This window comes from Hirundo rustica, chromosome 4 (genome assembly GCF_015227805.2).
Source record: "Hirundo rustica isolate bHirRus1 chromosome 4, bHirRus1.pri.v3, whole genome shotgun sequence".
In the NCBI taxonomy this organism is placed as follows: domain Eukaryota; kingdom Metazoa; phylum Chordata; class Aves; order Passeriformes; family Hirundinidae; genus Hirundo; species Hirundo rustica.
In genome coordinates this window covers 42,523,168-42,595,256 of record NC_053453.1, presented here as the reverse complement: position 1 = coordinate 42,595,256, position 72,089 = coordinate 42,523,168, and the positions used below count along the sequence as shown (strand labels likewise).

Sequence of the window (72,089 nt, the reverse complement as noted above, 5' to 3'; positions counted from 1 at the left end):
AAGCATGATGAAAGAGATTTATCTGTAAATATCAGAGCATTTATGGACGTAAAAAGTTCAGCTTCTTGCCATCTTGATGTCAAGCAATGGAATAAAATTTATACCATAATGTTGAGGTAGTTTTAAAATAGTATCTTTTTCTGTGTTATATGTACAAGTATAGCTGAAACTTTCCAAGAACTGTAACCATATTAAGATGTTGAAAATTATGTTCAATTAGAAATGCATAAAAGAAAAAAACATTCAATTATTTTGGCAGGCAAATTTACCTGGACATGCATCTTCATGCACCAAGAATGTATTGTAATTAATCGCAATTATCTTTTGTACCTTCAATCCACACGTTCGGCCACAGATCTGTGTAAATATTTTTGAGAAATCAGTTAGCAGACATTTGCTATGGAAAGTGAGTGGGCAACGCATGCATATTATTTTTATTTAGGACATTTCCTGAAAAAAAGTAACAAAGTCAGAGAAAATGTAGGTACAGTTACAAATGCTGGCAGCGAACAAGTTCTCAATGCAGTCAATAATTATATAATTCAACCAGTCCAGGATTATGAGGAAGAGTTCAGACAGGTTAAGTTAAACCAAATTCCAAAATCACTGAACTGCCTGTTGCAACCTGCCTCCATACTGTGTGTTGCTGTACCCCACTATTCTGGAAGGTGGACTTAGTGGAGTACTAGCCCATGCCAGGACGGCATTGCTCTTCTTAGTTTTCATGCATGAATGGGCTAGAAAAACCTAATTCTTGTTATCTAGGTTCATATTCTTGCACCAAACCACAAACGAAGAAGTGGAAACCTTGAAAAATTTTGGGGGGAGAAAGGGCAAACTGAAACACAATAAATATCTATCTGGAAGCAAAACAGATACCTCTGCTGTAGCACTCATCCAAAAGTGCCCACATATGCAATCTTCTTGTAGATACAAAAGGATTTGCCTCAGAACCGTTTCATGATATAAATACTGGTCCCCAGAAATATTGAAAAGGACTACAAATCAGCAATGGAAAATCAAAAAACAAACTAAACAAAAACCCACTCAACACCATCTTCCCCCCCTCCCTAACACTACCCCATTTAACCAACAGTCTTTAGCATGCCTTTTCCAAAGATTAACTAAAAGGGAATAAAATGACTGTAGGAATGCAGTGGCATTGTCTCTGAAACAGGTTAACCAAGTAGCCTCGTGTGTGTCAAGCTTTCATTAAAAATTTTAGTCGATCTACACAAAAAGTTTCCTGGTGGTTCTAAAAACTTCTCCAAGAAATATCTGGATGACAACTCATGAATCTCTGTTCAAACAATCTCTTGAAAAAGTAATTAGATTTTCTGGATTCTTCAACACAAACCAAACTGAAGTGCATGTGAACCAATTCCAGCTTGCTGAGTAAAGAAAAACCTCGGTGATCCTTAAACATGCAGAGGGCAAACAGAACAGCCTGGCAGTTTTCACAGTTATGTCTATCTACTTGCATACATACATGCAAGAACAGAACCCTGGAAACACCAAAAGAACTATGAACACAGGTAACTAAGAGTGAATTCTGGCCTGTTCCTTGCCAGGTCACTGTACTTCATAGCTTGTAAATGACATCCATTTTGGTCAAACATTAATAAATTAAGAACTGAACACATTTCAAACTATTTCATGCATCTTTAAATGTCTTCTTTCTGTAAGGTGACAAAGGGTTGCCATGGAACTCATTCAGGGTTAATATACAATTTAGCTTGAGACATAATAAACGAATAAACATTTTGTTGGTGAATGATGACAATTTATATTCTCTTCTCAATCAAAATACTCATATGCACTTTTATGTAATATGAAATTAAAATGACATCTCCATGTGAATATTGAGCAAAGTTGGTATAAATATGAATGTAATGTAATTGAAATCTTACAGGTAAAACTGTTGCAGATAAGTATTTCATGTGTCTTAAGCAGGCTAAGACATTACTAAATCAAAAACAAATGTTGTCATGGTGAATAAACACTTCTGTCTTAGAACTGCAGTAAATGTGTGATGCAGAGATGACACCATTTTTATGAATTATATCTCTAAAGTCTGAGAGAACTGGATTAGATTGAGGAATAGAGAAGTAATTTTTGCATCAGGTGAAAACGACCTTAAAAGTCTAAAAAATAGGGTTGAGACAGATCCTAGTCATGTTCCTGTTCAGCTTCTGTAGAGTGATCATTAAGTTTATTTCAGTCCTTGAAAATTAACATTCTCAAACAAGTTTAAAGATGAAATTATAGATTTCTCCCCCCCTGAAAAGATCAATTTCATATCTTCATCTGGGACATTTTTTTGCATTATTTCTTTTCCCCTCAATATTTTCAATGTAATTGTTTTATGTATTTTTTAATTTATTGTAATATGGGATTCAATGACTGTCATTCCTGACCTTTTTTGTCAGTCATACAAAACACCTTATGCAAATCCTAACATTTCTAAATTCTTTTTAGTTCTACAGTGGGGGAATATGCTCCTGAAGACTCTATTGGGGTCAGGGTTTTTATGACAGGAAGGTGATGGAAACATGTTACATCTTGGAATTCACTTGTCTGAAAACTAAAAGAAAATGTGAAATTAAACACAGCACAATATTTATTATAAGATAGACATATTAAAAACATATTAAAGCATAGTAAAAGCATATATTGCATATATATATATATTTATTTCTGCATACCAGTCCAAACAGTTAAGGATCAGGACTGTTTATATTCTCATAAAGAGAAATATTTTCATGGCAAAAATGATTTTAAAAGCCACACATTTTTACAAACACATAACCAGTCCAAAAAATTACAATTAATTTTAAAGTGTGTCTTCTATTTTGTACTTCAGTATCTGCTTTTCAGCGTTGCTTTTTGGTCCTTTCAGTACATAGGGTTCATCCTTTTAAACATTTCTGTAGCAGAAAAGCTGGAAATATTGTGTGGGATTTTAGACAACACTTAATTTTCTACAAAATCTAGTGGGTTTTTTTTATTAAAATATGGGATTAAAATTGTAATTTGTCATATATTTACCTTCATCTAATACTACAAGAAGAGAACAGAAGGGATATCAAACTCCATTTGCACTATTACATACAATCTCCTTCCAATCATTTCCTACAGTAATAAGTAACTGCAGCAATGTGATGAATCTGAGCGTCAAATAATTTTCTCTGTATAATTTAAAATTATGTCTCATGTGTAATATAGAAAATGTAATATTAATTTCAATTTTTTAATATAATGAGTTATAATAATTAGAAAAAATTGTGAAACCATATTTCTATGAATGCAATTATTTGGAATTTTACAGAGAAGGGACTTCCTTTTGTCCTAGGGTGACTGTGTATCCCCCAATCGTCTATTGGGTGCAAAGGGGAGGGGAAGCGCGGTTTGTTTTTCCCCAGGAAAACTCTGCTCCTCGGAGTGACCTTGAAGCGGGGGAGTTGGAACACTGCAAGACGAAAGAAGCTCTGTTGTTTTTTCCCCGGCAGTTAGTTAGTTTAGTGCTAGCGTAGTTAGACGCTGTAGAATACCTGAAGATTTTTGCTTTTTTTTTTGGCTTATTTTTCCTTTTTTTTTTACTTCCTTTTTTCTTTTTTTCCCACTACTCGGAACTGTTCCAACCTCTCCGGACTAAGGACCTGGGGGAAGCACCAGGGGCCTCCACAGGGGACTCACCCCACCAAGACCAGCCCTGCACAGCTCCTTTTCTCCCAGCGCCAGCAGAGACGGAGCGGTGGAGCACAGTGACTATCTTCAAGAGGAGACTTTCTTTCTTTAAGTTTATTATCCCTCCATAAGTGGCACAAAGCTCTTGTCATTGGGTATTGTGCTGGGAGTGCTTTGCCTCTTTAATAAACAGGTTTTTTCTACTTCTCTGTGAGGAAGTCTTTTCCCAAGCTGGTTGGGGGAGGGGAGGGGGGGGCCGTGGGAGGGTTTCTCCCAAAATTTGCCTGAAACCACAGAAAACTTCCTATCCTGCTCACAGTGCCGGAAGAGACTTCCCCGTGGAAAATCCCAGACTACAGAGTCAGAGAATTCCTTGAGGAGCTGGCCCATATCCTCCCATTCTCCACACCACTCAGGATTTCCTCTGCCTGGGTCAGGAGTTTCATCAGCCCCTCTAGAAATCTCAGCCCATATTCTAGAGAAGCTGCAGACTGTATAGAGGAGGCTTACCAGATGACATATGAGAAAGATGGTCTCTTTAACACTCAGGGGAAAAACATTCTCCAACAATGATTTAACTGATTCAGAGGAGAAGAAGGAAACGAAAGACTGCAACGCTTCATCCTCTGCTCCTCCTCCCACAAACAGGGTGAATAACCATAACCATGACCCATACATAGTAGGAAAAGATCTCAGCACCTTTATAAACTTCCTACAAATTATTATCATTAAACCAAGGCCAATAGCTACTCTAATCCGTGTCCCTCTACTGTAAAAACTGCATATTAATGACAATATTGGGGCTATCTCTGGATATGCAAATAAACCTAAGGACCACAAAGGTATTAGGACCTCAAAGAAGCCTAAGGATCCAAAACACATCAAGGCCCCCATCCAAGAGACATGAATTTAAGCAGCATAGTTACTGACTGCTAAATACTAATCAGTACAGGGTTTTTCCACTCTCTTGAGCCCCATGTTGGGCACCAGGAAGTTTGTGGTGGTTTCAGGCAAATTTTGGGAGAAACCCTCCCACGGGCCCCCCTCCCCTCCCCCAACTGCTTTGGGAAAAGACTTCTTCACAGAGAAGTAGAAAAAACCTGTTTATTAAAGAGGCAAAGCACTCCCAGCACAATACCCGATGACAAGAGCCTTGTGCCACTTATGGAGGGATAACAAACTTAAAAGAAAAAAAGTTTCCTCTTGAAGATAGTCACTGTCTCTGCTGGCGCTGGGAGAAAAGGAGATGTGCAGGGCTGGTCTTGGTGGGGTGAGTCCCCTGTGGAGGCCCCTGGTGCTTCCCCCAGGTCCTTAGTCCAGAGAGGTTGGAACAGTTCCGAGGAGAGGGCAAAAAAGAAAAAAAGGAAGGAAAAAAAAAAAGGAAAAAAAAAAAAAAAAAAAAAGAAGAAAAAATCTTCAGGTATTCTACAGCGTCTAACTACGCTAGCACTAAACGAACTAACTGCCGGGGAAAAAACAACAGAGCTTCTTTCGTCTTGCAGTGTTCCAACTCCTCCGCTTCAAGGTCACTCCGAGGAGCAGAGTTTTCCTGGGGAAAAACAAACTGCGCTTCCCCTCCCCTTTGCACCCAATAGACGATTGGGGGATACACAGTCACCCTAGGACACCTTTTTAAAGGGCTGATGGTTCATGAACTGATAGAAAAGATAAGTGTTTCTTCAGGAAATGGCAATGTGCAAATATACACAGAGTAAATGAAGGTTTGAATTTGTGCATTTCTAATTTTTCTACATGTGAGAAACATTTTTGATTCAACAAAAGGGGTTTTCTTTTGTTTGTTTTGCTCTATCTGTCTATCTATCTATCTATCTATCTATCTATCTATCTATCTATCTATCTATCTATCCATGATCTGTATATATGTATGTATATAGGTTGGCATTAAAATACCTCAGCTTCAGTTTTCATTGTAGAGAATGACAAATTCAAAGACAAAATCATGTGTGTTCAAACCATTCATTATGACTGACAATGCTGACTTTCTGTGGAGGAGAGATATAGCAGTAAAAACAGATAAAAATCTATAGGCATGGACAATTTTCTTTTTAGTTTGTTCAGTTTAGGAGCAAAGTCACATGCAGGTGACATCATGTGTAGGCTGTCAAGGGATATATACTCTTCTGAATACTAGAATTGCAGAAGGCCAGTCACTTTTAGAAATGAGGCTATCACAAGTATAATTCAAAAAGCCCAGCAACATAATACCCTAATCTGAAAGGTATTTCCTGATTGAGAAAGAGCTTAAATATTCTTCAAGGACTCAGTTCTATTTGAATTTCATATCAGAGACCACCATGTGCACCATCTGTGTGGTTCATGGAACACAGCAGCCTTTCCTTTTCTTGTGAAGATTGCAGGCTTGAGTAAAGAGGAAAATAACAGGAAAAACAGATGTCTCCATTCAATAAGCAATTCAGTTAATCAGTGTATGAAATCACTGGCATGACATGAGTTAGCACACAGAAATGACAGCGTGCAGAGAAGCAGAATAGAGTTAGCAGAGACTGAATGAACAGAGAGGCATGTGACTCGTTATGGTCAGAATGAAAGCAGTAATTAGAAAGATTGTAATTAAAACATCAAGGTCTTCAGGCCACAGAAACAGTAATTTCCTACAGTTTTCAGTTCCCAAGAATCAAGTTTAATGTTAAGCCTATGCCTGCAGTACTTAGTGGGAGTATTGTAGTTCCCTAATTATACTTGAAAGAGTAGGCAACCGAAGAGTAACATCCCTCCAATGGTAGCCAAAAGTGTCTATCCAGTGAAGGCTGAAAGGACACAGGAAAAATATGTATCCACAGAAGAGTGTGGCAGTCCCAGACATCCTCCCAGCCTCTGGTCTTTGTGCCCCGTGTTGGAAGCTTTGAGCTTGACCTCTCTCTCTTTGCTCTTGTCAGGTACTAGACAGGTTCTGGGGCTGCTCAGCCGCTTCTGAAATCATAGAACCACAGAATGGTTTGTGTTTGAAGGGACCTTAAAAATAACCTACTCTCAAGCCCTTTACCATGGGTAGGGACACCTTCCACTAGATCAGGCTGCTCAAAGACCCATCCAACCTGGCCTTGAATGCTTCCTATGATGGGGCATTCACAGTAGTACAGTATCAATCACAGTATCCCTGGGCAACCTATTCCAGTGCCTTACCACCCTCAGTAAAGAATCGAAACCTAATTTCTTTCAGTTTAAAGCTGTAATGACCACAGCAGATTACAGCCTGACATTTTAAGGTATACCACCACCAATTTCAGTTTTCTGTAATGTGTCAGATTGTCTTTTGTGGCATTTCAAAAGCAGCTGCCTGAGCAATGCACCCATACCCATGGTTTAGTGCTAAGTGGCAGGATGCTGTGGGTTGCACATGTCCTAGCATGGAACTTCTTGGCTTCTTTAGGAGTATTGATAGGTTGATAAGTGATGCCTAAAAACCCCACAACCCAGAACAAAACCTAAGAGCACTGATTTGTTATGTCATTTTTATGCAATATTTAGTAGTTGAAAATGCCTGAGAAGTGTGGCAGCTCAGTAATCTCAATTCTCTGTGACAAACATAACAATTAATGTTTTATCAGCCATAAGCTGACAAGAGGCTAAAATATTGCTACTGGTTACTGCTATTAATTTTGCCCCACACAAAGGTATTTTTGTAGGCTCTAGTATATATTTCCGTGAAAAGGACATTATTTTCTGTATATGATAGTGCCATGCAATTTAAAAGAATTATGATTATTAGAATAAGGATTCCAGTAAGGTTTTACAAAATAAGTTAATACCAAATAAAAATTCACATTTCTCTGCTTGAAAATGTGATATATTTGAAATAACTCATCAGACTTCCTTTTACTTACACTTTGGATAAACTGTATAGCTAAATATTCTCCTTTTGTTGTCTTTAAAGTATGATGTGTTTTATAGAACTCAATTACTTCTGAAGTATAACAATAACCAAGTTCCATATAAGCATATAGCACAAAAAATCAGAATCATAAATGAAAATGCTGACCAATTCATATTGAAATTACAGGCAAGTCTATTCTTGTACTATTATTTTATTCTCTTAGAGTTTTAACTCACTTCTTTAGTTTCTGATTTTTCTTTCCTTCTATCCCTTTCACATATTTTATTATTTCTCTTCTTATAACATTCTAACAGACATTTTTTGGTCAGATGTTCTAATATTTATTTACCTTATTATTTCTATTTTGTTTTTCTGATAGAGGGATCAAAATCTTGAAAAAAATTAGTCCTGAAGATTGTAATTATTTATGAACTACACAAATCTTTGTGTCTTCACCCTGCCTATATTCAAAAGCAAAATTAAATTAAATCAAGCAAAGAGCATAATTTCTTCATAGATCTCCTATGGGTCTAGTTTATGCTATTCAGTATGTTATTGGGTAATTTGTGTCTTATATTTCTTTAGAATCCTTAATTACCAAGGTTAGTTAAAGGATATGAAAGAAATATAAGACATGAAATTAGTCTTTCAAAATTACTTTGTCTAAACAGACTGAGTTTTAATCAGTTTTGGGGCATCTGGGAAAAAAAGAAAAGGAAAAAACCCTTAAACCAACCAAAGGAGAGAAACCCAGTCAGAGAAAAATTGCAGACAGCTTCCATCCTTTCAGAATAATTTTGAAAATAGCGAGAAATTTTCTTTTTTTGTGTGATGAGAAAGAAATTATATTTCATGTTACCTGAGAAATTATGCTTGGAATGTGTTAAATAGAAAACCAAAGGTGAAAATTTGTGTTTCCAGAAGTTTCTAAATTAGCATCCAAGAACAAGATGGCCTCACTGGCAAATCGACGAGTATTGACCAGATCAGAGAAGAGAAAGAAAAGAAAAAGTGAAGACACTTCAAATTGCAGCCAGAAAATTTGTTTGCTTTAAAATTCATTACTAGATGAGATTACATTTTTCCTCTTACCTAAGAAAGGACCACAAAAGCAGCCTAGTCCTCTGATATACAGATATGATTGTACCAAAATGACTGTAAATTATTGTGCAATATATTATAACTATCATGTTATAGATCACAATGTAAGACAGAGGAGCTTGAATTATCTTTACATGACTGGTTGAGGGAAGGGAAGAATTTCAGTGGCAGCACAGGGACACAGTGCACCCAGGTTTGGACACAGGCTCACTTAGCAAACAGCAGCTGTCCCAGATGTATTTCTGCCTCTGCCAGAAGTTCTCACATCCATAACCCAGAATGAAGTGTTTACTTCCTAATTAAGTTTTTGAAAAGTCAGGTGGCCAAATCAAACAGCTGACAGACAATTTTCAGTAGAATAAATAAATCAATAAGCTGCATGGCAAAAACAAACAAACAAACAAACAAAAAAACAAAATGAAGAATCAGTTTGATAAATACAACTGAAACTTTAAATATTTCTTATGAAGCTAAACAAGACTCAAATAAATTCTCCACATCCCAGCCTTTACATTAGAATATAAACCTTAAATTTAAGACTTAAAAGGAAAATTATCTAGAAGTTACCATATCAAAAATTATTTTGTTTCTGAGGTGAATAAATATAGAAATATTGCCTTTAATTTTTCTATTTGCTTTCTCTCCTTTGCAATTTTTGCAAAAATTCTTTAAGAAAACAAATTACTGTGAATCATAATTCTAATGGACATAAATTTCTCGTTTCTACAGATAAAAGAATTATGAGATTATATTAAAAGAGTGGTAAAATGGTTTAAAATATAATATGCATTTAGCTATTTTAAGCAAAAGTTGCTTAGATTTACTTTTTCTGAATGGTACCTTTACAAAGATTTTTTCCTTCCTCTGCAAAGTTAAAAGAAAAAGAAATCTCTCCCTTCTTTACACTTTGATTTGATTTATTTACATCTGTTTCCTGAACTGAAACTAATTTTCAACCTCTTATGGCTAAATCCTATCCTGTACAGCTCTTGACATTGGTGGGATTGCACACAGAAGGGCTGGAAGGCTGAGAAGTACTTGCTTCTTTGACTTGCCTGTTATTAGAACTACTAGTTCTGTTGACAGTATAGGGTAGCAAAGAATCACGTTGATGCATACTACATTTATTTTCCTTTGGAATAATTGGGAGGCCAAAACCTCTTAAGCTTTTTATTCACTTGTATTCATTTCACTAATGTCCATCAGAGAAGCAACATCTTTTTAACCTAATGTTTTACTAAATTAAACAGTAGCAGGGGAAATGGTATCTCTCAGTCTGTTATCACTCAGAAACAGATGGGAAAATTGTGGCTGTGATGCAGAATGCATTAAACTGTGGACTGCTGTTTTGCTTTGTTTTTTAGCATGTTTCCTCTCAGTTTTGTCCAGTTGATTAGATTGTTTCATCTGCTATTTATGTCCTGTCCTTCAGACTGAAAGCTTTTAGGGACACAGACTTTCTCATCAGTTATGTTCATACAGTATTTAGGACAATGAGACCAACACTTGTTTTTAGTAACGAAGTAAAAATTACTTGCAAATACAGTTACTACTACTACTACTACTGCTGCTAAGCATTTGCTTCTCGGTCTTGGTTTGAAGAGGCCTTATTTGTAGTAGACAAGATGAGATCAGATGGGATGTCTCGAGGGATGTTGCATATTTCCTATGGAATCCACAGAGGGGAAACGGCAACAGTAAGAACTGCTCAGTCTTACTTAGACACTACAGGGAGTGCAGTAGGCATCAAGGACCAGACAGACTTCAGCCTTGCTAGATTGTGCTGCTAGGGACCAGCCAGAGGTGGTGTCTCTGAGAAAGTCACTGACATTCAATGAAAAACACTGAGGGACCGAGAGCAAGGTTTGACCTTCAAGAACACAGATGACAGAAAGAGGATGAAAGCCCATAATTTCAATTTTCTCCAACTGAAAGTTGCACTAATTTCAAAATGGAATTTCTATTGTCCCTTTAACCAAATAAAACTGATCTCTGAAATTCTTAGTGGAGAAAGTTAAATACCTCTAAATCTAAATTTATGAGCCTATTGGAAAAAATATAAAAATTGTAAAAATATGAATCTGTTATTAAGAGTATGTGAAATGTACAAATAATAAATTTAAAATGTTATAGAACACATTTTTTGCAGAGAAAACCACAGAGAACTAGTCAAATCTTCACCGTGTCTTGCACCTTAAATATCATCAAGACTATAGCTTGCACTTACTTGGTTTAAGAAATACAAGCTGGCCGATATGCACTCTGGCTCTAAAATAGTCTAAGAATGAACAGAAAAAACACAGTTTTCCTCTTAGAACATAAGTAATTAGTAGTAATAAAAATATTTAAACAGGACAACAACCTGCATGATATTATTATTAAAATAACCCATATTCTCTTTGTTTAGAACTCTGAAAGATAGTATTTTTTCTTCAACCTGTAGAAGATCATATTAATTTGTACAGTTTGATGTCACATTCTGCTGATTAATATTAATTTTATATGGCTAGGGGAAAAACCCACTTAAGTCTGTGTAGTCAAGATAAACATCTGCTACCTTTCTATAAAATGTCCTGTGATTTGTGCTCATGTTGCTTTATGCTGTGGAAGAGCACACTGCTTTACCATGGTCCTTTCCTCACCATGTGTCTCCAAATTTCCACTCCCATTCTATGCACATGCCACTCTTGCAGCAAATTGGAGAGGAAGCCATGAACTGAAAAGCACTTTGAAAAATTGATAGCAGGGCTGCTGAGCAAATGCATGGATTGTGTTGACTGCCCTTTGTAGTAATGGTTATGAACAAATAAGGAGAAATACAGCTTAGCCTTCTTCAGATGCCAATGTAGATATTGCCCTGGACTTTGCAAGATTCAGTGCTTTTGCACTCCTGTGGTCCAGATGGACCTGATCAGCAGCATCATCAAAGAGGTCAAGGAGGAGTTTGGAGCTATGATGCTGTCCTCCCAGCTGCCCAGGGACCCCATACCAAGCAAACAACACGTAGCAGAGTGTATAGTGTCTCATGACTTAATAAAGGAGAAAGTCAAGGGTTATGGACTACACTGAAGAAATCTACATTAAAAGGTGCTTATTTATCACATCCTGATGTTTGATCAAAACAATACTAAACCCTGACTCAAAATGTGTCTTAGTCTAATGTTATTGTAATGGTCAGCTCAGAGTAAGTTTTGAAAGTCACACAAGGAAGCCAAATGAGATTGGAGGAACAAACAAAGAGGAGGATGACTTAATTTTTAAGCCAAGTCCGCACCCGCATAATCGCTGATCTTCACAGAAGAAAAAATATGTAAGTTACAGATGAATATTTATCTGCATTCAACTGTGGAATAGTTTTAACAGTTCAAAAAGTAGCCTGTAGTCATTTATGTATATTGAAATAGCCCTCTTTAACCTGTCAGCAAGATTCTGAAATCTCTGTAGCTGACCAGATAAAACACTGAAATATTGAAGGTTTCTTCTATCTGTGAGCTTGCCATTTTTTCCAAACACTTACCTTGTTCCATAATCTCTACCTTCTCCTCGCAAAAGAAGCTGTAGCAAGCTGCTGCACTGAAAGAGAAGTTTGGATGGTAGATCTGAAGCTAAGTTCATGAGAAACAGAGCACAAGGGCACAAAGTTAAGTTAGTGTCATTGTTTCTGACAAAAATTCTGCCAGACCTAGGGTTTTAAGCATGAAATCAAATTTACATTGAAGAAGTAATACTGGAAATAATACTATGTTTGGATTGTGCTCATTCCTTTCTATTACCAATTTTTTCCTTGAAGTGCAGAGTTCCAAAAAAAAGTTGTCTCAAATCAGAATTTCTCTCTGCCTTTCTTGCTGCAGTTATTAGGGCATGTGATATAAGCTTTAGCTGCCCAAAAGAAAAATAGATTATTTGGAATGTGTCAACCTATTCTCTGAAACTAATGTTGATTTTGACATTTCTGCACTCCTTCAAGTGACTATTTTTTAGTTTGGCTTGTTATTTTTTGGCATGATCAATATCTGTTCATGTTTTTCATTTTAGTAATAGGATGCTAATGGAATATTAAATGTTCCAGGAATTACATGACAAAGCCATCTATAATACTAGTAGAAAAATTATAAAATTAGTTTGAGTTTCTGACCATGTATAGTGAAATACTTCCTTATTTGCATTTTCAGCACAGGAATTTAAAATAGATTATGCTTTGGACAGTGAAACCTTTAGCTTTGATTCTCATACCTAGACTGAGATAAGTCTCTCTGGTTGAAACTCATATTTGCTTGTTGGAACAATGAAAGAAGCTGATATTGTTTTGACTCAAAAAAACCACCAACCCAAAAACTGTAGAAATACTTAGCATATTTCATGATCGAAATTAGATTACAATTTTGATACTGTCTTTAAAATGCTTGACATGTATATATAGTATAAATGAGAATTATTTGCCTGTTTAAAATACAAGAAAATTTGTGCTTTGTTACTAATTTTTCATGCTCTGCTATCTTTCAGAGCTGCAACTGAATCTATCTTTGACTGATTAGTTCACTTGTTTCTATTGCATCTCTCACACAGGATTGGATAATGAGCAATAGTATAGGCTTTGTAATCCTACATTGAAAGGGAAGATTAGAAATGATAGTGCTCACATCAGAGATATAAAAGTAACTTTGAAGATGAGATATTTAAGTTTGAAAGGGTATTTTGTCTGATGTAGAATTTTATTTATCTTATTCAGTTTCAACCCCCCCAAACCTATGGCTTATATTAATTTAAACTATTTAAGCTGGTGAAGCTTTCAGGGCCTGGCCTTTAATCACTCTTCAACATCTTCCTAGTTTGAAGAGCTCTTAAACTGAACACGAGTTACATTTCCTCACTTAATATTCTTCTAACACCTAATAAGAACATGGCCCTATTAATTTAATATTTCACATGTACCTGAAACTCATAAAATGCTTATTAATTCAAAGGTTTTATTTTTCAGCTTGTATAAACTTATAATACTTTCATTCTATAATCTGATGATTATAGCTGCATGATTTCAAATTTTTTTTTTTTTTTTTTTTTTTTTTTTTGCCTGCAAGGTAAAATATTATAAGGAAAATTTTATTATAAGGAAAATAAAAATGCACTGTTCCAGGTTCAGAGCCTCAAAGCAAAACTTTAATTAAAGTTCAATGGAGTCTCACAAAGAAAATATGTCAAGGAAAGCAAAAGAAAAAAACTGTTATTTCTTAATTATCCTCTGAGGTTATACTTCAATTGTTTCTCTCACTGCTAAGCACTGTTACTCAGAGTACTGGCATGTTGTAAATGAGCTAGAAGTAGCATGCTTTAAGTTGTATACTGAGGTTTGTTTTTCATATTTACCATCATCACCTTGCTAGGGAAATCTCTCTGAGTAAGAAAAGGGGTGCATGTGTGAGTTTATGTATGAGCATGTGTGCAGAGAAGCAGACCACAGCAGCAAGCTGTCTGCTGGAGGCAGATGAGTCCCAGCTGCTCCGCCCGCCCTTGGTCCGTTTGCAGGTACTGTGTCATGGGTGGCCGTGGGCACACCAGGGGTCACGCTGGTGGCCGTGGTGCTGGAGTGTCATGGCGCAACAGGCAGAGCAGATCCACAAGGAACGGCACTGTGCTGCCTCTCCACACTCTCCATGTGCTCAGTCCATGCAAAAGGCAAGCATTTAGGCTATGAGTTTAGCCATACTTTGACATTATATATCTGTCTCCCTCGATGAAGACCTTTACAATTCATGAAACTCTGTTAAATAGCAGCAATAATTGATTGTCCTTCAGGGCTTGAAATAGGTTGAAGTAGATGTCTAAACAACATTTTTCTTGATCCCAAAATTCTTTTACTAATGGAAAACTCTAGTTTTCTAGGAGTACTAGTAGTAACTATTTAGCCAGTTAGTATCTTTGGTATTTTAATATGCTTCTAAAAGTGAAATTTAAAAAGTAGAATTTCTATACTGTTAAACCAGTGCTCAAAATTCATAGTGACAAGGTTTGGCTTTATTTCTAGACCTCAGATCTCTCTCTGTAAACCCCATAAACTTGCAAAATTTTATTCTATATTTTGGGCATCATTTCTCAATACACACTTAGTATCACACAGTTAGCAGAAAGTGCTGTAAGTACTCATTTTGATTTGAACATCAGAGGTTCAACATCAAGATAGGTCTTTGAAAAACAAATTGTGTAATAAGCAGAGAAGAAAGAATGAAAGAGAGGAGGATGAGACAGGAGGAACACACATTCATCTGGTATTGTACCACTACATTTTACAGAGCTGTAAAAGAAACCAGTTCACTCTTGCTACCAAAATTCACCGCATCAGTCAAACATAAACAAACTTTCAGTTATGGAAAAGAGGAGCAAGGGCAATTTCCCTTAGCTGGGAAGGAAAATACGTAGACAAAAAGCTCTTTCGGTCAGGCTAAGACATGTAGAGTAACATGTGATGTTGCCCAGAGCTCTGAACATGATGAAATATTCCTAGCAAGATGTTAAAGCAGAAAAAAAAAAAAAAAAAACCAAGAAAAAAAACAACCAATGAAAACACAAAGCACTTGTGAATTTGCCCACTCTTAGCTGATCACTAAAGACACCTTATGAGCCAGTGGTGGGTGAGTAAACAGGTGAGAAAGGTGTTACCGTCTTCAGTACCACAGGAACCTTGTTCTTTCTATCACTGCAGAATGGGTGTACCCTGCCAGAGTCCTTGTTCAGGATCTTGAACCTGGCACCTGAAAATTAAATTCTGGACCTCCTTTCTGGATTTCTTATGTCTAAAGGATGACGTATCCACTTTGTTGTTGCTTTTCTATTCTCCCAATATTGTCACTCACAGAAGAGAATAGAACTGGGCTCTGAGTAAAAATTGTTTTATTGTAGAGTATATGTGAAATCATCAGAGAGACAAACTGCTTTGACTGGACTATACTCCCAAGGTTTCCCAACCTGTTGTGGATTGCCTTACTCATCCCATAGAGTTCTAACCCTAAGATAGTCCCTCATTGCCCATTTTTTCAGCATGTACTTGTAGTACATTTTTCAATTTCATAGCCCAGCGGTCAACTTAAAATTAAGAGAGAAGAAAAAAGAATGAATGCTGTAAAAATAAAATACAGTATATTCAGGATGACATATAAAATGTTTCCTACTCCCCAAACACAGAATGCTGAATTAATTTTAAAATTAATTGTTATAATAAAAGCAAGTTCAGAAGTTTCTGTGGTCAGAAACCTGTGTCTGGTTTAAATCATATATGCAACCTGCTTTTACGTTGTTGGACAATTCCGTCATTTAAACAAGAGGCTGGCTGAGTCATATTTTCATTTTACTCATATCACTGCTTTACCTGACATGCGACAGAAAGTATATTTTATCCCATGGGTGGGGGAATATTCTCTACGCTATCATCTAAATGAAATATCCCCCCCAAAATTTGTTTCTCAGATAACAAAGCAATGTGTAGTATGAAAACAAGCAAGCAAGCAAGCAAGCAAGCAAGCAAAAAAAAAAAAAAAAAAAAAAAACACCAAAAAAACCACCCCAACAAACAAAAAAAACCCACACCAAACCAAAAAAACCCCAGGATATACTTTCTCATATGTAGAAATGGTAAAAAGATAAAAAGCAGTCTGTGTCCATGTATTAGAGAATCTGAGTACATGTCACCAATGTGAAAGGAAATAAATTTTAAAATATATCAACTCAGAAGCATGCCTCCATTTCAGACTGATAAAAATCATATTTTGAAGTAACTTACCTACTTACGATTTTAGAAATCACAGCCAGAAGCAAATACCTATTGTCAGCAGAACAGGGTTATATCCTAAGGGAAAGGATTATTATCTGTATACCAAAATATGGCAGAGGAATGTACAATTTTGCTGCTTGTTTCAGATGATTTTATTTCAGATTTCATTTGGGACTGATCTTCATCCCCAAGAGTTTTCAGAATGACTTTCTTCTACTCCCCAGGAAAAGAAATAACTGGATGATGAACAATAAATGGTATAATTTATATTTGGTCTAACAAGATGCAAAAAGTAAGTAATTTCTGCATATTTGCAAGTCAGGGCAACATTTTAAATTTGAGACTTGTGTAGCCAGAGGACAAATTTTATGGCTTACAACTAGGAACCTGGCAGGATAACATTCTTTTGATTATATGCAACAGACATAATGTCATCCAATATATGGCGTAGAAACTGTCATTAGCTGCTGAATTAAGTCAATCAAATAAAATAAGAAAATATAACAATGAAGAAGATTTTCTGCATACTGTTTTACCATCACCCTCCTTTGACCTATTTTTAAGTAATTCCCACAATATTTCACTCAGGCAGATATGAAAAGCATATAGCATTTCTACCATGCACTACTTTATCCTGATGCCCTTTTTTGGAGGCACAGTATCTCCAGAATCCCCGTGGTTATGGATGGAAAGGTGTTGATCCGGAAGACGCGAAGTTCCAAATTTGATGCCACCCTTGTACTAACGATCTCCACTGATCACACTTTCAGGCCTGACTAGTCACCAGTCAGGTAAGTGTCACCACTGTCAATGTCTCAATGTCAGCACATAATTCCTGAAGAAAATCCATTCTGTGCTTAGAAACAGCAGCTTGTCAGCCCCAGTCTTTACAAGCAAACGATGCTGAGCTTTGGGAGTTGATGGACCTGACAGATGGATATGCATCTCCCTGCCTCCCTCCTGCTCCCCTTCTCTCATTCTCTCTCTCTAATGTATAATTTATCCATAGTTTAGTGTATGTATATATAACCCAGCACACAGATATCCATGTATATATATCTGAAAATACATATGTACAGGTGTATACATGGGTGAACTATTTATGTATTCATTCTTACAGAAAGAGAATCTATGTCAGCTACAGTAGAAATATGTGTAATTTTATAAGTACTATCTGTAGGTCAAAAAGGTTTAAATTTTGAAGCTGTTTTCAAGTTAGATCATCATTTGTAGGATGATTGATCTTACATTCCCACTAGCCTTGCAATAAAAAAGCAAATGGTAGGATGATGAGTAATATAAGCACTATCTGTCTAAGTACCACAAATGTAGAGTTGCGCTCTTTCTTCTGTCATGGTAAAACAAAGGCCTTTTGCAAAATTAAAACACTACATGTTAACTAGCTCATTTGTTTTCCATTAACTTGAATATGAGCCACAGGTGTTCTACTTTATACAGAAGCATTTATTAACAACACTTTCCTTCTATTTTTCCCTTTATCAGCTAATCTGTGCAAAAATTATGGCTAACTTTTTCCCACCAAGCATTCTGCACAAAACAGCTATCCTCCTTTGGCTGGCGTGAGGTACTGAGAGCTCTCTCTTTTTTTCTTCCTAAAACAAAAGCTGTTTCAGTTTGGGTTTCACAGTTGTGTATCCAAATAAATTTACAAAAATTTTCCAAGGGACTTAGTAGATTCTGTTTGCAGGGAGTTTGTGATTTATAATCCTTCTATTTCTCACATCAAAGGAGATAACATAGAAAAGACTTCAGTGTTTTGTCTCAGATATTACAGAGAAAATTTTAAAGAAACCAAACATAAAATCTGCTAAATCACTGCAAAGAAAAACCAAGAATATCTGCTTGTTTGCCTTTTTTTAATGAACTTTCTAAATATGCAAAGCTAAAATGTCTGAAGTCATCTTTCCCTCCTTTAACCCAATTTTAGTTTCTAATGCCAATCCCTCAAGCATGTAATGTGCTGTAACCCTAGCCAAATTCAAACTGCATGAACAAGAGAGCTGCCTTAATGAAATTATACAAAAGATAATTTACTCTTTTAAAAACTAAGTTAAATTGTCAAATACATAAATTTCCTACTGGTTCAGAAATAATTAGGCTAAAATAATAACTGCATTAAATGATCTAAGATTTTTAAAGTTTTGTCTTAAAATTTTTAACAATTCTCTCTTTTCAAAATCGAGTATATAACTTCTACTGAATAAAACCTTAATATTTTTCCACTCTTAACTGATCACTAAAGACATGTTATGAGCCAGTGGTGAGAAAACAAGTGAGGAAGGTGGCAACCTTCTTTGGTATAACAAAGGAGACCTTGTACTTGCCACCATGGCACACTGCAGAATGGGTACACTCTGCCAGAGTCCTTGTTTAGGACCTTGAACCTGGCAGCTGAAAATTAAATTCTGGACTTCCTTTCTGGTCTAAAGGATGATGCATCCACTTTGTTGGTGCTTTTCTATACCCCCAATATTGTCACAGAAGAGAATAAAACAGGGCTCTGAGTAGTGACCTTACACAAGAGTGGAAACATGTAAACATATATTTGAAGAACTTGCTAAACTAAATCACCTTCTTCAACACAGTCCACTGTTGACTCACTAAATGCTCAGCTGAACTCTTGTTGCTGCTGCTTCTCCAAATCCATGATTTGTGCTAATCCTCCAGCAAGCACCAGAGTCCTTATGCATGTATGAATCTGACTGCCAAAATTACACAACACTCAAGTTCCCACCTTGCAGTATGTACCCAACCTCATCAACCTCTGGCATATTAATGAGCTTATTTGCTTAGAGACACTCTGTCCTCTACTATTTTCCAGATTTTGACAGATTTATGAAAAGCTTTTGAAAACACATAATGCTCTGTAAAACCACTGGAAAAATACTCAGTTGAATTTAGTAGCATTTATCAGTTCGATTGGGTAAACATGATTGTAACTCTCTGCCCCCAATATGGAGAAGCATTTCTCATAATTAAGAACGAAATTTTAATTGTTTGTATTTGGCTTACTTTTACATGTTAAATCATAATATTACATGCGTGCTTTTTCATTGTGGTCCCTTAGAAAATCCATTATACATTTTCACTTTTTAAAACAAAATCCATCCTTTTCATTGATTAAACAATGATATCAGTACTACGAACTAGACAAGGCTTGTTTTGCAAGGTCTTGTCCTCATTTGTCATGTTTAAATAGGGCCACTGCATTTTAAAGATGGGACCAGGAAAATCAGCTTTCTAACTGGTGCTTTCATGTAATATATCCAGCATTAATTGTCTTCATACATATTTGCAAGAGATTCATAACTTTGAACATACCATTTTTGTGAATAAAATGTAAATATGAGGAAGCTTTCCGTCTTTTTAATCATGTACTTCATCTAGTATATGATTATACAGACATCAATCTTGAAAAACTTTCTCAATCAGTCACCACTTGAAATGCTGGTTACATGTGCTGACTTTCTGAGAGCTTTTGGCTTAAAGCAAATCTGGTGCACAAAGCAGCAGAAATTACAAGTTCTGTGTCTGTCTGCCCTGAGGCACTCATGGTTGTGGTGCACATTCCTGCCTACTTCTCTTACTCTGGGGAGTTATATCTTGCTAGTTTATACCTGCAGTAAAGTAAAGGTTTTGTTCATGTGTATTTTAACATTGTCAAGAATTGGGAAACTTTAATTGCTTACCACGGAAATTTTGCCATTGACTTTGCTAAGAACAGGATCAATCCCAGCCATCATAGGCTTGATCAGTGTAAACCAGATAGTATCATAAGAAAAGCACATGGACAGAGAATTAAGCTAACAGTCTACTCATTAGTTTGTGATTTCAATTCCAGAGTAGAATACCCCATACTGCTCCGAGGTGCAGAGTAGTGTCCAAGCTAAAGCAACAGCCTGGAAAAAAGAACTAACCTAACAAGGTCTCCACAGACTCCAAACCTTGGCCTGGCACCCCATCCATCCCTACAAATTTCACTCTGAAAATTGCATTTAAGGTTTGCTTTTGACTCACAAGCCCTCTATAGCTGAATGTCTCTCATTTTGAAAGTTTAAACTGCATTGCTTAAAAGATTCTTCAAGGTCTAGATATTATTTCAAAGAAAATTCTCACCAAAACAACAAAAATTCCTTGATACATCATTTTTCTAGCAGTAAGGAGAAACCAAATTAGAGTATTCTGTAAAGAAAGCACCATAAAATATCATCAGTGCAAATATTGCTTATGTTGATTTCCGTGTACAGAAAATAGTGCTTATTTTCAGGCAAATAAGAGCTAAAAATTTTCAACATTTGTAAATGCATATTCAGAAAAATGTAATTTGAGAAGGTTTTATGCCCAAATTGAATCAGTAATTATGGATTGAAACATAATTTTCTAATATTCATATTAATATGATACATAGGATGCAATATCTAGAATCCAAATTTTCTACAGCCTGTTTTTTAAACTAGCATTTTTACATAGCCTAGCAGTAAATTGTCATTCAAACACTGTCATTTTCAAACCTTTCTTCATCACAAATTCTAATAATATGGATTTAGTCAAAGTGTACAACTAGTTAGCTTGAATCTCAAACTCATGTCAAAATATTTCTGTCATAATGAGACCAATTTAACTACTTGGGATCTAATATCTCTACCTATGTAAAATTCCTTGGTGGGAAATGGAATTTTTTCAGCTGCCTCAAAATTAGGAGTCTGGATTAAACTAAGACTCTTCTTTCAGATGCTGGACAGAAGAGGTATCTGCAAACAAATTTATCACATCCCCCCAGAGAAATCTAAACAACAGTGATGTTGGGCTGGATGATATTGTGTTAGGTAAATCATGTCTGTGAAGTAATTGTGATACACCAATATGTATTTTTGCATTTAGTATTTAGTATAGCAAAACAAACCAAATCCCCTAAAACCAAACCTAACAACAACACCACCAACACCACCGCCACAAAAAAAAAAAACCCACAACAAAAAAACCCACAAGCAAACAAACAAAACACCACCAAAAAACCCCAAACACAAAGCAAAACAAAACAAAACAAAAAAACCAAAAACCACCCACCAAAAACAAACAAAAAACCCACAAAAACCCACAACCCCCCCCCCCCCAGATGAATTTAATTAGTGAGCTAGTTTGATATTTAAAAGAATTATTAATTTTTCTAGTCCAAACTAAAGGCACCATTGCAAATTTGAACTTGGTCTACACAAACACAGAGGTTAAGTAATTCTGTAACAAACATTTTTGGTTTCAGAGGACCCAAGAGTAAAAAGTTAGGCAAATTATTACAGAAGTTTGTGGACTTATGCAATAAGAAAGTAGAGAGTGTCCTTAAGTAAAATATGCAAAAAATTTAGAGAGCTTGCTAGTGTCTTCAAGCAAAATTGGTGGTGTAACCCTTGGTGGCAAAGGCAGCTTCCCTAATGAGAATGATTAGAATTGAGCAAATCTCAACAATAAAACTTCTATTTCTGGAAGTGTAGCTGAAAGAGGAGGAGAGAGGAAAAGTTAAGAGAGGAAAAAGCTGAATTATTTCCATCCCAGAATACCAAGAAGTACTATGCATGATAGATTCTAATACACATCTCTAAGACTTTCCTTAGTAATTTTTGACAATGAATAAATTAAGAATTGTTAATATGTCTGAAAATATAAATATATTTAAGATAAATAGTGAGACTACTCATTTGACTTCAACCATATGCTGCTTTTTCAATCAAATTGAAAGAAAAAGTAGTCAAAGAAATAAAAATTTATAAGCTCTGTATGGATTTGCTAAGGATAATCCATGCACACTAGCTTCATATTTTTATTGAATGAACTTGTATTTTCTTTTAATTATAATAAATGTTGTCAGAAATTTATTGAACATATGCTATATCAGAAGTCATACTTGTACTGTTCCTCCTGCTTTTCTATAAACATCTAGCATAAACATCTGAAGACAGATATTGTTCAGATGGACCTTTGTTTTGGTCCTGTATTTAACTGGAAACAATGTGTACTACATGGTCACTGTACTGTGCTGCATGGGAGATACTTGTTATTTCACACAGATATAATAGATTAACTCAGGAATAACACTTCTCTGTCACAATATTGGAGTAGACTATCACATGCCTGCTCCCTTTAAGATTCAAGCTAACATCTTTTCATTATATGCATGACTAATAGTAATGAGGTTAGTTTTGTATCATCTCTCATTGCCCTAAAATCCCTCAGTTTTATACCCTACTAAAACAAAGGAACAGTGGGGCTACCCTCCAAAAATACATAATGATACACAAATAGAAAGGCAGAAAGCAGTTTAAAAACCTTTTGGCATGAGGAAAAATAATGATGAATACTGTGTGACTATTCAAAGAAGGTTTCAAGCCAGCACAGGAGAGAAGTTCCAGAGAAAAATCTGCAAGATGCAGTGGTGAAACCTTAGTTTTAAGAATCAACATGATAAATATAGGGACAGGTTTATCCAACAGGTTAACTAGGATATCATAGAACTAGATTTGCTAATGCCAGTTGTCCCCTCCTGTCTCTTAGTCCTGTGAATGAAACACACATCCTGATCCTCACTCCCGGCTGTAACTGATGGCCAGCAATTAAATTCTAATTTTATTAATGCATTCTAAGCTTACATATTCTCATTGCTTATGACTGCTATATAATTATAACAAAATTATTTCATATTAATTGACACAAGGTTCAAGATGTGGTTGATTTGTAAGTGCTTCAGCTTGAAGCATGTGCAATACACCAGTTCCTTGTACACAGATTTTAAAGACAATTCCATGCAGGAGAAAAAAGTAATTTCCATCCTTGCCCATCAATAACTAAAAATGACACAGCGTGTGTGAGACATGGGCAAAATCTAACATGGATTTCATATTATTATAGAATAACCCACTTATTAGGCTACAAGTAAAGGATGGTAGCTTCTGTGGGCAGTGATGACTCACAGAATTGCATACATTAGCGGAGCCTTACATTTGCCCTTGCCAGTCCTGGGATTAAGAAATATGCTTGGATTTTCTCAGCCCAGAAGCCTGTCATCACAGGACATATGTTAAAATATGCTGGCAAACTGGCTTGCTCTGAAATCTCATGAGACAAGAGAGTCAGAGACATTTTGCAACTTTTCTTTAAACCACTTTTCTTCATGCAATGTACAGAGTAACACAGCTCATGTTAGATCCATGAATTTTAGAATTCATTTTGAGGAGACTAGGGTTCCATTCTGGCTCACCTCCTTACACAAAGTATAGTAAAACTTTATATTTAAATAATTTACCTAGCTCAAACATAAGGAACAATTCTGATTATCATGTGCACTTTTAGGCAGGAACTTAACATGAAGGCCATTCTGAACGGAGACCTCAGTATAATATTTAAAATGTGACATGTTCTACCAGCAAAAATAATTTTTAGATGTCTTCTCTGCAAGTTTTTAAAAAAGAACAAACCTCCTGACATCATTTTACCTTCGTTCAGGACATAGTATATCAATGAACTCACTGATCACTATGCTCAGCCATATGTTGAACTACTACATGATGCCTATGTGTGCGTATATCTAATGGTTTATATTAACTTCAAGTGTGCTAAAGCTGAGTATATGACAATTTGAAAATATTAGACTTCTTTGTAAGTATTGTATTTTTTTGAATGTTGTGTTGCAATATAGATCCATTTTTTGATGTAAAGAAAACAACTCAGTAAACTACTGGCTTCTTACTTTTCAAAGTAAATATTTTTTAGCACAGCTATAACAGTGACACCCATGGCTGAAACCTTTCTTTTCTTCTAGTTTCTGGAGCAGAGTACTTGTTATTTTCCCAACATCCTGGAGGCCACATAGAACAGCCTTTCTTATGTTGGGGACTGCAGATCTGGATGCAGTGCTCCAGGTGGGGTCTAATGAGAACTGAGTAGAGGCTCAGAATCGCCCCTCTCACCCTGCTGGCCACACTGCTTTTGATACAGCCTGGGATGCCGTGGCCTTCTGGGCTGCAAAATCACATTGCCAATTTATGTCACTCTCTTCATCCCAAAGACTCCCAAGTCCTTTCTCTGGGGCTCATCTTGATCAATTTTCCACCCAGCCTATACTTGTTCTTCAGATTTTCCTAACCCTGGTGCAAGACCCTGAGCTTGGCCTTGTTGAATTTCACGAGGTTTGCATTGGCCCACTTGTCACACACTGTCCAAGTTCCTCTGGATGGCATCCCTTCCCTCCAGCATGTCCATCATACCACACAGCTTGCTGTCATTTGCAAACCTGCTGAGGGTGCACTTGAATCCTGTCATGTCCATGCCACCAGCAAAGATGTTAAGTAGCGCCAGTTCCCAATACCAACCCCTGAGGAATCCCACTCACCACTGGTCTCCACTTGACATCAAGCTGTTGACTACAACTCTGGGCAAGCCAATTCCTCATCCACTGAATAGTCCATCACCAAATCTATGCCTCTCCAGTTTGGAGACCAGAATTCATGCAGGACACTGTAAAATGCTTTGTACAGTTCCCAAAGGAATACTAGTTCCAGGTAGGTGATGTCAGGCACACTTTGCCCTTAGTGAAGTCATGTTGGCCATTACCAATCATCTCCTTATTTTCCATGTGCTTTAGGAGTTTCAGATGTTCCTTTGATGGTGTAATGGTTTTAATTTAATAAAACCGGGTGGAAACACCAATTAATCTAGGGGTTTTAGTATTAATTTTCTTTTTGTGGGAGGGAGAGATTAGGAGAAAAATAAACAAAGCAGGCTTAAGCTTAAAAATAAACAAAAATAGTTTTATTAACATATATTAAAAGAATGAGAAAGAAAAGTTGAGAAAAAGAAAAACTTAAAAGTAAAACAAAATAATATCTTAAAACACGCTTCTTTCATCTTACAAACTATTAACTTTCTTATTGAATAACATAGAAATTTACAACTTAAGATTTTCAATCAGTTTCACTATTTAGACATAAGCACTCATTACTTTAGGAGAAGAGTCTTTCTAAGATCTTTTTATGAAGACGTTTGCTACAAGACAAAATAGTCCAGTGCTCCCAGTGTCACACACCTGCTACTGCCCGGAGTTTTCGCAGACTGCGATGTTCTATCAGCAAAGCTTCTCAGCGTACCTGGGGTATTATTTACGAATGCTTCTTCTAGTCTAAAATAATGTTTGTCTCAAAAGCTGAGACCTCCTTTAACCCAGGAGCGGGGGTTTCAAAGTTCCCAAATAAATCTCAATTACATCAGTCCTTAATTTTAATTAGAATAGCATTCTACCCAAATAATACTAAGATGCTGCAAAGAACAGTTAATTTCTTCATAATTTACCTTAGAAAAGTATGGTTAAAAATGTCCACTTCTTCAATCATATTCCAATATTATTAGTTCTTTCATTTCTAATCTAACAGATTTCATTTAGTGTCTGTTCTAGTATTTTTTGTTTTTCTTTCTTCTTTCTTTAAGGAAGAATTGTGCTTAAAAGTTTCATGTTGCTAGTAAAGGGTTAAATCCGCTCGGGCTTGCAAAAAGCTACATGCAAGTGCCGAGGCTGCAGGAACTGAAGAAAATATAAAGCTGCGTTGATGAAGGAAGCTGGTAGATGTCCTTTTTTCCACCCTCAGTCTCATCCAGGGTGGCTCAGCTCAGAGTTGTTATGAAGCTGCAGGCTTTCTTTCTTTGCTGCTAGCAGTGATTAAGCTGGTCCATGTTTCGGCCCTTTCTGCCACAGTCTGAGCACATGGTCAGCATTGTCGAACTGCAGCTGCTTTTTTTTTCCTTCTCTGCCAGCAAGCAAGAGAAAGGGGCTCAGCCGGCCCAGGCCTTCCCTGGGCAGGCAGTGGCCCTCAGAAGCCCGGCTAGGCCTGGCCCAGCTGCCCAGAGAGACAGCAGGGCCCGACCCGGGCCGGGCCCGGCCCGACCACAATGTTATCTCATGGCAGATCCCCGAAGCGAGAGAGAGACTGATCTCCAGCAATTAGTTTTAAATGTCCCCTCCAAAGTCACATCGGCATTTCCTATTGGTTAACTTAGCTGCCAATATCCTGCCTAGCTTTTTGATAGGTCCTTGTTCTCCTCCCCAAACCACGCCACGGTTAGGCCAGGGAAAAATATTTCACATTTTTCTATAACTTGAAAACAAAACTGTGCCAACCCATGATAGATGGTCTCAAACGCACTATAGAAACATCCATTTACATGCCTAAATACATTTAAGCATCTCTCATGGATGGCTTGCAATTGAACATCCTATGCTTTTTTATTCCTTGCTGCCACAGAAATTATTTTATCATTGATTAAATCTGTAAAAGTTTTCTGGGGATTTCTGAAAAGAAATGCTTTTCTTTTGTCTAAATATTAGGTTCTGTTTTTTATGTGGTATTCTGAATTGCAGTAATTGAAAAAATAGTTCCTGCTTGCTTCATTCTATCATAGAAGTATTAATTTATTTAAAAAATGCATCACAAATAATTTTCTGGAAAATGCATCATCTCAGAACACATCATGAGAAGAAATTATTTTCAACTCATGCAGAGTTTTGAGATTATATAATCTTTTTCTTCAGTGAATTTTGGGGATCAGAAAGAACTTCCCCTGGGTATGATTTTATTCCTATGACTTTATGGTAAGCACTGGATTTGAGAAGAGAATATAGCTTCTGAGGTTCTCCTAATGTGTTACATAGATGAACATAACACGTGGAAGCATTCCTTACTAAGCAGTAGGTTCTGTATTGCTTACAAAACCAAAATTCATATGTTTATGGCTACACTTACACTTTTGTCCTGGGGTGACTGTGTATCCCCAATCGTCTGTTGGGTGCAGGGGGGAGGGCAAGCGCGGTTTGTTTTTCCCCAGGAAAACTCTGCTCATCGGAGTGACCTTGAAGCAGGGGAGTTGGAACACGGCAAGATGAAAGAAGCTCTGTTGTTTTTTTCCCCGGCAGTTAGTTAGTTTAGTGCTAGCATAGTTAGATGCTGTAGAATAGCTGAAGCTTTTTGCTTTTTTTTTCTTTTTCTTTTTTTGTCCTTTTTTCCTTCCTTTTTGCTTTTTTTGCCCTCTCCTCAGAACTGTTCCAGCCTCTCCGGACTAAGGACCTGGGGAAGCACCGGGGGGCCTCCACAGGGGACCCACCCCACTAAGACCAGCCCTGCACATCTCCTTTTCTCCCAACGTCAGCAGAGACGGAGCGGTAGAGCACAGTGATGACCCTCAAGAGGAGACTTTCTTTAAGTTTGTTATCCCTCCGTAAGCAGCACGAAGCTCTTGTCATCGGGTATTGTGCTGGGAGTGCTTTGCCTGTTTAATAAACAGGTTTTTTCCACTTCTCTCTGAAGAAATCTTTTTTCCCGAACCGGTTGGAGGAGGGGAGGGGGGCCCCGTGAGAGGGTTTCTCCCAAAATCTGCCTGAAACCACCACAACTTTACACGATACTTCATATCTATCTGAATTTTTTGAATGCTAATTTTTTCTTCTCTGAGTAAAATAAGGTACTTATTTAATTTATTCTGTTAAAGAAATTATGATTACTATACCATTCCATTAATTACAACTAAACTTTCAATTTGAGAAAATTAAACTTCAAACACGGATCTCAAACCCTAACTAGCCAACCCTCAACTGACAGTGTACCTGGAACTATTTGAATAGTACTGGTCCTATGCTTGCAATGTACTCCGATTTGTCTCAGCCTAGGAAGAATAAGGTGCCTTCCTCAGTGTCTCCAGAACACAAAAACAGGTGCTGCAGTCAGGAAATCCATGCTTACTATGCTTGCTATGTCCAGAGGGATAATTTGTGTCTTGAGCAATAAGGCAAACTCCCCTTCAGAATCTTGACGAGATGCCGTCTCCTAGAGAACTAAGAGCAACCAGAATGATGCAGCAATAAGAAGTCACAGTGACTTGTCAATGGTTCTGTTCTGTTCAGTTGCAGTTTTTCATCATATTATCATAAAATCAGTGGTAACAGGCAACATATAAAACATTTTTTAATTAACCTTACTGCTACTACTGAAAACAAGGCATATTTTTGTTGTCTTGAATAGATTACTACAGTTCTTAACCAGAGGCTACATTCAATAAAATTTTCACATTGAAAAGGATAATAAGTGATTTAGAATTACTAGATCATGAAGATTTTTGAAAAATATGGCAAAAAAAGGAATGGCTGTTTCTTACACAAACAAGTATAGCTGATAATTACTAATATCACTCAGTTTATAATCCACAATATTCTGGAGTGCAATATCATAAGGTAAAATTCAATGCTGAGGTAACATTAAGACGAAGAGAGAATATTAACGAAAGTAACAAATTCAAAAGGCGTAAAGTGGAGTACTAATTCCACATTTACCCAGCATGTGAAAAAATGTCATTTACATGCACTGAGAATATTAATGATACTTGCATGCAAAAGACCTGAGTGTCAGATTCTGCACCTGGGATGGAGCAACCTTGGATGTAGTGACAGACTGGGGAATGAGATACTGGAAAGCAGCACCACAGAAAAGGACCTAGGGGTGCTGACTGATGGCAAGTTGAACATGAGTCAGCAGTGCTCTGGCAGCCAGGAGGGCCAACCCTGTCCTGCGGGGCATCAGGCACGGCATAGCATTGCGAGCCAGGCAAGGGAGGGGATTGTCCTGCTCTGCTCTGGGGCAGCCTCACCTCAAGTGCCCTGTGCAGTTTTGGGCACCACAATATAGGAATGACATTAAACTCTTAGAGAGCATCCAGAGTAAGGACACAAGCGAGGATGGTGAAGGGCTTTGAGGCAAAGCCGTATGAGGAGCAGTTGAGGTCACTTGGTCTGTTCAGCCTGGAGGAGACTGAGGGGAGACCGCACTGCAGACTGCAACTTTCTCACAAGGGATGAGGAGGGGCACACATTGATCTCTTCTCTGTGGTGACCAGTGACAGGACCTGAAGTTGTGTTAGGAGAGGTTTAGATTAGATATTAGGAAAAGGTTCTTCACCTAGAGGGTGGATGGGCACTGGAACAGCCTCCCTGAAGCGGCTCTCTCTCCCTTTGGTGCCTGCGCTCCGTTTTAGCTTCGGCAAGCTTGAGAGAGAGAGCCCACACCAGAAGGAATCTTCCTTCAGGGTCCTAAAGCTATCCACAGGCTGCAAACCTTTTCCTTTAGAGAGAGCAGGCGATCGTCGATGGCAAAAGGAAAGAGTCTGCTCCTTGTCCAGGGGGGATCACAGCTTTATTCTGGGGTCCTGCCCCCGCAGTCTGAAGCTCAGTCCAGTCCCCATCCCTGTCCTGGTCCTGGAGCAAGAGAAAGCCCCACGTCCTCCCAAGGGCTTCTACTCAGGGCAGAAGGGGATAGAGGCAGGGACAAGCCACTATCCAATCAGGGATAAGGTGGGAGTAGAACAGAGTTGGGTTACATTCCAGTGTGGGAGGATTGGTGGGGCGGGGCAGCAGGGACAAACCTCGTAATACTTTTTCCAGGGCAACAGGGGATACAGAAGAAACCATCACAAAACCCAATATAAAAATGAAATACAATATAAACCAAATTAATGCACTACAACACCTCGCTGGGGAAGTGGTCACAGCACAAAGCCTGACAGAGTTCAAAAAGTGTTCAAACAACGCTCTCAGACGTGTGTGAGGGGTTGTCCTGTGCAGAGCCAGGACTTCAAACTTCGATGATCCTCGTGAGTCTCTTCCAACTCATGATATTTAAAATCTCTACACAAGTGACAAGATAGCAAAAACCTAGCAGAAAAATAAATTAGCATAACTGCTTTTCTTCCAGTCATTTTCTCTCCTGTGTCACCGAGACACACAAAGCAGTCACATGCAGACAAGAGATTTTCGCAGAGGTTCTTCCGATCCAGCTCCCAGCTGAGAGAGCGGAGAGAAGAAGAAGAAGAAGACGAAACCCCTTTGTTTTATTTTATTTTATACATTATGGGTCTAGCAGAAGATTGGCTTTTGGGGTTTCCACCCCTCAGCCTCAGTGGCCAGACCAATTGTCAGTTACAGTTGTTTTCAGGTTAGAAATATGCAAACAAAGGACAGAGAATGAAAAACAAAGGATTTGTTTATATTACATCTGTGAGGAAAGGTAGAAAACTGCTCTTAATATTGTACAGGAACTAAAAGATCTGGACTCCATTTATGAAAATCAAAAGGCTAATAAGAAAACACAGAAAAACCAGGGTAACACTTGTTGGGGAGGAAGAGCCAAAAAAACCCTATAAATATGATTGCCTATATTCTGAGAATGAGAAAACTGTAAGTGAGATAGAATTGAAAGTAAGTTTTGATGTTTGAGATGTATTAGATACTGGATGTCTGGGAAAACAGTTATGTGACCATCTGAAAGGTTACCTGCAGCCAGACCCAGAGGTCAAATGGAATGTCCTGTCTCACCCCTCAATGTATGGTTCATCCCACACCTGTACCCCTCCCCTGAAGTATCAGGTATCTGTAACCCCATTGGCCCAAGGCTTGTTCCAGCCCACCTTGAAGACCCCTGATAAGGGGTCCCAGGGGGGCTGGACGCTCTCTTTGCTTGCACCCTTTCCCGAGGACTTTCCTCTCTTGGAATTTCCTCTCCCTACTTCTCCCTTCCCCCACTTTCCTAGGCCTTGCCACGAGCTGCAGCCTGGCAGCTCAGAGCAAGGCCTCCACATCCCTTACAATAAACCTCATCTTCTAAAACCTAAACTTCAGAGATCTCTCGTCTACATTTATCTACACCGTCCTGGAGTCCTCAGCAGCAGGAGGAAGCAATTTCCACAAACACTCCTGCACTTTTTTTTTTCTCTAAAGTTTTGACAGTGTAGAGCTTTTGCACATCAGCATTTGGGCTTTGCTTTTTAGGATAATGATTTTTGTCTTGCTGGCGTTTTCTTGCTTTCCACTTAGATTTTTTTCTCTATACCCTCACATCTCCTGAGTCAAAGCAGACACTTTGAGAGTCTGACCAGCAAATGAGGCTTTCTTTGTGCCTGTGTATGTGTAGCTCCCTACTTCAGATCTAAGCTCACCATTAACGGTACACAGAATTTAAAGAGATCCAGAAATTACTTTTTCCTATTTCAATTAACTATGTAGACATCTGATAAAGTTACTAGTTACTAAATAAAAGTATCACTCATGACCTGGCAAATGAAAGCATAAATTCTTCCTCTTATTAGCACTTAGTATAAAAGAAACTTAATTCACAGTTAGAAACTTACTCAAGGCAGGTTCATTTTTCCTGAATTGCAAATAATATTCCATTAGTGAGTACAGTATCTATTGTCTACAGGGCTGTTTTTATACATAATTGAAATGCATTGTGGAAATTATTAGCTAAGTGAACTAGCATCAATAGCAAGAAATGCACAATGCTGTGATGAATTACTTTTAATAACGAGTCAGAAATGAAAGTAAGTTTGTATCACAGTAAAAGATGAAGGAAAAACAAATGACCTATGCAGACTATCTTCCCTACTCTGAAGGAAAATCTCTCCTTGATTCACCTTGATTGAGGTATAATAAGATTATGTATGTTAAGACGGAAGCTGTTGCAATTATTGTTCACACAGCGAACCAGTTCATTCTCCATTCGATCGCGCCTCTCCCACCTGGCTGCCGCGCCTTTGAGCAGCTCACTTCCTCTTTACTACAAGTCTTCCTTGCTAGGCAGGATCGATCCGCCTTTTTCATTTTCTTCCCCAAAGAGACATTCAAGCAGAGAAAAAGCTGATCGAAGGGCAGTGAACACTTAATGACAGAATGTTTAGGGGAAGCCTTGAAGCGAAACATCACCTTCCTGCGACTGAAGCAACTGTCAGAGCTACAAGACCTGTGCACCATCACCACGGGGATGGTCGGTGTCTTCCACTCTTCTCCCACACCCCCATTCCCATTTATCTCCTTTTGGGAAGCCTACGTGTTCCCCAAGGAAGCTCCCACCTGTGTGCCTACTTTCCGCCTCTCGGCCGCCCCCCGCCCGTGCGCCGCTGCCCCACCGACAAGAAGGCCATGGCGGGCCGCTCGCAGCCCGTGAGAGGCACAGGGGACCTAGGGACCGTCACGAGTCTGGACGCAGAGGCGGAAGCGGCAGGGGATGAAGATAAGAATAGAAATGAGGCACCCGCAGTGCCTAAGCGTGGCGGCGGGGATTTTGGCGCCGCGGCGGGGATGGGGCGCCCCTCCCTCCTTGTCCTCTCGCTTCCGCGTCTGCCTCCAGCCCACCCGCCTCCGGCAGAGATGATGCTGCTGCGGGCGGGTAGGTGGGCGCTCCTCCCTGCGTCAGGAGGTGCAGCTCCCCCGGCTCGGCGCTCCCCTCCCCTTTCCTCTCCCCCCGCTGCTTTTATGTCTGTCTTTAAACGCCGCCGCAGTGAGGGTTGGGCACATGTGTCTGCCACCGCCTGCCCGCCGCTGAGCCCCGCGCCCGCACGGCCCCGCTCGCCATCCGCGCCCGCAGGGGAACCCGGCCCCTGCTTGTCGCAGCTGGCGCCCGGCGGGCGGAGGTAAGGCACGGTATGACACAGCATGGTACGGCATGGCGAGGCGCTGAGCGTTCGTGCGCGGGGCGGCCCGCGCTTTCCCAGCCCTGCCATGCGGCTGGGGCCGCGGGAGAGCGAGACCGCCTCGCTCGTGTTGCCGGGAGGGAAGGGGTAGGATGTGGGGGGGGGTTTCTTTCCCTCCGGTGTCAGCCTTCCTGCGGGTCGGGGATCTTCGCAGCCCACCGGGGAGGCTGCTTTCGCCCTGGCGCCAGGCTCTTGTTGGCGGGGAATAGAGCTGGCCCCTCGGTAAACAATAGTGAGGGCCGGTTAGAAGCCACCCATGTGTTTTAAGTCGGCGGTACGTTAAAGGATGTACGGGGCTGTCTTAATCAGCGCTATTACACTATTGCTATTGTTATTGGTAAGGGCGAGGAACTGCTACCTTTTTCGGAGTGAAAGAAATTTCATTCATCTCCCGTGCGTTGCGTAAAAAATTGCAGATGCATGTGTAGCGCGTGTTCCGGGAGGAGCGGGGTTGCGGGCTGTCTCCCCCCGGGAGCACCAGGGTGGATGTGCCTCGCTGCACGGACGAACCCGGGCTCGGGGAGAGCTGGGCTGGCCGGCTGCTCGGGGAGCTAGCTGGGCACCGTCGGGAGCGGCCCGCGGGGGTCCATCCCCACCATGTGCCGCGGGTGGACGCGCGAGGGGGCGAGGGCCGGGCCCGGGCGCTGCATTATTGTTGCGGAGGGGTGGGCGTCGCCCGGCGGGGCCGCTCGGTGCCTCCCAGCGCCGCGCCACTCGCGTTCTCTCGCCCCGCCAAGGCTGGGGGCAACCCCCGCGGCCGGGGGCTAGTGTGCCCCGGTGTCAGCCATGTTTGGGTGGTTATGGTAATGAGGACCTTCCCCAGTCTTTGTGCCTCTTGGATTTATTTTCCATGCAGGATTTTGATGGTTGCAGTCCGCCGGGTATTACGGCATGTCGACAAGGGTAGATTCATACCTACAGTTTTCTCATAGTGATTCTTTTTCTCTTCGATTTGCTTATAATCCTTCTAATTTCCATGCCCGTATTGCTTGGTTTTGTTCTCATTTTGTTAGTGTTAGAGCGAACTGGAATTTCTTTGCAAGCTTTGCTTTGTTGTGGAAGTAAAGTAAATGACATGATTGTAATATGTTTGCACAGTCACACTGATCTGGCACACGTGAGAATTGTGATTGAGATTTCATCTGTTTAAGTAAATTGCACTTTGTTTTACTTGTTAAAGACCAGATTATAATCAACTATTTTATTTTTAGTGTGATACTGCTACATAATAAGCTCACTGCTGTAGTACAGTTTTCTAAAATAAGCCTAATAATTTTCAATAGTATGTTACCATCTGTGTCACTGTGGCATACCATAGGATGTGCACCCAATTTCCCCCCTGCAAGAAAAATGTAAATGAAGTTAGATTTTTGTTATCTGATGGTCATACAAATGTATGCTTGATGTATTTTGCAGGCAGCTTTCTCCATTTGATTAATTCAGATGAACACATAATCAGTTTCTTTCTATTTAGCAGTATATTTCCCATTATCAGCATCACATTAGAAAGGAAACTATGAAAAATGCTTAGGAAAAATTGCTTAATTTTGTTTTGGCTAATAAGTTTTTTGTTTACCCACACTCTGTATTAAGATAACCATAGAATCACAGCCTTTATTCAGTGCATCTCAGACACTCCCTTTGGGCTCAGCTCTGCACTTCAGACTCAAGAATCCCATTGATTTTGATTTGTGCATGAAAAACCAAATGATTTCATAGCTGTTCAGATATGTCACCAATACAGAAAATGGAGTGTGTGAAACTGCCAAGGCATCTTGAAACTAGTTTTATAGCATAATCTGATTCTTGTTGACCTTTCGTGTCTTATCATTCTTACAGTTGTCTTTTTTCCATATTGCAAAAGCCCCTATGCACAAAACTTCAAATGCTGAATTAGGCAGAAAAAAAAAAAATAAAATCACAGATTATTCAGAAATACAATCTACTCATTGCAGCTATTCCTATTAGATTACATTGTTAAGGAGCAGTCACTACTCAAGTGGTATGGAATTACTACTTGAAGTATTTGTGGTAGATTCTTTCTGGGAAGATTTTTTTTTTTTTTTTTTTTTTTTTTAAATTCTCTAGAGTAGTGTACCAGAAATGTTCACAACATTAGGGACATTTTTACCTGTTTTCTTAACTACTTTCCATTGTTCTTACCATTTCACTCATCTCCATGAGTAATTGCTCTTAATTAAAAGAAAATACCTGTTGATTTTGGAAGAACAGTTTTCAGTCCCAGATTTTATAATCAGCATAATAGCAATGGTAGCAGCTTTTTCATATGACGTTAGAGATCCGTGAATTCCCAGTTGCCAAATAACTTTGACCTATGAGCAGGTGGCCAATTAAAACTTGAGCAACTTCATTTGTCCTTGAAAATTGATTCAAAGTAACCTTGCCATTACTCTGGAAATGTATTGAAACAACTTAGGGGAAAAAAGTATCATTGACCACTGACAACCAAAGGCTATGCTACTGAAGAGCCAGAAGTGCAAATCCTGGTGAGACGGTACAAAGTGGCGTGAAAATGCCGTGGTAACTGCCAGAAGGGTTGCATTAGGCAATGGCAGTAACTGGGCTGAGCTTCCCATAAGCCTACACTAAAACAGAGTTCTGCATTCTTATCCTTCACTCCTAAGGCTAGGGATTCCTTGTTTGTATGGAGAAAGAAAGAAAAAAGTTTGTGTAATGCTGTGGATAACAGCACCTCAAGTGATGGTGCCAGTAGTCTATTTCCCACTTTGGGAAAACAGTTTCTTGCTGCTGGCAAAAGACAGTTTTGCATTTCAAGTGTCAGAAATGTGTACTGCAATATTAATAATTTAGTATGCTCCCCCTAAGCCAAAAGGGAGAAGGGATAAAAACATTTAGAGTGTTTGATTTTCATTAGTGGAATTGGTATTAATAATTTTCTTTCTAAAGACATAGGCATTTATTGTAACATAACTTGAAAGTGTGATTCGTGTAATGAAATTAAATAATCAGATGTGATGAGAAGTAACCCATGTGTTCAGTTTGACTTTTTTTGCTTGTATGTAAAAAACACAGAGGAAGAAGTAATTACATAAATTCTTCCCAGGGACATTTTGATTTACTTATTGATCCCTTCTAAAGCACAGAGGTCAGAGAATTAGGGTCTCGGGTATGTGTCTGGTAATATCTAATTTTCAGTAATTGGTTTTTCAATTTAAATAACTTTATTGAAATATTTAATATACGTTTATAACCTCTGACTTCTGAGAAGTGTGATAAATAAACTCATTGTTCTCTTGTATGGTGAGCTTAGACTATAGAGATTTTGTTTCAAGTTGCCAGTAGTTGCGCCTTTTGAGTTTGACCAGCTAGGGGTGGAGTTTCTTTATATTTGATGAGATTACTTCACTTGAAGGAGTTGTAACTACTGAATTTGTTCCTTCAATAAAGTACATGTAAGAAAAAATTACTAAGTAAATGATATATTTTCTCCATTTGAATAGGAGGTTACAGTTAGCTCATCCTGTAAGTCTCTGAAATGTTTCAGTGAGGTTGATTTGTGAGAAGAAAATACTGAGAAACCTGTGAAAGCAGAAGTGAGAAACTACAGTAAGGCAAATTAATTCTTTAGTGATTATGTGCAGTGAAAAGAAAAACTGACATTTAAGAGCTCTAGGTTGTAACATTATGTCTCTAGATGTTGCTGTTGGGCCAGTGATTTGGCAGTAGTCGTACAAGCTGTTTAAGATCAAGTCTGCTGATAATTAACAATCCCAAGAAAGAAACTTTATGGGTTTTGTTCAACTTATTGTGTTTGTTCTATAATAGTACGAAGTCCTGTAACTAAATTTAAGGAGACTAATACAGACTGTAATTTTTTTGTATTCGGGTCTGTGCAGGGTTTAGTTGTAGGATAAAGCCATGAACAAAATTTTGTAGAAATGGAGAACAAATTCCCAGCTATATGAAACAGATACAGTGTTACTAAAGTCTATATAACTGCCTGTATCTGCAGGAGGTGTGAATTTAGTCTTGCATTTTTAAATAGTTTTGCTATAGTATAAATGATTCTGTCGTAGACACCAGAATAAAAGCTTTTTTCTAAAGCATTTAAGTCTCCTATAGCCCACAGAGCACTTATTTTTACAGTGTCATGAAGGTGTAACAGATTTCCTTGCATTCTTCAGTGATGCTTTCTGAGCCATGCTAATACAAGGATAATTGTATTGAATATAATTATCTTTAATTTCAATTGAATTAAGCACGTATTGCATCTACATCTTACTGCCAGACTATATTAAACTAGGTAAGGAAAAGTGCAAGATCATGTAGTTCACCCTGAAGACAAGCATTAATGGTTGTTTCAGTTCATAGATAGAGATGGGCTTGACTAGGCAAAAAGGTTATGGTGTGTATTCCTGTTTCCACCAAAGAACACAATGCTGCATTGCAGCAGTAATTCAGTCTTGTGCAGTGAGTACTGTACCAGTGTAACTCTTCCTGAAATAATTATCTGTGCACAGATTCCCACAGCGATAGCCATTCTTCACAGTCACAGAACTCCCATGAAACCTGGTTTGCTCCTGCAGTCTTCTTCCTCTCTTTTTCACTCAAATATGGTGCTCACTAGGTATTCCTGTCATCCTGTCTGCATGGATTTTTTTTTTGCAGACTTAGAGCTGTCCATTGCTCCTAAACCTTCGGTTTTCATTTTCTGTATTGGTTGTTCCCATCATGCTTTTTCTTCCCAGCTTGTAGAATTGTATTTGGGATGCAATTTTTTGCATTTCCTTTTGGTGCAAAAGGTTCCTCTTCTTCACCTTTGCATGTTTTTTCTCCACTGATTTCATACAGACTGAAACATTTGGCATGTATATTAGTAAAGATCATTTATGAAACATATATCATGGTGAGAATCCTGACTTTAGTTCCATGTCCTCTGCTTAAACATACTGGTTTCTTCATTGGGAGTCAAAGGGAAGATCTGGTGAACAGGAACATAAGACACAAGCTTGTGGGTCTGGACTGGTACACCACACAGGTACAATCTACTTTCAAAGCTGAGATTATAGTGATGTGAACTGGCTGCATGTTTTATTGCATTTTGCCACGCTCACAGCAGCATGTTGGTATTTAACTGCTTCCTCAGGGAAGAACGCAGTGCTCTGAAGAATAGAATGCTGATCTCTTTAATCCCTTCAATTGGCAAACAATGAACCTAAAAAGGTATTGAGGGTTATTTGTAATGCATTAAAAATGGAATCTAAATAATTTTTTCAAATTGCTGTGTTTCCATCAGAAGTAAAAATAAGATTATAAAAGAAAAAAGTACACTGTGTTAGAAAAGAATATTTTTGGCTTTTCAGAGGGAGTGCTGGTTTTAAGAAGAAATGCAATGTAAGAATCATTGTGTTTGTAATTTATGGTGGTAAAACACTGCTAGAAGTTCATTAATACTTAGTTATATCAGTCATTGCAGGTAGTATTGTGGGATGTTTTAAAGGCATGAAATTGCCTTACAAACGGTTTTTTATAGAGGTTTGTGCTGAATTTCCAAGAACATGGGGCAGCTGTACTCATTATACTTCCAAATCTGTAAGTGAGGGGTTTTTTTTGTGCATGTTTTTTCTGTATATGGTGGGAAAATCTCTAGCCTCATACTTTTAATTGTTTATTGGTAGTATTACACAGCCGGAGAGAACCGGAAGAACAGCTTTCTTCTAGTAGGTATCTACATAGTGATTGGCATGCAGATCTGTCTGATAGAGGTGCATCGGAAGAAGCCCGACATAAGAATCGTTGCCACTGTAACGGTTGAAGAGGAGCAGCAAGTGTTGAATAGAATCAGGACAACTCCCTTACTAGGCATTCCATATGAAAAAGATTGTGAGAAAAAGACATACAGCAAAGTTTTTCAATGTGTCTTCTGGTGCTTTGACTAATGAAGTTCCTTTGAGTCTTACTCTAAACTCAAGTTTGGTCAGTGGAGGCATTGCAAGTCTTTTCTCCCTGTGCCAGCATTTCTGAATGCAGGGCTTTGAAGCTGAAGTAAAAGTTCTGTAGTGAGCCTGGATCTCCCAGGGAGCTAATTTGGGTCTGAATTCCCAATTGCAAGGGATTATTATAGCTTAATCTGCTAGTAATGTGGAGGTCTAATCAGGTTACTTTACTTCTGCATGCTGCTGCATCAAGTTGATTCTGTTTCCATGGGAAAAAAACCCCCAAAATTCCCAGAAAGTTTGGTTGATAACAAAAAGTCAGAAAAGACTCACTGTTTTATACAAAAGAAATAGAATTTAGTATGGTCAAGGACAATGATAGTAAGACATAGTTAATATCTAGCTCGTACGTTTGATTTTTTTTGCAAAAGATTGTTTATGCCAGCTCAGATTATTGGTTGCTCTTATTTCAGCGACAGAATAATTTTTCTAATGTTCTTTTAACTGAACCATCAATTCAGTTAATCAATTTCCATTCTGTTAAATTCCATTCAAACAATACAGACACTTGTTAAGTCAGTTTAAGAGTAATTTTAGATTTCTTTATAAATGGAATTTTTCATAAAAAAGGAAATCCATTCTTATTTGCTCATTTCAGTTATAGAAAAGTCCCCAAAAATATCATGTTTCTCCAATAAATGTGATAATAAAAATTTCCCTTCAGTGTTTTCATCTGACAGGTTACATCATTTGAGTCATGAAAAGGATGAGAACCTGATATCTAAATCAGTTGATCAATTCCATGATCTATATCCAAGACATAAAAAAAAAGGACAACGTACAAACAAACAGCTTTAATAAGGGCTAGATTATATTTTAGACATTTTACTTTAAATCCAAGACACTGGTGATATCATAGTGATATTTTAAAATATCTGACAAGATTTAGGACTTGGAGTCCTAATATAATGATAGTTTCTCCTAAGTATAATTTAAAAATCTACATAACAATAGAACCATTTACTAAGGATTAACAAAATTAGCTTGTCTCAATCACATAGTGCTGTATTTTCTGTACAAGGCAGTGTGGAAGGTAACAAGGCACTGGAACTAACTGGAATATGTTTAACAGAATTTGGCATGATATTTCCTAGTTTAATGCTGATTAACTTCAATACTGGACTACACCAATGTGGGAAACATAGAATAGCATTTTATATGGTGAAGTGCTCAAGTTCAATACTCAGATTAGGAAAAAGAAAAGAAAGCTTGGTTCAGTGGTTCAGGTTTAGCTAAACAGTGCTGGTGAGTACCTCTACTCTTTCTCCCTATCCAGACGTCACTTAGGAGCATTCATATCTAGACATGGCTCAACTGAGTAGTGTGATATCAGTGTTCTGTGCAAGTTGTGTTCTGGACCAAAGAGAGGCTTCTGTGCATGTCACTGGCTGTGTTCTGGGAGTGCCGGGCACAGAGCAGTAGATGCGTTGCACAAACCAGCTGGGACCACACTTAGAACATTTGTTACCTGATGGTAGTATCTCTTAAGAGAGGACTCATTTGCTTAGTACCAGCTCCTTTGATATAGAGAAATGTTGTTAAATCTGACAGCTGGAGAGTGCCTTTGGATTTGTGATGTGTCCAGAAGGGACTGTCCTCCATCCTTGGCACAGTCTGGCCAGTGATAGTGTATTGAATTAGGAAAGCAGTGCTGTTAGAACCATGCACCAGTCTCCTGAGCATGCCTCCCACATTTTCTCAAGACCTGCAAATGTTTGCAAGGTCTATACAGTGATATTTCTGTGGATAACATACTGCTTAATGGAAGGTTAATGAAAGGGAAATTATTATGATACTGTGCTGGGACTAAAGTCTCAAGCCCATTTATCCTGAAGTGTAGCAGTGCAATGTGTAATGCGTAACATGACAGAGTGATGCAATTTTTGTTGGAATTGACTCATCAGTGAGAGCTCCAGATAAATCATATTCCTGCCCTGCAAGTTACTCTATCTAAAATAAAACAGGTATGATCTTTTAAAACATTTCAGTAAATACTGAGGGATGGTTTGTGTCTTTTTGACTGAAAATATCTTTTTGTTATTACAGTTAGAGAAGGATTTCAGACTTACAAGTACTGATGTAGTCTCACATGTCCAGCTGTTTCATTTTAATGTAGTCCCTGAACTTATTACAAATTACTGGAACTGAGAAGCTGCTCTCTAATTTGCATCAGTGGAACAAAGGGGAAAAAAGTTTGAAATGTGACTAAAAGTTATGTTTGAAGTACCAGATGCTGAGTCTTACAGTCCCAAAGCTCCATTAGGATTGCTTAAATGCTTCAACTTAATGTATTAAGTTTACATTTTGGTTCTACATAGGTATCTCATTCAGAACTAAGAGCCACTGAATCATGTATGAACTAGAAGAGGGTGTAGTCCTTTGAAGGATGCAAATGACAGAACAGCTGAAAAGAGGCCTACACAGACATTCATTTAGCCTAGATATACAGGATAAAGTATTAGGATTTCCCACTTGTATAAACAACTTTTTCCCTATTCTACTGTTCTCTGTCTAGCTCATACACTTTTTTTTTTTCTTTTTGGAAGAACTGGTATCAGTCAAAGCAAAATCTGGTACTAGTCCCACTGCGTGTCAGAAGAAAGGACCCTGAACCCTTCAGTCACAGTGGTGAACATGAAGCAGATCACAAGGCAAGTAGGCTCTACTATGCTAAAAAAAATTGGGCTGACTGCCAGAGCTGGAGTTGCTGAGAGGAGGCAAGTGAGAAGACAGTGACCAGAGTCTAGGGAATCAAGAAAAGAGGTTACAGTGGAGTTCAGTGGGTAATTTCAGCTTCCAAATCCTTGGAAATAATTGGAAAAGTAATTGCCCTGTTGGCTAGGAGGCTGGTGATAGAACTGTGGTGGCAGGGGTTTTATTTCTGGTGCTGTGAAGTCTCATCTTGATAAGCTGTGGGCTGGGTTCCAGCAGCTTAATATCTTTCCTTTGGGTCTGGCATGACAGCAGCCATGAGATGCTTGATCTCTCAATGACTGTGTGAACAGTACCTTGCAGTTCGCCACTGCATGGGATTTTGTCAGGACATGATGCAGCCTTCATACTATGGACCAGGTGTTGCAGCAAGTCCATAAGCAAAAGCTGTAAGGTCTCATGTTTCCTGAAGTAATTTCTGATTCTCATCAGTTAGCAGTTCTTGATTAGACTTATTGTGTATTCTTTACAGAAGCCCTGTTTAGAGCTTTTATGAAGCTTAACACATAATCTAAATCCCTTTTAAGACTCTTAATTGTGCAGATGGCTTTGCACACACTAGTTTTATCCCATGTGATTTGTGAAGAATTTATTGAAAAACATTCCTCCCCAAAATCTTACGATTACTTTTTGTATGACAACTGCAAGCAAGTATGTCTGTCTTTTATATTACTGTGTTTTAGAAAAACACGTATTCAAAGGTAGGCATTTTTGTTTCTGTACATACACATTGAAACAATAGGCTTTTAAAATGAATTTGGCATTTCTAATATTTCAAATAGTTTCTTAGAAACAGGGAAATAATTAAAAATATCTAAAGCATCAAAGTTTATAAGAGATGAGCATCTTTCCTTTCAAACTATGACTGTGATTATATATTCTAGGATGAAGGAGTAACAAGAAAATAAATCACCATTGCTTTTGAACTACTAGGTGCATTCTCTCAGTTATAACTGCTGCATGACTTTCTGAAATGGTCTGAAAAACTTTATTTACTTTGGTTAAAATACACTTTTAATACATTCAAGTACAGCTATTAAGTCAGGAAGTAATGGAGTTGGGCTCCTACATTTTATGTAAAGAGCATATACCCTTTTATACCTGATAAGGAGAATCTTGTTATGGTATCAAAATATGAGCAGTTAGCCTATCAGTCCTTAGGAATTAAACCAAACCAAAACCCTTAACAAGTGAATGAAATATATTTTATAAAGTCTTTTAGACCAAATAGTGGACTTATTCCCCACAACTTGAAAGTGGTTTAACCTCCCTTTCTTCTGTTTTCCCTTCTTGTCAAATCACTGCAATATGCAGGAATGGGTAAAACAAAGCACATGATTTCAAATTAAGTTTCTTCTGTGTAATAATATATTATACTTTTTAATGTTTTTTTTCCACAGATACTTTCAGTAGAACAAGCGTTCAGAAACAGAAGTCCTAACTCTTGGTTCCCTGGTATCAAGGACTCATAAGGCACCATCTTCAGGTTTTTTATTCAGTATTTTTTCCCAAGCAGAGAGAGCATCTGCTTCAGTGTCCATCTGTCTCAGCTGAACATCATCTCCTTGCTGTTTGTTTCTAATTACAAATGCCTAAGAACAGCAAGGTAGTGAAAAGGGAACTAGATGATGAGATCATTGAATCAGTTAAGGACCTGCTCTCTAATGAGGACTCTTCAGATGATGCCTTCAAGAAGAGTGAACTTATGGTTGATGATCAGGAAGAAAAAGATGTAGATGTTGAAGAAGGCTTAGATGTGGAAGATGAAAGACCTGCTTGGAATAGCAAACTCCAATATATTCTGGCACAAGTTGGATTTTCGGTGGGATTGGGGAATGTGTGGCGATTCCCCTACCTGTGTCAGAAGAATGGTGGAGGTAAGTTTTGTGATACAGCTAGTTGTGTCTAGATGACGATGCTAACCTTTCAGAAGTCAGAGTTAGTAGAGAGAGCCACAGTCAAACCTGCTTCAACACGTCAGTTTTTTCTTGTAGTTTTTGCCAGAGCCTATGAGGAAAACCCTACATTCTCTTTATTTAGAAAGATGCATTTGTTAAAGTAACTAGCAGATTCTTCTAAGATGCTTTTTCCTCATTTTAGGGTAGAAAGCTCTTGATACAAACCTTAACTACTGCATTGAACCAGTGGCTACCCATAACACCCATAATTATGGAGGGTTGCATTGTTTAGGACCAGGTTATTGTGCTTAAATGTTCTTTATAGTACTTTGACAATAAATCAAGGCATTAAAAACTACATCCACTTTAAAGACCAAAGCAGCATTTGTTCTTTTAATATTTAGTGGTACTAAATTTCACACCTTTACTGTCTAATTGCTTTTAGCTCCTGGCCATTTGATCATGATTTACTTCTGGCAAGAACTTCAAAATATTCTGGGAGGGGAAAAAGTTGTGTTTTTTTGGTTTTTTTTTTTTTTTTTTGGTTTTGTTTGTTTATTTGTTGTTTGTTTTTGTTTTGTTTTTTAAAATGATGATAAGTAATTTTAATCATTACATTAGGGGACTGCATCTGTTTTTCTGCTTACTATTTAACAGTTTTGTTTATTTACTATTTTAACAGTTTACTATTTTCCTAAATAACAAGATACCTTCAGTTAAAATATAAAAATCAGGCCTCTCTGTTAGTTGACCATTGGTGGTCTTGAATGCAGTTTGAAGCATGAGGCTGGAGACTTTCCTTCCTCTATGAATGCAGGATTAGTGTTTCATCCAATGCTATACCATACCCAAATATACTACATTAATGCACACTCTATTGTGGCTAGTTACTAAGCTGAATCCAAAACAAATCTGTCACTTTTTATGACACAGAAAGTGAATGTGTACAGAAAATGACATTCATAGAATTAACATTCTACTCCTGCTTGCTTTTTTTAAAAGCTGAATGATAGAACTGATGTAATTGAGGAGTACAGAAATGAGCCTTGAGTATAGTAAAAGTGTAATTCTTTATTTATTTTCTCTCAATTCAAGCACTAAAAATTAGGTTTATGCTTTCAAATATTCTATCTTCAAGATAAATTCTTTTATATCTAGTTGCTGATTTTTGTTTTTACTATAATTTAAGTTTCTTTTTTTCTCTTTTATTTTGGAGAGAAAGTCATTAAATGATTGATTTAAAGTGTGTTGTCAAGATGTAGTCTCAAGGATAATGGACTACAGCAGTTTATTTTGTGTAGTTGTGTCCCTTTTAAAGTCTGTGCTTAATGTAGTTAGGAATTTTACAAGCCAGTTGGATTCTCCTTTGAACCAAAAAAAAGGGATCCACTGGTGTTCTCTTTGGGCTATTGGTGTCATGCCCTCAGGTGGTTTTAAAGTTACTCTGTTAGTGAGGGTAAATTTAATTCTGACCAAATAGAAATGAATTAAGTTAATTAATAATTTCACATTTCAGAAAACAAACAAACAAACAAACAAAGCCCCTAAAACAGTAAATCAGCCACTCTTCAAGGATTATGACACTTTATTAATTGAACTTGAAAACGTAATTATGATGTCATTTGGGATTGTAGTTAAGTGTTTTCTCCTGTGCTGTGATTGCAGGAAATTTGGTGTATAACATAGTCTGGAGATCCAATGTTTTCTGCACAGGCTGAGACAAGGGTGTCTTTGGCTTTTAACAATAATTTTGCACCATTTTAGCAAATGGCAGCCTTCTGAACAACAGAGGAAAAGAACTGTTCATTAGAGCTGAAGCTTGCTTGGTTTTCAAGTTAATCATAATGCAAGATGGAGAAGGTTACACAAAACTTTGAAATATGTAAAGTGCATTGGTGCCTGTATATGTGTGCAGATGGACAGATAATTCTCACAAGTGCATATGCATAGTGACGTGGCTCTCTCTCCCTCGGAGCCAGTGCTCTGTTTTTGCCTTGGCTAGCTTGAGAGAGAATTCACGCCGGAAGGAATTTTCTCTTCAGGGTCCCAAAAGATCCCAGAGGCTGCAAACCTTTTTCTTTAGAGAGAGTAGGTCCCCATTGGCAAGAGGAAAGAGTCTGCCCTTGGTCCAGGGGGAATCTTGGCTTTATTCAATCTCTGCTCCTGCCCCCGCAGGGTCAGGAGCCCAGTCTAGCCCCTGTCCCCATCCCCATCCCAGTCCCAAGAGCAAGAGAAAGCTTGCCACCTGGTCCCAGGGCTTTTACCCAGGGGGAGGGGGCTAGAGGCAGGGACAAGCCACTACCCAATTAGGGATAAGGTGGGAGTGGAACAGAGTTGGGTTACATTCCTGCAGTTGGAGGGTGGGAGGATGGGCCGGGAGAAGGAGCAGGGACAAACCTCGTGATACATTTTCCATGAGAACAGGGGGTACAGAAGAAACCATTACAAAATCCAATATAAAATGAAATATAATAAAAACCCAATTAATGCACTACAACAGCATAGAAGACTAGGGGGAGGGAATGACCACTTCAAACACATGGTAGGAAAACCTGCATACATTTTATATGAGGTTCTGTTTTCTGACATGCATGTTACTTCAAATAAGTATTCTAGGTAAAATTAGAGTGGTTTTATGTAACCCATGTATATATCAGTGTCAGAACTTTTCTGTAATCTTCTGATACAGCTTTACTATAAATATTTGTTGAAATCTCTTGGTATAAGTAAGCTTTCTCTAAATATTTCCTTAGAACAGTTTAGAAGTGTTATAACTAGGTTCTCTACCTTCAGTTTAGACCTTCATTTTCTTCCCTGTGTTTATGGAACTTATATCTGGAAAATACTATGTGAGGGCTGGGAAGCATATTAAAAAGTAGTAAACCAATAAATCCAGTTCCATTTTAAACAAATAATAAGTAAAACCCATAGTTACTCATTAGTTTCCTTCACAGCCACCAGTAAAAGGCAAATCCTAACTGTGTAGTAATCTTAGTTTCTGGGTTTTTTTTAACTCCTGTGACAAAAACAACAAAATAAACATAGACAAGACAAAGCAATGTTAGCCCAAATAGATATATGTTATTTGAGAATTTTATGGAGGAAAAACTGTGTGTTTCCTGCCTGTTTCAACAGAGTTTTAGTTTGTTGATGGCTGGGGCCTGTGGTATAATGACACTCCTAACGTCACAGCCCTCTACTGCTTCAATGAGATACCTGTGATACCATCCTTAAAAGTAACTTGAATAGCACTACACTGCAGTGAGAATTTGGATGTCTGTAGATATCTTTGCAATCTCTGTTTCTGTCTCTGGTCTGTTCCACCAAACCAATTTCCTTCAATCTAATTCTTGTGATTATTTAACACTTACTCCCATTGCTTTAATTCACAGCAACAAACAAATATTTAGAGTAATATCTGCTATTTTTTATAGTTAACTAAGTTACAGCTAGACTGGGTAGCTTTTTGCTGACTTTCACACTTGCTGTATTCCCAGAAAAATGTTTGTTGGGAGAGGTGAGAGAAAAGGCTGGGATGCAGCTAGGATGTACTTGGATCCACATCGGCAATGTACCTGTAATGCCAAATTTGTCAAGTGGAAAAAAGAATCTGGGAGGAGACTGAGCACTCCAGGGTGTTGGTTTTCTGGTGCAAAGGAGTTTTAGGCTCTGTGAAATAGGGGCTGAAGATGTTCAGTAAAGTTTTGGGAAACTGACTGTCCTCACCACAGGCCCTTCTTACCTCTGCCAGGCAATGCCCAGACCCCATCTATCACCTCTTTTGCCCTTTGCAGCTTAACAGATAAAAGCTATTTCATCCTTGATTCTTGATAAAGGTGATTTGTGCTGCTGCTGAGTGTGCTCAGTTTCATTTTTGCACTCTAGGATTTGTTTATTCTTCCTTTACTACATGAAGGTGAATATGTGTGTTTGTTCAGATAAGCACAGTTCCTATGTAACAATTTCATAACCTCTGTTAGCATAACATAGGTTCAGAGCTGCCTCAGCTTCCTATGGTTGATAGCCTTAAAAATGAACTGTTCAGGTCTACTCAGTCTTGCCAAGATGCTCGTAAGTAGTGATAAACTAGATTTATAATTTCCTGCTGCTCATACCTGTCATCTGGAGGACAACTTGCACAATTTGCACTATTTTCAAACAAAGAAAATATTTAAAGTTTCTTTTGTTTGGTTGTTGTTTCCCTTTAGGATTAGCAGAGGTATAATGATATTGTTGTGCAAATAGAAGTAACAAAAGAAAATTAAATTACCTATTCTGCTAAAGTGACTGTTACCTTAAAGAAAAGTGAGGAATGCACAAGGTACTACATTCCCAAAGATTTTGTGCTGCATTTTTGTGAGCATTAACTTAATTTTTCTGTTTTTTCATCTTTAAAAAAAAAAAAATAGGTAAGTCTTTTTTAATATCTCTGTGATGTAAGAAATCAAAAGAGCTACTAAACAATTATAGATAAAAGCTGTGAGCAAAATAGGGAAAATTATAGCAGGTGATCGTGTCATTTGTTTTGAAAAGATTGACCTGGTAGAGTCACATTGTGAGTTTTTTACAGTTAAGTGGTCTGAATTTTTTACTGAAATACAGCAGATTGACATTAAAGTTCTGTGGTTTAATGAAAAATCATGGCAGTTGGGCTTTTTCTAGAAGCTAACAACTAACACAAGAGAAATGGGAGCAAAGCAAGTATTTCCTTGTATTTCAACACTTGAGTATGGATTCAGAGGCTTTATTACGTAGCTTTGGATCCATAATTTATATTTAGTGCCTTGAGTTCACTGATGACTATAGTACAATTTTCTGAGTGCAGTACTACCAGACTCAAAATTTAGTTGTGCTTTAGTGTACTCAAAATGTCTTGTTTTTATTTTGTAAGTGTTATTCTTCATTGAAGCTAATTGGCTAAGATGATATTCACCCTTTAATAAGTACAGTTTTGTAAACAGGAACACCTGAACATACTGAAATTGAAACTAGTGACAGGAAGACTATCCTATCAGGATAGACTATAAACCTACAGATAAAACATAACCTTATTTATCAGTTTTCCTGACACCATCAGTTTCTATTTTGTAGTGGTAATTAACTTTACTTATTGAAGCTTAGTATACTGTTAACTTACAGTGTTTTGTTGCTCACTTTTCATAACTTGAAAAATTTTGAAAATAAGTTTTTCTTCATCTAAATGTCAGCTTCTTGCTTGCATTCTGTTAGTAAGTGTCTAGAAGTGGTAAGAGCTGGGATCTCTCTTCAAGACAGTAGTAAACTTCACCTTGATTGAATGAGAATTAAATCAAACATCAGACACTTAATTAAAATCCAGCACAGCAGCAGCTGAAACAAATGTGAAAAGTTAATATAGTTTTCAGGTTACATCAAGAATTGCTAGGAGAAGAAAATTCTTCTGTAGTATCAAATGGTAATGGTTATGTCGCCTTGTGTTAGTGCTTTTTTCCAACTCTTTAATCACTAATGAATCATATAATTTTATGAATGTATTTGAGCATTTATAAGAGCTTAAATCAAAACCAATGTCATTTTTCCACTTTTGACGTTAATGTTACCAAATGCAGTGCTTATGGTAATCTCAGCTATTATGTGCTATTGTGGTAATACCAGCTATCCCATTCTGGTGCTTGATTAAATAAAAAAATTAGGAAGTCAAAAATTAGGGAATCTCTTACATCTTTTTCATTCATTCTAGTGAAGAAGGATAAGGGGGTTATTTTTCTTATTGAGATGAGGGTTTTTTTTTTAATATGAAAGCCAATGTTTAAGAACAAAACAGGCAAAAAAAAAGTGACTTCACAGTTGAATAATTTTGTAAATCTAGAAAGGAGACCTGGGGTTCCTGAACTACACAGAATTGTAATATTCAGAAGGCAGCTTAGCTGAATTGTGTAGCGGGCAACTGAAGGAAGGATGTTGTTCCAAGCCAATTTATTATTCAAATTCAAATTAGAATGGTCCTTATCCAATATTGTACCTGCAAGGATCCATGTTTTCATGCACAGGCTAATAAGAGACATGCTGAGATGCTTCCATAGTGATTTTTTTTAGGATGAAGTAAAGATGTCTTAGAGTTCTTTGAAGTATGTCTAGCTTCGAGGGAAGACTTCAGCAAAATACTTGCCCAGAGATGCTGTGGTTTCATGTTGACTGTGGGGCACAAGAAGCCCTTTGCAGCTGTGATACAGTTTTATAATCCAGCTATATCCAAGTTCTGTTGTACTGAATCTCACACATGCACAACTTTCCATTATGTCCACTTTGGTGACAGGAGCAAGATCAGAAGGAAGCTCAGCAGGTTTGAATAATCAGAACCAGCACTTCAGGTGGTTTGCACAAACCTAGCAGTATAGAGATGAACTCTGCTGTCTGGCTACCCCCTGAACTACAGGGTTGTCATGTCTAATGTAATGTGGATTTAACGCCACATTTATTTAACTCATTTAGTAGAATCTAACTGATAAATCTTGCAATTTACACTGATACTGCACCATAAAACATCCACATCAGCCCAGTCTTTAAATGTGCTTAACTTTGCAGCCTTGTGATTAAGGTTGTGGACTGGGACACTGAAGAGCTGAGTTCAGTTCCTGCTCTAGTACAGTCATCCAGTGGGATACAGGGTAAGTCACTAGGCCCCAATTTTTTTGAGCTGTGTAGGTTTGTCTCTGCTCAGCTATGACACATCTAATTAAGAACTAAGGTATCATTTACTATAGCATTATATGATATAATACCTGTGTACTGTTGGCTCTCTGTGAATTGTATAAGCAGATGTTTTAAAGACAGTGATGCCAAAGCTCCTCACTTGCAATGTAAATTCTATCTTGCAGAAATTTTGAGAGTCAGTCAGGGCTCTTTAATGGTTTCTGTGTTACATGTTTTTAAGACAGATAGTCCCCCTCATTTTTGAATGGGGTTGTTCCTCTGTTCCTCAGTTCTCCTCACATTTTTTTTTTTCTGTCTCTTTTCTTAATAGAAAGTAAGTCCTTTGCATTCTTTCCATTATGTGCACATAGAAAATGAACTTTGAGAGACACCATAGTACTGAATAGGAATGTAGCTGCTACCTCAGTAAAAACAATACTTTGGTAAACACTGTCAGACCATATCATTGCATAGCATATTATCACATCATGGAAATAAAATGTAGGAGCTACTTCATTGATGACATAGCCTATAGACTGTGAGGTACATGAGACTGATATTATTTTTCTGGTGCGCCAGTAGTTTTTCATAGAATCATAGAGTGGTTTGGTTTGGAAGGAACCTTAAAGATCATCCAGTGCAAACTGCCCTGCCATAGGCAAGGAACCTAACTAGACCAGGTTACTCAGAATCCCATCCAATTGGCCTTGAACAATTCTAGGGATGGGGAGTTCAAAACCTCCCTGGGCAACCTGTTCCAGTGCCTAATCAACCTTACAGTAAAGAATTCCTTCCTAATATCTAATCTAAGTCTACCCTCCTTCATCTAAAGGCTATTCCCCCTTCTCCTGTCACCACATGCCCTTATTAAAGGTCTGTGGCTGTCTTGATGGTCTCCTTTAGGTAGTGCTATAGGATTCTGTAAGGTCACTCCAGAACCTTCTCTTCTCCAGACTAAATAACAGAACTTCCCCAGGTCTTTCAGTCCTGGGACCAACTTGGTGCCTCTGGACTCATTCCAGGAGGTCAACATCTTGTGTTGGGGCTCCCATTTTTCCTAGATTTTATTTCTTCTTTTTTTCCACTAGACTTGAACTCAAGACTGCAGTTACTCCATGATTAATCTTTGTAAGATCTTTGTAATGGAAGGGGATGTTCAATTAGTGTGTACTTCATGAGGAGCAAAATAGCAAGTGGACCTAAACGGGAATGAATGCTACCAGAACACCTGAGACCTCCTGCACAGCCTAGGAAGGTTTAGCTTTTCTAACATAAACTGTATTCCATTAGATAAATTGCACACTAAGGATATGAAAATGCCAGTGCCTTTTGATAGATTCCTAAAAAAAGCCCTAGAAAGTTGACCCTGGATGAGCGAACTTGAAGTAGGACTCAGCTGGAGTTCAGGATAAATGCCAAATTGGTTTCTGAACTTTGCTTAGCTTCTCTTTCATCCCAGGATGAAGACATTGATTATACAAGTTAGCTGCTCTGAATCTAAACTTTGGAGGTCTTTAGATCTTTCCTGTGTAGCTTACTTCAACATGCTGGGGTCTGCATGTCTCAGATGTTCTTCCTTAACCTTATAATAGTTTCAAACAGAAGTTCTAAGGCTTTTGAGTTAGTTGTCCAGCACAGTGGTCTATATTGCAGCGTAAGAGCCGCACGAAGTCAGGTGCCACGTTGCTTATTGCTGATGTCTGCTTGTTTTGTTAGCTCTGGTACTAAATACTCCACAACACCAAGGAGGAAGTTAGGGGTGGAACTTGTCAGTGTGCTAAGTGTATGACTATATTTGCTTGCAGTCAGGCTTCCTGAAATAAATGGAGATGCATCCTTAAGTTAGCATTGTGTATGATATGTTCCTGGGAATAAGACCTTAAAAAAAAAAAAAAAGAGGAATTGCTTTATATATATATGTTTACATAAAGGTGAAGTTAGAGTTGCATTTTCAAATATGACTTGAAGAGTGCTGGTGAGTACTGCAAGATACATATCTACAATACTCCATTTTGCTTCCACCTCACGTTTCTGTTTTATGTCTGGAGCCTTGTTAGCAGCAGGCTGATATAGTTTTCTTGCTTAGCTGGGTAGCATCATTCTTATTACAGTACGAAGTCCCCTTTTTTAACATCTGAGAAATGGAAAAATTCAGACCTATCTTCTGAAACTTCTTATAATTGAAGCTCACTCAGAATGTTGTGTACAGTGTTTTCTATATTTCCTTTATATTCAGTTTTGCTGTTTTGTTACAAGTGAGGCTGTAAGGTTTTGTAAGAAATGTTGATTCAGCTGTGATGATTCTATATTTCTTAGAAGTTTGATTGAATGTCCAAAATTTCAAACAAATAACTCATTTCGGTAATATCTCGCAGTAAGGCTCACCTCAAACGTGTTACAGTGCTTTATAAATCAGGTGTCTTTGGGTTTTTGCTATCTTACAAGAATTATAACTAAGGTTCAGCTAAAATTATTCTTGCATGTGATCAAAAAAGCTTTGCAATGAAGGACACTAATTTAAATTTGAAGCTATTAGAAATTTTCACGTTCGTTCTGTCAAGTTCTGAGTCTTCTTCCATTTACTCTGTTTTATACTTTTTTTCCCTCATAGGTGCCTATCTTGTGCCATACTTAATCTTGCTGCTGATAATAGGGATTCCACTCTTTTTCTTGGAGCTTGCTGTTGGGCAGAGGATCCGTCGAGGGAGTATTGGTGTGTGGAATTATATCAGCCCCAAACTTGGGGGAATTGGCTTTGCAAGCTGCGTTGTAAGTTTTTTAACATTATATCATTTGCTTTCAGATGTTATGACTTAGACTTCCTGTTTTGCTGCAGGGAAAGATTGAATTGATTTGTAGCTGGGCATTAAGGTCAGTTTACAGTGTTTTTGGAGATCTTAGAACTTGAATTGATCCATTAAAACTGTTGATGTATATGTGTCTGTTCAGTCAGTCAACTTGTATTTTGTGATTCTTTTTAAATTAGGAACTGTGGAACAGAGTAGTCTTCTGGAGGAACATTGCCTGTAAAAGTGTAGGTGTAACATGATAAATATGGAGAAAAGTGAAAATTTAGAAAATGTCAGGTACTTTATTGGGACAAGTCATTCCCTTTTCCTTCTGATTTAGTTGAATTAAACTTAGGTTCACTGACTGATGTACAGAAATATGCTGAAATTCAGCAGGGATTTTTTTATTTATTTCATAAATGTAACTTTTTTGGTTATTGCTTTTTCCTTTTTACTAGGTATGCTTCTTTGTGGCTCTGTACTACAATGTCATTATTGGATGGAGCCTGTTTTACTTTTCCCAGTCTTTTCAGCATCCGTTACCGTGGGACCAATGTCCTTTAGTTAAAAATGCATCTCATACCTGTAAGTCTATGTTAACACAATGTTCTTAAAATCATATAAATTATGTAAAATTTGAGATTTTCAAAGAAAAAGGAGAAAAACTGCAATGCAAGAAGATATTTGTGTGCAAAAGTATTCTATATGCAAAAGTGGTTTTCTATCTTATTGTCACATTGTAATACTTGAAAAAATACAACAAAAGCTTAATCTAAGGCACATACACTGTATTTGGAAAGAAGCATCACTGTCAACAGCATTTTAAAGAGTAATGAAATGAGGATAATGCTATTTAGTGTGTTGCAGAAAAAAAAAATCATATTTCTTGTTTTCTGATGTCAATACTGCTTTTTATACTTTTTTGGTGAAAAACAAAGATGAAAGAAGAACATTTTTACATTTCAACTAGTAGGATACTTCCTGGCAAAAAGTTGTTGGTTTACTAACAAAGGAGAAAATGGAAAGCTGTAAATATCAATAAAATGCAAGTGATAAGAGCACTGTTTGCTTTGTAAATTAATAGAAAAGAGTTAATCAGTCCTTTGAGTTTTGCTGTTATGAGATAATCTCTTATGGACATATTCTATAACATCATGAAAAGTTCATTATCCCTTGTGTTTGGTTATCTTGTAACACATTTTGTATTATTACTGCTATTGAAATATGAATTATTTCTTCTTTTAGTTTCCTTTTATTCCAGATCCTAAATTTTCTTTAATTATCTTTTGAATTTCACTTGAATAAAGAACAACCAGGAATGTTTGAAAAGTCGTACATTTTTGTAGTGTCTTTTCCAGAGCTGCTTGCTTCAGTTATTGTACAGAAACAGTCGATACTTGTGAATGTTGGCACACAGTCAAACTGACTGTATTCTACAAGCTACTGTACATTAATTGAGCAGCAGTGGTTGTTTATGTACTCTTATCCTTCCTAAATATTAAGATATAGTGTGTCAGCCTAACTTGAGCAGAAGCCATCTGAACTAAGCTTAAAAAAAGAAAACTTTTATATTTGATAATGTCTTACCATTTTTAATAGGTGTTTTTTTTTTTTTTTTTTTTTTTTCCGTGAAGATCTGTTATCTGCGTTAGGTTTCTTAAAAATAGTGTATTTTCTCCTTTTTTTCTGTTATTTATCTTGACTCAGGACATGTGTACATGTATGGTTGATTGTCAGGTATAAATAAATTATAAAGAACTTAAGTAAATATTTTCTCTGAAGAAATCTATTTATATGTTACACGTCTAGATACACAGTTTCTTAAACTGTTTGGTAACACGACTATAACAGAATTACAGTATGATACAAATAATCACTCCTGGAAAATACATAGCAACTTTCATTAAATATATCTGTGTAGGAACCATTTATTTCCTTTTCTCATCACTTTGGTATTATTATGTTATTATTTTATTGTTTATAATGGTAGTTAAGTCCCTGTTTATTTGAGTGTCATATCAAAGCAGACACAATCAATGATTTGTTTTCCATACGTCTTCCAATTTGTGTTCATTGCAGAGAGACAGTTTTCATAGTATGTAATTCATGGTGTCATAGGCAGATAATGTAATTTTATGTGTGATGAATGGAATGTATGTTTTCATCTAAACCTGCCTACTATTTAGTTCTGAAGTGAGAAATTAATTCTACCCTGGAGTAGGATTAGCCATAATGCAGAGGAATACATTATCCCAAAAGGCTGTTTTAAAGGATATACCCAGAACTTTCACTGATAGCAGTCACTTTTTCTTTTAGACAATGTGGTAAGACTGTTTTGTGAGTTTAGCTTCTTAATAAATGATGGCACAATTAGAAATATTGGGAAGTGGTAGAAGACTGTTATGAAATATCTCTTCTGAACCCATTCTTTACTTGCTAACATCTCTTTGACAGTTGTGGAGCCAGAATGTGCAAAAAGTTCTGCAACCACTTATTACTGGTACAGAGAAGCACTGAATATTTCCAGCTCTCTGTCAGAGAGTGGAGGTTTAAACTGGAAGATGACTATCTGCTTGCTGGCTGCCTGGGTCATGGTATGCTTAGCCATGATCAAAGGCATTCAGTCTTCAGGCAAAGTGAGTATACTGTTTATCTGCATGACATTGTTTGATTTTGAAGCATTTTAGGACATTTCTGTTTGCCAAACCCTCTGTTTACTCTCATGAAATCTGTAGGAGCAGTTAAAGTGCTTTGACTCACCCCTGCATTTGTATAATCTCAAGTAGAGAAATATTATTAGTTAAGCATTAAAATTCTGTCAATTTTATTGGAAATGGTAGTAATTTAGTGGGAATTGAGATCTGAAGAAGAATCATTTTGCTTCTCATCAACATAGTAGTTGCATGTAACTATGCATCAGTTTTATTGTGCAGCATAAGTCTCTGTGTTTTGAGTGTCTAAGGAAACAAATTTCCATGTGTACTCACCATATGACTGTGGTGCATTCACATATGCATGCTTCTGGCATTAAGATAGCTGCTTTCCAGGATTCTGAATTGTTTCTTTTGACAAATGACTTACGAGCCCTTTGCATCTGAGTACTGTTACCTTGTCTTCTTTCCTTTGAATGCAGCCAGCTGACTTTGCTGTGAAAGATTTGCTGGATCTACTGATCTCGGTGGGATTTTCAGAGGAAAAACAACTTGTCTCAATAGCATTTTTTGCTATTAAAAAGTTTGGCACTGACATGGCAATTTTTGTGACCTCCTTGGGGCATTTCAGTCAAATAAGTAGCAAGTTTAACTGGCAAATAATTTTACAAAACTTTACAGAATAATTTTTTTTTCAGTGATGGGTAATGAAAGATCAAATTTTATTGCTATTTTTTGTTGTTTTGACATCAAGCATTACATTACTTGGTGATTGAATTCATTGGTTATTATTATATTTTCTATTGATTCTTGTCCCCTTTCCTTCTGAAGGCAAAATTAGTTTCTATTCACACTGCATACCTTTGCCATCCCCAGCCAAAGTGATTTTGTAAAGAGAAGCATTTCTGCAACAATTTACTTCTGTCTTTGTTTTCATGTCATTGCATTAATACTGAATTTCCCTGGAAGTCCAGTGGCTCTTTATCGGATAGTGACAAAAACATCAGGCAGTTGTACTGCTTTTGTACAGTACAGAATTTAATTTCTTTTAGTCATGTGTTTTTGCTTTCTTCTGCAGAGACAAGGGGAATGGAAAGTGTTCTGCATATTTCTTAGAGCATATGAATATCGATTCAGTCAGCTATCCAAAGGATACTGTGAAGTGAATGAACCTAATGAAAACAAAGTCCATGTTAAGTGTCATGTTACTTTTTTTCTTACCTTCTTGTATTTCAGATCATGTATTTTAGTTCCCTTTTTCCATATGTGGTACTTCTTTGCTTTCTGATCAGAGGATTGCTCCTTAATGGGTCAGTGGATGGAATTCGTCACATGTTCACCCCTAAGGTATGTACTTAATTTCTGTTTGCAGGGTATTAAAGTTTCAGTGGCAATTTAACCATTTATGAATGCTCTCATTTAAGTTTAATTTTTTCATAGAACATTTGGCTATATTTCTGTTTGCTTAAATTGCAGATTTTTTCTTTATCTCAGTGGCACAATACCAAGCCCTAAAGTCCAAAGGCTCTAAGTTTTCCAAGGGTCTATATAGTTAACCTCTCTTAGGTGGGGGTTCCCAGAGTTGCACACCTCTACAAAGCTGAATAACTGAGGGTGCAGTTTAGAGGATTCAGGAAGTTTAGAGAGCTCTAAATACTGAAAACAGACGTTTTGCTGTTTTCTAATATTGAAATGTCTAGTTCTGGGTTGTCAGTGCCATACTTTGAACTATCATGGCATACATAATTAACTCGTCTCTTTTGAAAAGGAGTGGTGTTTTTCCTCCGTTTTTAGAAAAAAATTAAAGCTGTTTACATAGTAGCCCAAAGTTCAGGAGACCTGTATTAAATAACAGTGTAAGTACTTGCCACTCAGCTTTCCTTACCACTTTTCTTATGACACACCAAGATAGCAGCAGTTCTAAGTATGTATTTTTTACTGCCAATATTTTTACCAGGAATGTGCCTTACACAGCTTTAGTTGTCTAACTGTGGAGGTTATAAGGGATGTTATGAATCATTGTTTAGCTTGAAGATCTAAATTCTGCCCACACCTCTCTCAAATGCTTGCAGTTACATCTATACTGTAGGAACAGGATGTTTGATTAGTCAGAGCCCTACTCAGGAATGTATAACTCTGGGCTTCATAGTGTATTGTGAAATGGGCTTCCCAACAAGTCCCACAACACAGTTGAGAAGAACAGGACTATTATTTAAAAAATGAATGCTAACTAATAAGATAATCAAAATCAATGCACATAGTGGCTAATGCCAGATGACAGGGTGTTGTCAGTTGTTTTGATTCCAGGTGTTTTGAGTCTGGAGAACTGTCATTCTGGAAAAATGACCTTTGTCAGCTGTCAGAGCTGTCAGCTGTCACACGATGCAGTCATGTTCCATTTCATGCACTGTCACCACTTTAGAGAGTCATGCTTGTGCAGGAACTAGCAAGCTGCTCAGGCAAATTTGGGAAACTTGAGGAAGAGAGAAATGAAATGCTACTAATGAGAGAAAGTCTAAAGTGGAGGTGAAATACAGACCTCTATAAGATATAATCTGGTTTCTCAACCACAGTGTTAATACTTTCTTTGGCTGGAGAAGTACCACTAGATACTGAGGGAAAAAAAATATGAAAATTCCCCTTGGATACCAACACCTCTTCAGTATTCACTACTTCATGAGTTAGACTTAAAATAAGTTGCAGCTGGTGCTTACTTTACAGTTACATTATACTTGATTATACAATTGTTACAACTCTTCATAAACAATATCAAAAGAAAAATGGTTCTTAATTTATTCGACATTTTCTAGTTCTGTGTCAAAATTTAAGTTGTATTTTAAATTTGAAGCTAGGAGGCCTGCATGTCACATGTATTATATGTTAATATAAACCCTACAAAATATTTCCATTATAATTTTTTGTACTTGAGCACTAATTTGGACTGTAGGTTCATATGACACTACCTGAAGAAATTCAGACTCACCCACCTGTTGTTTCATTCACTCCTCTGTACTTACAATTTATTTGGGCATCTAGGCTATAAAAAGGAATGTTAAATCAATCTAGCATTATTGAAAATTGAAAATTATCCAGGTAGATAGATGTGAGAAGGGAGGCAGAAGCATCTTGTCAGCTCAGTTAGCTGAGCAAATGACCACATTTTGAGCACAAATGATCACAGCAAATTCCCATGAGTTATGCCAGCACAGGAGAGGACTGGCACACATTGCTGGAGGTGTGGGAGTGCAAGACTAATGTAGAAGGGGATAATTTCTCTGTTTGGCATGGCTGTTAAACAAAGCAGAAATTCTAAACAAGAAACTTCATGGAAAACTAAAGGTTTGTGAATAGCCCACTTAAATCAACTACTGCAGTTAAACTGCAGGATAACATGAAGCTGAAGTACAGAAACTCCAAAATTTCACATACACTACCTAATAGCAAATCAGTCTAGAGTCTATTTTGACAGTCTGGGCTATGTGTCTGAAAACACACTACTATTGATGGTACCAAAGGGTATATGATAGGAAGTGAGAAACATATTGATATATCAACCCAAAACAGATTTCGTGCAATTAAGAATGTTCCTCGCGCTCCCTCTGGTGGGAAAGCTCTGGCACGATGGTGTGATAGAGAGTCAGAACTACATGCAATAGCCACTTGTGCATTGTAATTATAATCTGAATTGTCAGTCAGGAATATGTTTATTGTCATGAGCGTCTTTTCCCAATTATACTGTATTTCAGCTATACATAAGTGAATAAAGAAGCTTTCTATATTATATTTCCATGGGAAATTGACATTTTATTCAAAATGTAACAATAGCAGATTTATTTCTTCTCAGAGTAAGACAGTCAGTCTAATAATGCTGACACCTGTGCTGATGCTTTTTAGTTCTACTTTTATGAATGAACCGAGGGCTTAAACAAAATAAGTTACAGGCATTAATGGAGGCCCTGAATCAGCTTGAGCAAATCTGATGTTTAAATTTGACATGTTCTTCTTTACTTCTTTTTTGTAATTCAGTATCTAGAAGAATTTGAGACAGACAGGTGGTGACTCATAACTTTGTAACAAAGCTTTTTGGTTTTTTTTTTAAGGAGCAATGCAGTTGATCTGAGTGAGCAATACTGTTAAATTTTTTGATAAAAGGCTTAGTTGCCCCTGAAATCCATGACCCATTTAACATAGGGTTAAATTCAAGGCATCTGACTTAAGAGACTTGACTCATTCACTATACAGCTTGTAGAGGCAAGCGTTCATTTCATGTATTTCGTTTTGCTTTACGTATTTGCATATAATAGAATTCTATATAAGCATATGTATCTCTTGTCCACCTTTCTTTTGTTCATTTGAAAAGTAACAACAAAGCAACTTTAATCATACTCATTGCATTTATTAAGAGGGTTGATCAATCTAAAATACATCTTAAGTCTGACAGAAGTCAGTACATATACTGTAAATAAAAGACAGCTTGACACTGTAATAAAAGAAGTTCTCATTTCTCAGTAAAACTAGCTGCTATTTCAGTTACATAGCTCCAGTCGTGTCTTGTGGTTGGAAACATACTGTATAGCATATTTCTCTTCGATGTTTAGATAGTGTAAAATAAAGAGAAATTCTGCCTTAAGTTTGCCAACTTCACGGGTTGCATTCAACTTCCATTTTATCATAATGAAAATACAGTTGTAGTGGAATATTAGCGTTTTATGATGTAGGGTTTATTCTGTTGTTTTTTTTCATCGAATAGAAATGCATTTTATAGCTGACATATATTATATCTAATTTCAAACAGCTTGACATAATGCTGGAGCCCAAGGTCTGGAGAGAAGCTGCTACTCAGGTGTTCTTTGCCTTAGGGCTTGGATTTGGTGGAGTCATTGCCTTTTCAAGCTACAACAAGAGAGACAACAACTGCCATTTTGATGCTGTACTGGTGTCCTTCATCAATTTTTTCACTTCTGTGCTGGCAACTTTGGTGGTGTTTGCAGTTCTGGGCTTCAAAGCCAATATCATAAATGAAAAATGTGTTATCCAGTATGAATATCCATTTATTTTTAAATTTTTTTAATGGTTTATTTTATTTATGAACTAACACATACCACTGAGTTTGTTCTCTCTATTCTATTGTGTTTTACAGAAATTCAGAGAAGATTTTAAGACTTTTGAAAATGGGCAATCTCAGCCAATATATGATCCCACATCATATCAATTTCTCAAGCATTACAGCAGAAGATTACAATTTAGTTTATGACATTATACAGAAAGTCAAAGAAGAACAGTTTGATTCTCTTGGTCTGAAGTCTTGTCAAATTGAAGATGAACTTGACAAGGTGAGATTAAGTCTTGAATACAGGGGTTATGGACAGATATAAGCCTGAAATAAGCTGTGAAGTGTACCTACACAGAGTATCAGTACAGTGTGCATGTGAGCTGTGCACCTATAAAGACCTGGATGAAAACATGGTTGCATTTTAGCTCACCTGAGGACTTTTTGTTCTGATGTCTTAATATTGTCTTCGCTGATTTATAATATATTTTGATCATTATATATCATTCTTCTCAGGAGGGGATAAGTTTTTTTTAAGCTCTGTTTTTCAGAAGAATTGAGCATGAGGGTTTTTCCAAAGACTAAACAGAGGTGTTACCTCTTTAGTGTCTCAGACTGCAGGATATTCTAGTGTTAAATACTACTTCACTAAAACTAAAAAATTATTATCTACTTATTACGTAGTTGTTTAATGAATATTATGCTGTTTTGAAATCTAACACTATGCCAAATCTCTAACAGAAATTACAGTTTTCTAGCTTTAGAGAGGCAATCGCAGATTGAAACACTTCTATATAATTGCACTAGCATCTGAAGATAAAATATAATACATAGTAGCTGTCATGCAAAATTATCATTGAGAGAGAATGAAGTTCTGATTGGACACAAGAGGAAAATTCTTCATGATGAGCACAACCAGCCATTGGACTAATCTCTTAGTAGAAGTGGTGGGTTCCATGTCATTGGACACTTTTTAAGATTCAGCTGGACAGGGTGCTGGGCCAGCTTGTTTAGACTGCTTTTGCCAAGAATGTTTGGACCAGATGATCCATGAGACAACTTCAAACCAAGTAATCTAATATTCTATGAAAGAACTATGTTGATGCCAATCAACATTCAAATTCTCATGTTTCAGTAAATAGTATTAATTGGAAGAATTACATATTAGATAGCAGCTTCCCACTCTGCCTTTAAGATGTAGACAATGATACTGTATGAACACAGAGTCAGACTTGTCAGGCTGTTACAGTACTGAAAAAGCAAAAAAAAAAAAAAAACCCAACCATGATGTATGATAAAAAAGCATGAATAATGGTATAATTTTTTTTCCTTGCTGACAGGCAGTTCAAGGAACTGGTTTAGCTTTTATTGCATTTACAGAAGCAATGACCCACTTCCCTGCTTCTCCCTTCTGGTCAGTCATGTTCTTTCTCATGTTAGTAAATTTGGGACTTGGAAGTATGTTTGGAACCATTGAAGGCATTATCACGCCCATTGTTGATACCTTCAAGGTCAGGAAAGAAATTCTTACTGGTGAGTTACACAAACTTTCTTTTCTCCATAGAGCAGTAAACTAAAATTTTTTTGAGACTATGAATTTTTTTTTTCTTCTTTTTTTGGCATAAAAGTTTACAGAGCATTTTACAGAGCAGTAAATCGCTGTATTCTGGTCTGTACTTCCATGCACAGGCACACTAATGTCTGCCAGTAAAAAGCTTTTCCTGATTATTACAGTAGCATAAACACACTAAAACTTAAATTTTCATTTAATTTCTGTTACAAGTTTCTGTATGGTCAGTCCTTTTGGGCTCTTTCAGAATACTTTCTATTCCAGACTGTGTAACACATTGGAGAAACAAAGGAAAAGGAAAGCATGAAAATACATTGTAAATGACTACAAATTATTCCTGAGCAGGCCAAATGAAGTCTTAATTTATGATGAAATTTTTATTATGTTAAAGTCATTACAGTTACTCTCTAGAGAAATTTTTCCCTGTTAGGTGTTTATAAAGTCTTCAACAAGATGTCTACTTGTTTTGTTAGGGGGGGTTTATTACTTAAATGCTCAGTTATTTGAGGTGTAGCATGTTCACGTAGCTTTGACTTGTAGGGATTTCTCTTTTTTATGTTAAACACCAGCGAAGATGTGAAAGTTAGGTTTCTGAAAACCTTCAGGACAGCTTCAAGGGTCTTGGTGTGTTATACAGAAGTTCAGCTTTCATACCAATGCCTGTAAAAGGTGGGGTAGAAAATAAATTTTTTAAAAAAGGTGAATTAACATTATCTAGCTCTATGAAGAAAATAATAAACTCTGTGAGAGAAATAATAATACATTGTGTAAGAGTTAACCCCTGATGCAGCAGAGCACTACTTTTTCCCTAACTGCGTTACTTATTTTTCTGATATAATAAGTAATCTTTGATAGGTAAAAAAATCAAATTCTTAAAAAAGATAGATCAGTTGATTTTTCAGAAGTCCTATTGATTTTTTTAAATTAGGTCTTAACTGTGGTGGTGTGAGAGTTGTTTTATTAAGTTATTAAGTTATTTTTGTAAGATTTTTAAGTTACTTTTGTAATGGTTTAGTCCACTGTATACCCCTGTGTTCTGTATTGGTTTTCCCCTTATGAGTTAGGTCGTTTAACTAGACGCTTTCTGTCATTCATTCCTTCCCTGCACCTGTCGCTGTCAATCCCCCCGTCTCTCCTCGTGGTCGCCCTGTCTGTCACTCGGAGACCCTTCCCTGGTTTCTGGAAAACTCCAGGAGGGGTGTCAAGTGATAGGCTGGGGCCCTGGAGACCACCCCCATCATTTTGTGGTTGGTCCCCAGTTCTATGGTTCACACCCCCGGTTAACCCCCTGATTCCTGTGACTGGCTGACCAGTTGTCGCCACCCCCGTTTCCACCCTCCCTTAAAAACTGCCGCGTGCCTGCCCTCGGGGTCTCTCCTGGGCAGCAGGTGCAGAGTGCAGAGCCCCGCGCTCCCTCTGTCTCAATAAACCTACGTTACATCCTGCTCGGGAGAGTCCGCCTTTCATTCAGCTGCCGCGGTTGCTTACGTCATCTATGTGCCCGTCGCTGGCGGTGGGATCCAAGTCCCCACAGGAAGGAAGCGGCTCGCTCTGCCTGCCGCTCCGACCTTACCACGCTGCCGCAGTGAGACACACTGAGCTAGCCTGTGGCTGCGTTGGTCAGCGCGAACTGGACACTGCGACACTTAACTTCTTGCTGAATAACCAGTGCAACAATTAGAAATTAACTGTTCTTCCTAAGTATGTGTGCAAATACCATGATATATAGTAATTACACTGGAGTAATGGAACATTTTACAGTAATTCCTTGTTACTCTGTTTGACCAAAAAAAAAAAATAATTCAAGAACTGCCTTTCTCTTGTAACTTTTAAAAGTGGTGTGCATGTATGATTTTAGTTAAACTCAGTTGTGCTCAAAAGATTACAACTTGATGTGGTGCTTTGTTAATTGACTGAAAAAGAAAATCTGGATTATTTTTCATGCAGTACTGGTGGCATTTAAGAAGGATTATGGCTGCAATAGATTTTGTGCTTACGAGACAAAAACTTTCAACTTTTACAGAATTGTTAGCACATTTGCAACTCTTAGAGTTTGGGGAAACCAATTCAAATGCTTAAATTTATTTTGCATTCAACAATACCGTGCCTCATGCTGAGTGGTGGAAAGTTCAGAAAGTCATTTTAGTACTAGTTCCTACAAGGTTCAAGAAAGTGTTTAGACTTCTACCACAGTATTTGAAACAGTGTCATTGTCTTGGTTTCAGTACTATAATCAATAATAATTATCTTGATTCATGCAGTGGGTGTATTCTGTAAAGATATTTTATCTTTTGACCCAGATTAATTTCACCTAATTTTGGACTACTTAGGTGCACCTTATGCTAAGCTCCCTGTGAGAAACACAAAAGAGCACCTTAACTGTAAGAATCAGGCTTACTGATGCTCAGACTGCAACTGATTTCACGATTTATTGAAATTTGGCTTACTTAAGTATTAACTCCTGTTACTGACAAATTTAGTTGGGGAAAAATATATTGAGATCCATTATGCAGGAACAGCCTTTCTAGAAATATATTTTGGGTTGTCCTTAAAGAAGGGACAGAAATGTTGCTTAATGTACAAATACATTTAGACAGATCTTAATAGAACTTTATGACATGAATGATCTTTTAGGGGAAATCTATTCAGCCTTTGTATTTTTTTGAATCTTAGAAAATTTTTCATATTGGTTTTTTTCCCCTTATTTTCACTTCCAAGTTCTTTTTACTTCTGAATTCCAAAGATAGAGCTGGTGTCCAATTAACATGTTTTGCCTACTGGTTGATTTTGCCCTTTCATTTGCATGATGTTTAGTGACAAATAGTCACTTGATTAATCTCTGCTGCTTAATCAGGACTGTTCTGATATGGTGATTCTAGTAATTCTAATTTAATAATTTCTCCATTTTGTTAGGAAAGAGGTAGGATTACTAATATTCTTAAAACTGAGACTCCTAAACAGTAAAATGTTACCGGCTTTACTTCTATGAAAAAATGTGTTATTTTCTCTTTGTCTGTGGAACTTTATTGTAGTTACAGCTCACATGTCTGTCCTTTATTCCAGTCATCTGCTGCTTGGTAGCATTTTTTATTGGCCTGATCTTTGTGCAGCGCTCTGGAAATTATTTTGTGACGATGTTTGATGACTACTCCGCTACTCTGCCCCTGCTTATTGTGGTAATTTTGGAGAATATTGCAGTCATCCGAATTTATGGAATAGACAAGTAAGTGAAGGAAATGTATCTCGCCGTCCACATCAACACCATTCTCTACAATAATTATTACTGTTTTAATTATATTCTATGAAGCATTTGCAATATACACAGAAATACAAGTAATTAGCATGTCAGTCTGGTCAAGAATTTAGTCTGTTATTAAGAAAAGGTTTGGAGCAAGATACACTACATCAGAACGGTGTACTGAAACCCAAAGAATGATTGCAAGATATCCAAAAAGAGGAGAATGCAGTAAAAGAGACAAAATTAGAGATTTAGAAAGGAGGCTGGATAGGAAAGTATAGGGAATTTATGTCAACAAAGACATCAAGAGAAAGATTTCAAAAATAACCATGGTCTAAGCAACAGATGAGGATGAGTATTTAAATGCAGTATTCCAGGCAGCCTGAGAAAGAAGCAAAGCAAACTCTAATGGTAGTAAAAAGAAAAAAAGTTTCAATTTATGAACCAATTTATTTAGTTTGGGGTGTTAAAGCAATTAATTTTTCTTTGCATCAGTTGTCAGATAGGAGATGATAGCAAAAACAGGCTCAAAGCTTATTTGGAAGGAGCACAGTTGACGACAGTAAAGTGACCTGTTGGGGATGGGTGAAGAGGAATGACTATAAATTCCTCTAATTTTTTTCTTTTTTTTTTGTTTACTTCCTTTTATATATGAAAACAGCAGAATGTGTTCAGTAAGTGAGATCAATATGTGCCACACTTAAGGAATGGAAGCGTTTGTATCAAAAATAACTTGTGCCCTGCACAGGTCAAACAGAGTATGCTGTATTAACATGTTGAAGTAATTAAAAAGTCTGTAATACCTTTGCAGGAAAAAAAAGTGTGACACAGAATGGGTGGGTTTCATTTGACTTTTCACTTGTTTGATCTGAGTAATCAGCCAATCCTTTGTCACAATGAAAAAAAACTGTAAGAAGAAAATTTAATTTTATGGTTTCCAGACCTTGTTTCTGGTCTATGCACATAGTACTTGCTCCACTTGCTCATTAAGGGAGAATTCCAACTTTGACCGCATGTATAATCCTATAATTGATCATTTAGATATAAAAACACCACATAGATTATTTTACATACACAACAAAAAGATAACACAGATGACCTGGTTATAAAGTTGGTAATGTCCAAGCTCCACTGTGAATGGAGGTAGACATGCCAAAAGTCAGCACCTTACCTGTGAGGAAGCTGATGTTTAGGCATAGCTAAAATACGGTAATTATTTGCTTATGACTCACAATTCATGTTTTCAGAAGGGGTTCTGACAGGATACAGGGAAAACTTAACAGCCAACTTTCTCATTTGTAATGACCACCTGACTATTCCCTCTGGAGTATTCCTAGTATTTCTTCTGATGTATGTTTCTCCAAAATATCCTTCAGGAACCTAGCAATTCAGTTTGCAAAAACTGTCAGTGTCAACAGCCTCAGGCTGCCATTGGCTGTGATAATACCAAGGGTTCCTTGTAGGTGAAGTTCTGTATAAATGTCTTACTAGACATAAAGTCTTTGATCGGATGGTAGGAAACGAAAGCATCCAAAGAGTGCTATAGAAAAGAAATGTGTGAATCTCTGTAGCTAAGAAGGGAAATCTCCCATGCTGGAATCAGTGCTATAAGGACCTTGAGCTAAAGGAGACTTTTAGAAGAGCATAAGTAGGATGGAAACAATGGAAGACTTTAAAGTAAACAGCTTCATGTTCAACTGGAAGAAGAACTGGAGAAAGAGTAGGCTATAGAGGGCACAATCCATTTGTAAATTTGGCTTCCTTTTGATGATGTGGTTTAGTTCAGCGTAAACAAACAGTAGAACGCCTTAAGCTGTGCAGTTAAATTTTTTTCTGATAGTTTACATGACAGAAGCTTCACATGTGTAACTGCTTGGAAAACATCCTCCTATTTGAGACTCGCATTTCAAAAGAGAGTGGGACCATAAGGGAGTTAAAACAATCATTGCCTGTGCACACTCCAAAGGAATTATTTCTAAAAGCATTTGCTGTTTCTACTGACTCTGGAACCATGTGCTCCATCATGAGTACAAAAATAGGAGTTTTGTTCATGTCTTAATTTATGATTTTGAGGAGAAAGGAGGCAGTTTTAAAGCTTGGCAAAGTTTTATTTCAGCCGCTTATATGATGCAAACCATAGCTTATGCATAAAGTTGGTTTTTTAGACTGCAGCATATGTGTGGGTTCAAAACTAATATTGCACAGTCTGTAAGATGTGCTGGTAAACAACCTAGTAGGCAATAGAAGAAAATGTAAAAAAGAATCTTATAAAAGAAAAGTGTATTTAAATATCTTCAGTGCAGTCCAGCAAGCAGCTTACTATGTCACTGCACTGTGCAAGGATTCCTTTTGTTCATCTGGTCTGAACTACTAGTATAAGCTCTATTTTTCAGCCCATCAGGTAATTTAAACTACAGCTATTTCTATATATGCATTTTTTCCAGTCTGTTGATTCCCTCGGGTTAGGTGCTTTGATTATAGTGCTCAAAATCTCAGTGTCTACATTAACAATAACATTTTAATTCCTTCACAGATTTATGGAGGACCTGAAAGATATGCTGGGGTTTTCTCCAAGCCAGTATTATTACTACATGTGGAAGTATGTTTCACCATTTGTATTGTTATGTTTGCTGGTAGCTAGCATTGTCCAAATGGGATTAAGTCCTCCTGGTTACAATGCCTGGACTGAAGATATGGTATGTATATAATATGTGTATGTGTAGGGTTTGTGTGTACATATGATACCATCACCATCACAGTGATCATACCTGAAGCATTTGAGAAATACATGAACAGACAAAAAATTACAATTAGAAATTGAAAATCAATGTAAATAATGACATGGTTGCTTTCATCTCAAGTAACTTTAATGTAAACCCTCAACATTTTTTTAATTTTAGAGTAGTTCTACTTTAAAATATAACTATTGACACAAACCTTTATGCTCTGGGTGACTTTTATTTCATAATGTATGATGAAATTCTTAATGATGGGAGAGGTTGTTCACATTCATTAAGTCTTATTTTACTGCAGAAAACAGGTGATAACTGCATAAATAATTTCAGATATCACATCAAGTTTTTTTACGTGGAATTAAATACTGAGACTTAGCCATGTCACAATACTTTCCCTTTGGGATCACGTATCACAAAGTAGGTAGCAGCTGTATTAACACCTGTCTCTGATAAGAACTTGTCAGGGTGAGCATCGAAACAGTTGTGAGCTTTGACTTCAAAAAGAGATTCAGTCAGGGTAACTCTGAAGACTTCACCTTGTTGTAGGCTCATGAGCACTCAGCTATTTCTACAGGCTTTTTATGCAAAATGGAGAGAGAGAAAATGTCAGAGAAATTAATCTAACAAAGCTTTCCCAAATTAGCCAGGGTGGGGGGAAGTCACAGGTAAAGGATAAACACAAGAGTCTGGCTTTACTATGGGTAGATAGTATGCTTGCTTCTGTCCAGACAACTACATGATTCTCAGAAAAATGCTCTTGTTACATTAGATTCTCACCCTCAAAAATTAGAAAAAGAAATATTATAGAATACCAAACATGCCATTCCTTTCCATGTACAAAATTAGGCAAGCAGAGCCTGTTGGCCATTGCTGCATGGATGCAGTACAGGTGTAGGGTGTAGTCAGTGCCCCAGCATTACAGTTAATCTGAAGTTTATGCAAAGTGCAATAACTGAGATGATTTGTGTCTAGACCAGCTATTAGCCTACAGAAAAAATTTTCAGGCAGAGTTACAGATACCTCTGCACACTTGTCTGTTCTGGACACCCTTTAAAGGATCAGGGAACAACTACAGAGAAATGTAACAGAAAGCCTAAGGTTTGTGTGCTGCTGAAGTGCTCTCAGAAACTGTTGAACAGTGTTTTTAGTCCTCCTCACTGGCTGAAAGATAGCAATCCTACATCTCCATGACTCTTCAAATTTGAGATCTGTAGTGGTGCCACAGTGATGCACTGTGAGTGCAGTGGAGTATGTGCTTGAAAACTACAGACCTCAGTGAGGAGTGCAGGTTTTTGTTATTTTTCTGGTAATGACGTATTAATAGTTTTTCTATTGTGTTTCTCAGGCTATGGAAGAGTTCCACAGCTATCCAACATGGGGAATGATTGTCTGTATATCTTTGATGGTGTTTGCCATACTGCCAGTCCCAATAGTCTTTATGGTACGCCGTTGCAGCCTTATTGATGACAGTTCTGGTAGTCTGGCATCTGTATCCTACAAAAGAGGGCGGATAATAAAGGAACCTGTTAATCTGGAAGGAGATAATACAAGTCTGATTCATGGGAAGAGTCCAAGTGAAGTGCCATCTCCAAATTTTGGCAAAAACATATATCGAAAACAGACTGGGTCACCGGCTCTGGACACGGCTCCCAATGGACGCTATGGTATCGGCTACCTGATGGCAGATATGCCTGACATGCCAGAGTCTGATTTGTAACCACAGAAAAAAAAAAGTGCTGTTTGTTCTCTCACTGATCACGGCCCTGCTGTGAGAAGCGGTCAGCGTCACATATGAGGTTGTGATCTCACATGCTCCATAGTGACAGTCTTCAGTGTCATGACTGTACATACTGGTTGAGAAAACTCCCTTTGGATTAATTCTCTGAGTTTTTAGTTGCACTGAAGGAAACATTCAAATTCAATGGCAGTCTAAATCTGCCAGCACAGCCAAGAATTTGATTTTTTAATTAACTTCTAAATTTAAAGCCTTCTATTTCTGAAGCCCAGGTCTCGCTTAAATGATAAAATATTTCTGAGTTTATATCGTTGAAAATCCATTTTTTTTCTGCTGAATTTCAGGTTAACTTCCAAGTATTAGCGGTGAGCTCAGTAGTAGTTCACCAAACCCATGTTTGTGTAAACACCTGTATATACCTTATGTAGATATGCTGTACTTATTTTATTAGCCCTGATAATTACTTAGGCTATTAGCTGAGTAAAAAATGAACCTGCAAACTATTTTCTTATGTAATAGCTGTATAGAGCAATAGTATTAGAAAATCAAGGAGTAGACTTATAGGAACATGATCAAAGATTCCCTGTTAACTGGGGACTGTGCAAACTGTGGCTATATATGTTTTGTAAAATATTTGCTTTTTCAGTGTGAAAACAATGTTAGAGTGAGTCACTCCAAGAATCTTAAGGATTGTGCAGATTCTGCATTTTTTTCTATGCTGTGTGCCTAAAAAAGACCTTGATATTTATTGTGGTTACAAGATTACATATATATAATATTTATATAATATACTTGTAATGTAAATATGTATATTATTCTGTATGTAATTGTTTCAAAAGTTGAAGCAAGATGGCTTTTTAAATTAGTCTCCTTCAGTTTCACTTCTATTTTATGCAGATAAATTTTTTTCAGTCAGTAATTATTAAGAACTGTATGGCATTACATTTTAACCTATGAATAAAGAGATTGATAAAGTATTTCTCTGTGATATCCTAATACAATTATTATAACACACCCTGCTTTTTCCTCATCTGGACGACCTGAAAGAAAGACATTTACTAGATGAATAGAGATGCTAAAAGAACTTGAAAACAAAAAATTAGTCACCCTAAACTATTGGACAGGGCCATTTACTCTGGACACAGAGGTGATGTAGTGTTGTAAACTGGCTGGATACTCTGGAAGATGGTACATGACCATTCCTTACCTTAAAGTGTTTTAAAGTTAGGCATAAATTCTGATTTTTCTACCTCTAATAAGCAAAGGGCAGAACCTGCTTACATTGTCACAGCATCGAAGAACCAGATTAATTTATTTGAGGTAAATGCAAGTCTCTGAAGCTCTTTGTTTCAGGACTACAGTTTTGAGCATGTCAGTATGGAAAAGCTATGTCAAATAAATGGAAAGGAACAGAATCTTATGCTAAAGCACTTTAGCAACTTGATAAAACTTGTTACGGATAACTTTGTTGTCACAGGAGAATAATCTCAGATAATTTTCCACTTTTAACCTGAGAGTTTTTGAAATTACTTCCAATCATCTGAAAGTTGAACTAGTAGCATTAGTTGACAAAAAGCTGTATTTGATTATCAGGCTTATTTTACATGTGATAGAAATTATGCACCTAAAAAAGCATTTAAAGAAGTCCTCTAAAATGCACATATTGGAACATTTATGGTAGAGCTGGCATAATTTAAGCAGCTTGTTCTTTTGTAACTGATGTATTGGCAATATTAGCATGTAATGGCTCACCATTAGAGAGCACATACAAAATACTCCTGCTGTGGCAGAGCAACAGCAAATTTTCATCATCATACCACATCAGGCTTCTAAAGTGACGGTTTGTGGAGTTGCCATGCATCCCTCTGTGCCCAGTCCACAGAGTGCAGAATTCTGTTCATACAGATGAGTTACCTGTACTAACACATGCTTTTACCTATATAAACCCTAGTTTTCAATGTGAAGTCAAATATTTGATGCTACAGAAGAACTCTTAAAATGAATGTGAGCAAGATCTTACTATTAAAGTGCAATAGCTACTCTTGTTTAATGCATCACAAAGGGGACTAATGCTGCTTTAGCTGAC

At 37.4% G+C, this 72,089-nt stretch overlaps 1 protein-coding gene across 2 annotated transcripts; it reads left to right on the top strand.

Moving 5' to 3' along the window:
* The first annotated feature begins 32,831 nt into the window (after nt 1–32,831).
* On the top strand, nt 32,832–70,979 carry SLC6A15 (solute carrier family 6 member 15). 2 transcript variants are annotated; one of them, XM_040061841.2, is made up of 13 exons: nt 32,832–32,915; nt 41,500–41,604; nt 43,066–43,542; nt 52,847–53,004; nt 53,483–53,609; nt 55,479–55,660; nt 56,912–57,022; nt 60,471–60,712; nt 60,816–61,008; nt 62,066–62,258; nt 65,359–65,518; nt 68,067–68,229; nt 69,614–70,979. In XM_040061841.2, the coding sequence occupies exons 3-13, from the start codon at nt 43,254–43,256 to the stop codon at nt 69,983–69,985; spliced, it is 2,190 nt and encodes a 729-aa protein (XP_039917775.1). In that variant the 5' UTR covers nt 32,832–32,915; nt 41,500–41,604; nt 43,066–43,253; the 3' UTR covers nt 69,986–70,979. The 2 variants fall into 2 exon arrangements, with proteins under 2 accessions (XP_039917775.1, XP_039917776.1); XM_040061842.1 differs by lacking the exon at nt 41,500–41,604 and having other exon boundaries at nt 32,833–32,915.
* The last annotated feature ends 1,110 nt before the right edge of the window (nt 70,980–72,089 follow it).

Bases quoted from the DNA above. Each gene is read 5' to 3' on its own strand.
- SLC6A15 (XM_040061841.2), top strand. From the start codon at position 43,254: ATGCCTAAGAACAGCAAGGTAGTGAAAAGGGAACTAGATGATGAGATC. The intron at 53,610-55,478 runs GTAAGTCTATGT...TCTCTTTGACAG, and splicing joins TAAAAATGCATCTCATACCT to TTGTGGAGCCAGAATGTGCA. The intron at 61,009-62,065 runs GTGAGATTAAGT...CCTTGCTGACAG, and splicing joins TTGAAGATGAACTTGACAAG to GCAGTTCAAGGAACTGGTTT.